General features: G+C 35.4%; 3 protein-coding genes and 2 non-coding genes across 5 annotated transcripts; 2 read left to right on the top strand and 3 right to left on the bottom strand.

Moving 5' to 3' along the window:
- Positions 1 to 3,677: 3,677 nt before the first annotated feature.
- Positions 3,678 to 3,749, top strand: Smp_tRNA_01830_Pseudo_TTG.1.1. Its single transcript has one exon. It is a non-coding gene (tRNA).
- Positions 3,750 to 5,074: 1,325 nt separating this feature from the next.
- Smp_tRNA_01347_Gln_TTG.1.1 lies at positions 5,075 to 5,141 on the bottom strand. Its single transcript has one exon. It is a non-coding gene (tRNA).
- A 23,474-nt stretch (positions 5,142 to 28,615) lies between these two features.
- Positions 28,616 to 42,883, bottom strand: Smp_045600 (hypothetical protein; the record flags this gene model as incomplete). The annotated part of the gene is made up of 6 exons (XM_018797666.1): positions 42,637 to 42,883; positions 40,815 to 41,129; positions 38,310 to 38,606; positions 32,134 to 32,307; positions 30,588 to 30,809; positions 28,616 to 28,753 (listed from the first exon to the last, which is right to left on the bottom strand). The coding sequence occupies exons 1-6, from the start codon at positions 42,859 to 42,861 to the stop codon at positions 28,616 to 28,618; spliced, it is 1,371 nt and encodes a 456-aa protein (XP_018652685.1). The 5' UTR covers positions 42,862 to 42,883.
- Positions 42,884 to 47,298: 4,415 nt separating this feature from the next.
- On the bottom strand, positions 47,299 to 62,152 carry Smp_045590 (hypothetical protein; the record flags this gene model as incomplete). The annotated part of the gene is made up of 9 exons (XM_018797665.1): positions 61,274 to 62,152; positions 61,130 to 61,234; positions 59,873 to 60,309; positions 56,292 to 56,876; positions 55,136 to 55,384; positions 54,059 to 54,433; positions 53,172 to 53,466; positions 50,263 to 50,720; positions 47,299 to 47,628 (listed from the first exon to the last, which is right to left on the bottom strand). Exons 1-9 carry the CDS (start codon positions 62,106 to 62,108, stop codon positions 47,299 to 47,301), a joined length of 3,669 nt encoding a protein of 1,222 aa, XP_018652684.1. The 5' UTR covers positions 62,109 to 62,152.
- Positions 62,153 to 63,534: 1,382 nt separating this feature from the next.
- Positions 63,535 to 64,785, top strand: Smp_190590 (hypothetical protein; the record flags this gene model as incomplete). Its single annotated transcript, XM_018797663.1, has 1 exon — positions 63,535 to 64,785. One exon carries the CDS (start codon positions 63,535 to 63,537, stop codon positions 64,783 to 64,785), a length of 1,251 nt encoding a protein of 416 aa, XP_018652683.1.
- Between the last annotated feature and the right edge of the window lie 7,304 nt (positions 64,786 to 72,089).

Raw genomic sequence — 72,089 nt, 5'->3', positions numbered from 1 at the left:
TGAAATTCAGATTTAGATGTTAAGGACATAAGGCACATGGTCTGTGTTAGTCCTTTTCTAGTAAGCTTCGGAGAGTGTCTATTCTCCTCTTGAATGAGTCAAATGAAGGGACGAATACCACTTCTTTGGGTAGCATACTCCAAAAATTGATGAATCGGTGTAAAAACCTGTATGCCACGGGTATTTTGTTCGTTTCTGGCTTTTGTACTTGTCTGTTATGCCCTTTGAGTTTTCCTCATCTGATAGGAGGAAAAAGAGACGATATATCAAGTCCAAAACTGTTTTTCAGTATTCTGTACAAAAATATCGGATCATCACCAACTGTGATAAGACAGAGTAAAGAGGTGTAGTTTCTTAAGCCTCTCTGTGTATGGATAACCCCGGAGTTCTGAAGTTGCATGGGTTATTGCTCTCTGTACTTTTACCAAAATATTTGAGTCAGTTTTTGAATAGGTTCATGCAGCCTGAACGCAGTTTTGAAGTTTGTACCCCACTAAGGTTGTGTGTACTGAAGTCAGTATATCGGTATCCAACTTGGTAGATGTCCGTCTTAAAGCCTATAGGGTTCGAAACCCATTAGCTGAGACTGGGCGTGGCCTTAAGATCATGGACCACTTGTTACCCCAAGATCATTGTGAGATCGGACTATGGGCGCTGACTTTTCGTCTATACTGTGCCTATTTGCTTATGTATCCCTAATATGCATGTAGAAACACTTAACTCAGTTGATAGACATCAGTCATTCTTTGAACCAGCTAGTCAGAACATCTAAGTCCACTTGAAGTGCACATGCATCTGGATCTCCTGATATTTCTCTCCAGATTTTTACATCATCAGCTTATAGTAACATTGGGGACCCAGAAATACTTGGAAGTTTATTTACATACAGTATAAAAAGTAAAGGATCTAGGAAAGAACCTTGTAGTACTCCACTAAGTAATGGTTTCCAGGTGGATCACTGGGAGTTTATTCTTACTTTCTGTCTGCGACTTACCAGGAAATCCTTAAACGATTTTAGAAGAGGTCCGGAAATTACCAGATTTTCCAGCTCCAAGAATAGTCTACTTTTCGGCTCCTTATCAAATACTCTGCTGAAGTTTACATAGAAAAAATCCACTGGTTTTTCATTATCTAGAGACTTTTAATTTCTCTCTTGCCTAAAGGAGATTTTTTGTACGAGATAATTCTATCCTGAAACCATTGTTCGCTGTTTAACGAGTTGTTGTTATGGGCTTCATGATTATTCTTTCCAGTATTTTACTTATGACACTTGTGATACTGACAGGTCTGTAGTTTGATGGAAGTTGTCTTGATCCCCCCTTATGAATTGAACTGACAGGCACATCTTTCTAGTCCACAGAAAATTTGAATTGGGCAATTGACATATTGAATATGGTAGTCATCGGGGCAGCAATATATTTTGCAATTCATCTCAAGATTTTAGGATGTAGTTCATCCGTTAATGTTGAGTTTTCTGTGTCTGTAGCGCAAACGATCTTCAGTACGTCATCTTTATCAAAGTTCACTGTGAGTAGCTTATTTTGTGACTTTGTATTTGGATCTAGTTCATCTATAAGAAACTCCTGAGTGAAAACTGTCCAGAAGTAATCCCCTGTGGCTTTTGCCTTGTCCTGATCATCCTCTATCATTTGAGATCCCCTCCCTTCCATAGTTAGGTTGGGAATCCAATGCTGCGTTCTTGTTCTGTAATTTACTTTAATGTTTTCTTGAGGAAGCTATACTGATAATCTTAAGAGAATTTAAAGGTGACTGTGAAATCTCTCCCAGTTATTAGCCAGTTACAATTCAGGTAATATAAATTAATAATTTATCAAAATAAATATGAAAAGGTGGGAGGTTTCTATAGTTTTATTATCATTTATAGACCTATTAAGGCCAACAGCAAATTTATCGTTATTAGAGTCAATGTAGATCTGACAAAAACCGTGCTCATATGACTCCTAACATTTCTAACTTTTAAGCACTTTATAATGGCAAAGAGAGTTTTTTAATCTTAAGTAAATTGTATTGATATTATTAATGTATAAACTAGTTATAGGATCAAAGAAACAACATGAATGAACAGCTGCTTAATGATTATAACCTCATCTCTGTAAAATCTTATAAATTCTATGATTGTCTTTATAAATGGCGGTCCTTGACTATGATCAATAGCTTGTAGTGTCGATTGATATGTTAAGCTCGTATACCTTATTCTAGCTTATGGACAAGCTAATTTACCTATCCATCTTGAGTCACGTTTTCATTTTGTTTTAATTATTCACTTATTAAACCTGACTACTTTTTATATAAGCGTATGTATGTACACTTCTTATCCTATTCATCACATGTCTGTAACTTATTCTTATCTGACTATAAATATTGATTACCGCTTGATTAAAGCGAGTTGGCTTACCCGCCATCTCCAATGTGCGTTATTTTCGTTTGCTCGCTGATATTTGATGATGTGCCTATAGCTTTCTGGCCTGAGTTATTTGACAATAAACTGTATCTGCCGCTTCTCTTTGCCTTCTGATTTTATGCACCGTCAAGATTTGCATTATAACGGTTATCAAGGTGAACGATTAACGAAGCACGGCACTACAAGACAAATAAATAACCCGTTGGTGTTTGAATTGAACGGTACTGGATTCGAGTCTCAGAGTGAACATTAATTTTGGGATGCAGTTACATACAACTGACGAGTCCTCAATTAGACTGAACAGGCATTCCGGATTCTACTGCTAGTCATATTTCCTAGTACATATCTTACTCATATATTTACACTTTTTCTGTATCCCTTAGATCATAACACAAGGAAACTTTGAGCGACCTCACAAATACCTTTGATTATCCCCTAAATAATCACATCAAATATACTTAACAAGTGATTTTTTTTTCAGGTACATTGTGAACTAGTATTTAGTGTTTCCTGAAATTTAGCTTTTAAACCATCTCATGTTCAGACTATCTTTCCATAACTGATATGTTTACTAATTTTAAGTATCTTCAGTACGAAAGACTGTCAATTTTTACTTAACTATCTGTTATCGCCTTTTATATTTCTTTCAAAAATCTAAAAGTCTCTATTTTAAATCTGACTGATTTATTAGTATAGTATAGTCTTGAAGTTTCTTGTCACTTAATTTTTAATTCCTTTAGTTGAATGGATTTCTCCATTTGCAAACAGCGAACAAACTGATATCGTAAACTGTGAGGTTCAGTTGGTATACATATAGCCGAGGTCATATCATGTTACCAAACCATTATTCATTATTCATGTAATGTCAAAACAAATATAAGTTATTTCTAGGTGAATCAATATAATTTCTAACCTTTTATAGTATAGATTTTAGTGTGATGATATAAATTCAAGATTGTATTATTGTCTACAGTGAATCAATTTGGAAAACTAATCATGTTTCATGGTCACTAGTATTTGAATATTACCTTTAGCATAGTAAACAGTAAATAGTTAACAAGTTCTCACAAGAATAAACCATTCACTTCATAATATAACAAATATAGTAGTTGTTGTTATTGTTAAGTATAATACTGAAAATATGTTATCATCATATTCAGCAACTTATTATTGCTTAAATAATGATGAGAAGATTCAAACAAACAATACCAAATGAATTTAACTTCACCTCATTATACAAGCAAATGGCTATCAGGACTCTGTAGCTGAGTGGATAACGTGTTGGCGTTTGAAGAGAAAGGTACTGAGTTCGAGTCTCAGAGTGAACATCAACTCTGAAATGCAGGAGCATCCAAGTGACGAGTCCAAAATAAGACGAAAGGGGCGTCCTGGATTCCACTGTTAGCCACTATCCATCTTTGCTTATAATGCTTGTGAATTAAGGCAATATCGAGGCAATACGCACAGTATGCACATATGCCAAATAGAGACTAATCGATACAGTCCTAAACATCGATGGGAAGATTTAAACAAACAATACTAAGTGCATTTAAATAATATTGATTGTTTTTTCACGAATTGCGTTGAACCAGTTTTCTGTTTTCGAAAGGTACATCACCTTCTTACACGTTATTTTATGTATATTTAATAAATTGATATTGATTTATACATTAGGTTGAACCGATTAAATAATCTTTCCAAGATGTATGATCAAACGTACACCAAATGAATTTGATAAATAACGTGTCAAAGTTTCAAACAATGGCTGATAGGCACGAATTTCGTTGGAAATATCAATACAATGGAAAATAGGTTCATTAAGTTGAAATATGGTGTATAGCAACATATTTTCATCTTGGTAGTAAACAATTAGCAAACAGCATTTCAAGATGTTTCATTTTCATCTTAGATTGCTATTATTCAACAACATCGTTGAATTATCCATAGAATCCTCTAGCCGACAAGGTTAGATCAAAGAATTTTAATTTTTCAAGTGAGAATGTTATCAATAAGTAACTGAGTTTGAAATGAATGGCTTTTAAGCAACTTTAGAACGGATAAATATGTTCATAGTGGCGGTAGTATGATAATCTAGACATATCTTTAAGTATATGAAAATAGAAAATCCTTAACTAATTATTCTCAATAGAAGCAGTTTAAATTTAGAGTGTTCTATACGTTACTTAGAAGTTTTATACCCATCTATGGAAATGGTTGAATAGTTCAATATTATTCAGCAATGTTATAACTTGTGGCCTTGTGTGCTCAATAAATGTATAACATTATAATACCCCCGAGTAGAGAGCAGTAAATTACCGATCGGAACAAGGACGTGTAAGCCCGTACGAGGAGTTTAGAGTACCTCTCGGTCCTGATTCCCACCTAGTCCAGCCAGTTAAGTTCAGAACACCAATAATAGCCTCTGCAATATGAATCATTTATTTCAAACATACTGGGTTTATATACCAACTAGACAGACTACATCGTACCATAGAATAGAAAATAACATTTGTACAAGATTTAGCCAAATGTGGCTGTGAATAAGGGAGATAGTAATTGATAGACTGGGGATAACTCAAAAGTAGTACAACGTACAACAATAGTCCTATTTTGGACTCGTCAGCTGGATGTACCTGCATTTCAGAGTTGATGTTCACTCTGGGACTCGAACCCAGTACCTTTCGCTTCAAACGCCAACACGTTATCCACTCAGCTACTGAGTCCTGATAGCCACATGATTTTTGTCAATCCTCAATATTTATCCAATTTTTATTTCACCGAATATTTGCATCATGTTGCTTAAGTGTTTCAAATTGGAAAACAACAAACACCTGTTCAGTATTTCCTAACTTTCTTTTACACTGGTTCTATAATCAATATCCCTTGGTGATGCAATTCCCTCTTATTAACAATAGTATTTTTTTTTACCATGAAATGTATTAACGTGTAGTTATATTTCTTTTGATAAGTTATCCTATGATATGGTGAATCTTATCAACTAACTAACCTTGAATATAATCTATGATTGTTCAGTTTATCACAATTAAAAATACATAAATTGTATAGAGATCTAATTGTTTACTGTAATCTATTTCACATACAATCATTAAAGTGATTGAAGAAATAAAATGAATAGTTCTACTGGTTGTAGTTAAGTAAAAGTATACTATACTATACTACTGCTAGCTTTTGGTGAAGCAGTCAGAATTAAACTAACACCTTATGGATATTTTGTGCAAAACTGAAAACATAGTATAAAATAACTTCTATTTTGTTATGAACTAAGTGAAATTTGTCAATGTTTGGTTCTCAAAATGTTAGAAATTGATAAAAACATATATTTTGATTGAGATGATGAATTGACCACCATTGAAAACCTGGAAGAAGTGGATGGCCGTTCCGTCCTACTATGGGACTCTTCAAGAGTGCGCATTCACTATCTCGTATCAGAGGGGCTCGAACCCAGGACCTTTGGTCTGGAGTGCGAACGCCAAACCTCTAGCCCACTAGGCAGACATTCAATGGTATTAATGTCTAACTTCAACCAATCCACGATATTATGCGACTATCTTCCATTGTTTTCGGTGGGTAACTGTCTCACACCCGACACGGATTAGCTTAACTGGTCACAGTTTCGCACTAGGTTTACGAGATTTATCTCTTAAAGTTAGTTACTAGGTATAGACATCGATTATGCAACCAAATAGTGAATATAACTTGGTGTTTATATTAAAAATACGATAGATATTTACTCCAAATGCAAATTATCTGCGAGACTACTTGATGTAACATAGTCGAGTGTTTGTGTAGTTAGGTAGTATTCTCCCACTCTAATTTCTTATTTTAAACTTCAACCCTTAAGTGATATTAGGTGATATCAGTATGTGATGTAGATTTTTACCTTAATTCAGAATACTAGCCCAACTCCTAATGCAAAAACTTGACTGTTTTTCCTTTACTATAATAACTAATCTCATATGAAAGTGTTATGTATATCGAAACTATTTATCTTGTAATTTCATTGTTTTTTTTTGACGGCAAATTGTTTTATAACTATGCACTGTTTATCGATTGACTAATTGGTCTCTCAAGGTCGACAGTTTTATATACTTTTACTGAATCGTTTTTTTAAAAAAGGAGGGTCATATTGTAAACTTTTTACTAGATACGCTAGCTGGGCGATAAAGTGTTTTGATAACTTTCGGAAAAATCATTTAGGGGTATATTATGAAATATCTAGGATTATTTAGGTAGATGAAATATTGAAGAAAATGGCTTTTTCATAGTTGAAATCATGAGCCAATTGAAGCTAGACCATCATGGTAAACCTAGAAGCACTGGACAGTCGTTTCGTCCTATTATGGGACTCTTTTTGTCAAGTGAATCAAATGTTTCAGTGTAAACCATAATAAATCCAAGAGTGATTCATTGACAAGATGAATGCTAACTTATTGTGCTAATGAATAAATTAAACGTTGGTGATATTTCGTGCTATTAAATAAATGGCTAGCCGTGTGGATGATCTGTAATGAACTTCATTCTGTGAATCGCTTGTGAACGCTGCTCAAGCAGAATATTTCTGGTTAAGGAAATTAGAAATCTCCACAAAACCCCCTCTGATTATAGTCATATGCTCACTAGTGACTGACTTCAAGATATATGTCCTGGAGTTCTAGTGAGAAGCAATGCTCAGTGGAGTTCAACAACGTTTGTTGCGAGATAACACCTCACTGAAGACAATTAGTGAACGGTTGCTCGAAATCGTGGATCAGTTGAAGTTAGACATCAACACCGTTGGATGCCGGCTCATTGGTCTAGAGGTTCACTGCTCGCGCGCGAGACTGGTAGGTCCTGAGTTTGAATCTCGCGAGGCGGGATCGTGGATGCGCACTACTGAGGAGTCCCACAGTAGGACGAAACGGCCGTCCAATGCTTCCAGGTTTTCCATGGCGGTCGAGCTTCAATTGACTCATGATTTCAACTATAAAGAAATTAGAATAGCATCAGATATAAGTAAACAATATTGTTTTCAATTAGATCATTATTAAGTTTAACTCTACTAAACATGAATATTTATGTATGTATATGGAAATATTGAACCAATCACGGAAATATTTGAGTCGATGATTAGATCGCATAACTACACATAATAGGTAAAGGGTACAAACTCATGATAAGAAGACAGGTGTCTATTGATAGTGACAACAATAATAAAAATTCTAGTCAATAGTTCAACATGGGATGTAGTTCAAACTTGGGCTTAAAAAAATAATAATCACAAAAATAGGTGATAGCTAACAGTGTAGTGCGGGACGAGCGTTTCGCCCCATCTGGGACTCGTCAACCGTATGCACCTGTATCCCAGAGTTGATACTCACCCCACGAGTTAAACTCAGTACTGTTCGTCTCATGCGCAATCTTGTAATCTACTTAGTTGCCGAGTTCAGATGGCCACCAGGTTGTGCAATGGGGTGAATTTTTAATTCATTTTTGTTTTGGTTGTTTAAATCTTCGCACTGATGTTTATGACCGCAAATGATCAGTCTCATATTGACCTATGTGCATCTGTCTCTGCTTATAATGCTTGTGACATAAGATAATATAGGATAATATAGGATATATATATAGGATGCACATATGCCAATAAGCGACTGATCACTTGCAGTCCTAAACATCAATGGGAGGACTCAACCAACAAATACAAAAATGAATGGTCACATTACGTAATAAGAAGTGTGTTAATAATTAGTTATTGAGGAATGTGAACAAAAAGAGGTGAAAAGTAACAAATAAGTACAGGATGTGAGAAGAATAAGTAAAATCGTTTACTATGTCATATACGTCCAAGGAAGGGACAAGGCTGTCACAAATTTATTTTTAACACATAAAACTAGGGTTATAATGGGTTCGGATCCTTAAAGCCTCTGGTATAAGTAGGAGACGGAACTGAACTCCATTCGTAAATGATGAAGGTATACGATAGATCACTCAAAATGATTCTGTTTTGTCTACCATATTATCACTGTCAACCAGGTGTGGAAAGAAAGACCTCCAGATAGTTTTTTATCGGGCTCATTCCAAACCTAGCTGGTATATGCTCGTTCATCTTTGGTCAAGTTACCTGGTAGTACGTCCGGTATAGCTATCTCTGATGAAGTGACTGAGTTTGTGAATGAAAATTGAGGAGATGAACTCAGGTAACTTACCCTATGTTTGGGTAGATACTTCTGGTCTACTAGAAAATAAAAGCGCAAGATTACCAGCGTAGAATGTCCTATAAGCTGCTTCTAATAATGTAGAAGATTGTTTCAAATGTTAATGATAGTGAAGGGCTAGAATTTTGAGAAAATGATGACTTTTCATGCAATTAACTTACCATGATCTTAGTAAATAATAACAATATACTGACCATTGACTGGTTTGGAGACGAATTTGCCAACCATCCAGAGGGAAACTGTAGACAGATTAAGACAGTAGTGAAAGGTCTGGATTTAATTCTTGTGTTAGTTGGTGACGATGCACTCATGAAAAATCGCAAATTAGAAGAAAACGATTATATAGTACTTCATGATGAAAATTTTCTTCAGTTGTGAATCTTACTCCAACCGGCACGATGATAACAACTAAGTAATATTTTCTTATTTTTTAAGTAATTGATTAATTTCATAAGAGGTTATAAGTAATTATCAGTATGAAGTACTAGATTAGCAGAAACCCATTGGGATTAAGTGACTTTCATGAGTTTTTAAAATGATAGGCAAATCTAGTGTTAATCATATTTAATTTTATTATGAAATTTTCAGTATAAGATAATATAGAGTTCGTTATAATATAGAAATATTACGTATAAGATATATCGTTAAATCCTTTCTGATATTCGTCAACAAATGTCCTGGTACGGCATTGTAATTATTACCATTTTTGGTAAACCATGTACAGATTTGCAACTGTACAGCTTTGAGAATAAATTCGCCAAAAACAGAACTATTCACTGAACCAATTTTTTCTTAAGTTGATAATCATTCATGTAAACTACCAAAACTTCTTAGGCTAATTTGACTTTTTGTTAAATCAAATCAGATCATTTATAAACACAACGTATTACGTAAATATAAGTTTTGACCATATGATTATAACAAATTGTAATACATAGGATACAATTAAAAATATTTCACAAAACAAGAACCCAAATACCTAAGTGAACCTTTTTTTTGTTAATATTTCATATAAATGTTCAAAGTATTACTTTGATTTACTATGTTAAGTTAGATCGTTCGAAGAAAAATGATGTCTGTAATAACAGTTATCAGCAAACACTTACATAATTCAAATTAATATAATGGTTGGATTTATGAGTTGATTAAAGCTAGACCACCATGTAAAACCTGGAAGTACTAGATGGCCGTTTCATCCTAGCACGGGACTCCATAGAAGTGTGCATCCTCGATCCCTCAGACTGGAGATTCGGACCCAGAACCTCTAGTCTCTCACGCAAACACTTAGCCCTCAGACCACTGGTTGATAGTCCGACGGTGTTAATGTCTAACTTCAATCAATCCATGATATTGCGTCACCGTTTCTGTTATCAGGCAGTTACTCACTGGAAACAATAGTGGACGATGGTGTGATATCGTGCTGATGTTAGACATTAAAACCGTCAGACGCCAGGTCAGTGATCAAGGTGTTAAACATTAACGAACGAAAGACCTGAGTTCGAGTCCCGTGTGAGGGATCATGGATGCACGCCACTGAGGTTTCCCATACTAGGACGAAACAGCCGTCTAGTGATTCTAGGTATTCCATGGTGATCTAGCTTTAATCAATTCATGAATTCAACTATTAAATTACTACAATCTCCACAAAACCTCTATTCAATTTGAATATATATATGGATAGAGTGATAGATAGATAGATTGATGAGTGGAACGATATTCTTTCTCATTGAAAACAAACTCAGGGAAATCAAGTGTTATCAATAATCCTAAACTTGTAGAGATATCAATCCACTGAAGACAATTGGTGGATGGTTGCACAAAATCGTGGATTGGTTGAAGTTAGATACTAACACCGCTGGATAGCGGCTCAGTAGTCTATCGGTTAAGTGCTCTAGCGCGAGACTGGTAGGTCATGGGTTCGAATCTTGCGGGTGCGGGATTGTGGGTGCGCACTGCTGAGGAGCTCCATAATAGGACGAAACGGCCATCCAATTCTTCCAGGTTTTCCTTAGTGATCTAGCTTCAATTGACTCATGATTTCAACTATGAAAATACCAAATTCTCAACAAAACCCTTTCTGATTTTACATAGTAGTTGAATGATAATTTGGTAAAACTCCACTTAATTTAATCAATATTCATTCTATAATGTAAATTATACTGATTACATTGGGTAATTCTGGCATCATTGCGGATTTGTTTGTCAATATTGTTGTTGTTACTACTACTACTACTACTACTATTAACACAAAGTCCATATAATTACTCTTGTTAATAATCATGTTCATGATAATGATTAGCTTTATATATTCAACCATTAGCTTAGATTATTATTATTTCCTTTTATAAATCCTATTCCCTTCTCTTATACTTTAGTACAAATAGTTACATGTTCTGTTTTTATAAGTTAGTACCATTTTTCTTTATCTTGTCCTATGTACCCAATTAAACAGTAGTTGATACTAATTACTGTTGCTAACTATTAAACAAAAAAACTTATAGGTGTGTGTGTGTGTGTACGTGTATTCATTGAACAATGAGGACATAACATAGAAAGATAACTGAATTTAATGAATTCATTTCATATTATTCACATTAAAATGTATGTCAATTCATTTTTGGCTTTTATTACTGGTAATTTTTTCTTTTTTTTCTCTTTTTTCTTTTTTTCTCTTTTCTTTTTCTCTTTTTCTTTTCCTCTTTACTTTTTCACTTTTAAAACTTTACTGATAATTAAATTCATATTTTTAATTTTTATTTTATAGAAAATAATCAATATTTTTTGTCTCTTTTAAATAAAATAAATAAAAGAAAAAGTTTTTTAGAAAATAGTTTTTTTTTAAAAAAAAAAAGAAGATTTAATGGTTCAAGGTCAACCAAAAAAGTTAAAATTTTAAAGTCATTTAAACAATAAATCTATTGAATATATAATAAAATCTATCAATTAAACTAAATTTCATAAAATTCCTTCAAATAAATTATAATAATTAGTTTATTAGTTGGCCCCTAAATGCCCTGGTACGGCCGAAGGTGGGAAGGGCCCGTCCTCTCTCTCTCTCGAAATGCTCTCACACGGCAACGAGTATACAGCCTCTGTCAGGGAAGTACTACTCACTGCCTTTTCGTGGTATTACTTATGTTTACGAAATTGATAGGACGTAAAGCGAATGTCCGGCGCTTTAACCACGTTGGTGGACACGGGACGTCCACCTAGGGAAATTGGAAAACTCTCATTCCGAACGACTGGTGCACATGGGCTCCAGTATCCTGAAGAAATAAATGGTGTATGAGTCAATTGTTGGTCACCGGCTACCATGGTACTGCATCTCTTCCTGATGCTTTACTGCCTTGTGGATCAGACCTTTAGATCAAAGGCTCCGGGTGTGGCCCCCTATAAAAACCACATGCTTCGATCTGGGCACCTGAGCAGTGTCATAGACCTCACATAATTAAAATGAAATGACCATTTTTTGTGTGGCGCATAAAAATTTGATGCCCCCTTGTATCAATATTTATGTGTTCAAATAAATAAAATAAAAAAAAAACAACTATAAGATGATCCTGAAATCTTTTTAAGAAGCTATAGTGATTGATGGAATTTAGATAATATCAAGATTGAAGCAATTTTACCTAATGACATTGTATTTTTTTCGTTTTATATTACATATTGATTGAAATTAGATATTTGTACTATTGAACGCTAACCTAATAGCTTTAATTGTTAACTATTTTATATATGATATAAAGGTATTATATTCAATCCCAAATGGGGTGAATCATGAACACATAATTTTAGAGAGTCCTAGATTAGGTCAAAAGAGTAATATAATACTTTTTCTTTTTCAATAATTGCCAATCTATGTCTGCTATCATGTAAAAATCAATTCATTCTCTATAAAATGACTTCAATTACCATATTACAATATAATAAATGTCAGAATTAATCTAATCCATTTGATAACATATCTGATTTAAAAACATAATTCAGTTTAATACGGTAATTATTGATTAATACATTTCAGGCTTGAAAACCAATTCTCTGATCAAGTTGTCATCGAAAAAAACTTGTTTGGTTCACATTATTAAACATAGTTTCATATTTATGAATTATGATGTGATTTATAAGTAGGTAAGTGAAAAAATTCAAACTAACCGGCAATTCTCAAGTGATAAGATGGTGGTTGGAGGTAGTCGACAGGAAACCCTGAGCCTAGGTTCCGTGCTACTTGGAACTTGTCAGCATAGTGTATCTGTAATCTTCAGGTAACTGATGCTCCCTGATGGATTTGATCTCCTGTCATCCAGCTTCACAGTCAGAGACGTTATCATGCAGCTTTCCGTGCTGCGAATGGCCTCCTGTAGGACTGAGATGTAGGTCGAATCCTATCGATCAAGTTCAGGGCTTCCTGTTAACTACCTCCAACCACCATCTTATCTCAATATAGTGCACGCGATTTCACGTTACCTAGACTGGTGGTCACATTGCAACTTGATCGATAGGATTCAATCTGCTCTAAGAAAGACTTGATATACATGACAGTGATCACCACCCAGTGATCAATCAATTGTAAATAGGGAAGTGGTACTTTTATAAACTTATGATGGTTTCCATATTTTAGAGAAAAGAAAATCAAATCAAAATTAAAATTTAACCATACGAATATTAGCTTAGTTTTTCGTCGTTTTTAACTGAAATTTGATGAGTATTAGTTGGCATATATACATCCCGTGCAAATGGTTTCGATGTAACCATTATGATATAAGTTCATATAAAATAGATGAAATGTGGTTAGCAGTGGAATCCAGAATTTGTGTCATAATGGCTATATCATGACAAATCTCATAGGATGCCCATATCTCAACCAAGGTTGTTCAAATTCCAACCAGAAATATCAACAACGGGATAATTTGAATAATTTTGAATTGAATCAAAACTCTCACCAACTGAACAATTGATTCGATTTCTGAATTCAATAAATCAGTGGATAACCTGATGATGCTTGAAGCAGATAGTACTGGGTTCGAATTTTAGAGAGTAAACATTAATTATGTGATTCTAGTACATCCAGCTGACGAGTCTCAAATAAAGCAGAACACGCCACCTGGATTTTACTGCCAGCCACATTTCATAATTCTATCAAAAACAAAAGCTATATGTATTTCAATTCACTTAGTATTCCTTGTTTGAATCTTCCCATTGATGTTTAGGACTGCAACTGGTCAGTCTCTTATTGGCATATGTGCATACTGTGAGTATTGCCTCGATATTGTCTTAATTCACAAGCACTGTAAGCAAAGATGGATAGTGGCTAGCAGTGGAATCCAGGACGCGCGTTTCATCCTATTTGCAGGTATATTCAGCTGACGAGTCCCAAATAAGACGAAATGCGCGTCAAACTGGATATCATTGCTAGCCACTATCCATCTTTGCTTATAATGCTTGTGAATTAAGACAATATCGAGGCAATACGCATTGGATGCATATATGCCAATAAGAGACTGACCAATTGCAGTCCTAAGCACCAATGAGAAGATTAAAACATACGATACTAAATGAATTTAAACTTCACCCCATCGCACAAGCAAGTGGTTATGAGGACTCAGTGGCCGAGTGGATAACGCGATGGCGTTTGAAGCGAACGGTACTGGGTTTGAGTCCCACAGTGAACATCAACTCTGAGATGCAGGTACATCCAGCTGACCAGTCTCGAATAAGTCGAAACGCGCGTCAAACTGGATATCATTGCTAGCTACTATCCATCTTTGCTTATGTATATTTCAGATTATCAGAAATAGGGATATAGAATTTTTTGGAAGAAAAAATTTACAAATTTGTATCAGAATGGATCAATGTTCAATTTTTTTTTTACTTTTCTATCTCCAACTGGTATAATAAAAGAATAAAATAACGAAGGATTTTTTTAATAATTAAACCGATTGCATTAACGAACATTCTTTTCTCTACTCCATATTTTACTATAAAGAAGAATAAAGATGATGAAACCAGTTTATTTTAATCAAATTGGAAAGGAAGATAAATAAAATCTGGTGTATTGATTTTTTTCCCCTTCACTGTGCTACCCAATTTTCCCTTTCGCTCTCTCTCTCTCTCACTTTATCAATTATATAAACATTCTCTTTAAATGTCAAATAGAATAAAATAGGAAAATTGGTTCACATGTAATAAACTGATAAGAAAAACAAGCTAATAAGTTTGAGGATTAAATCTATTTTAATTATTTATTAAGATCAGAAAGGGTTTTTTGTGGAGATTTTAGTAATTTTAAAGTTAAAATCATGAAGCTAGACCACCATGGAAAGCCTGGAAGCATTGGATGGCTGTTTCGTTCTATTGTGGGACTCCTCAGCAGTGTGCATCCGTCAAGTGCTTTCAGGTTTTCCACGATTGTCTAGCTTCAATTGACTCATGATTTCAACTATAAAATTACTAAAATCTCCACAAAAACCCCTTCTGATAATAATCAACATATGCTCACTAGTGATTGGCTTTAAGAGATATTTCCTGGAGTTCTAGTGAGAATCAATGACCAGCGGAGTTTAACCAGGTCTGTTGGGAGATATCAACTCACTGAAGACAATAGTGGATGGTTGCTCGATTTCGTGGATTGGTTGAAGTTAGACATTAACACCGTTGGATACCGGCTCAGTGGTTCTAGAGGTTAGGCGCTCGCGTGCGAGACTGATAGGTCCTGGGTTCGAATCTCGCGAGGTGGAATCGTGAATGCGCACTACTGAGGAGTCCCACAATGGGACGAAACGGCAGTCCAGTGCTTCCAGGTTTTCCTTGGTGGTCTAGCTTCAATTGACTCATGCTTTCAACTATGCAAATACTGAAATCTCCACAAAACCCCTTCTTACGATGATAATTATGAGTACTTACATGGTATTATGAAAAAATTAGAACATATCACCACGTTAAATACTTTAAATCTCATGTCTTGGCATATATATTCACCATAATATATCCTTAATGAAACAACAGAAAATATTAGTTATCCATGAAATGTAACATGATTCTGTTGAGACTATAGAGTAAATCTCTATTATTTCTTTACTTTTGTTTAAGTTTTAAACTATAACTAGGATTAAATTTACTTAGTATAGTTTGTTTGTATCTTCCCATTGATGTTTAGGACTACAACTGGTCAGTCTCTTATCCATCTTTGCTTATAACTAGGATTATTACTATTGTTTATTTTGTACTGATTATCTATCATATGAATGGTATTAGGTAAATCTCCCATTGTCAAATGCTTAGTTAGTTTTGTTATTTTTCTTTATTGTTCCCAGTATCGTTTTACTTAATCCTTAATATGACAGCGTTAATCCGGTCTACTTAATTTCTTATATCCAGCAAACATCAAATAAAATCGTTGTATTCTTATCATTTACATAATTGTGATGACATATATTACAATTCTTATTGTTAAATGATCAGAGGTAGTCGTGCTGGTTCGCACTCTTCAGCAAGATGTCCCTGTTATCTTGAAAGAATTAATGTTCCGTGATAGATTCAACTTAGTGTCATCCAGATTCCTAGTCTGAGATATAGCTACCGGGCTATTTGGCTTGTAACTAACCTCCTAGAGGAATCAGATACTTAAAATTTTTTGATAATTAAGAATTAACCAACTTCATGTTTGTCTAACGGTTTAAGTGCTGTGCAAATCCTGTCACTGAACTTACAATGTGATCAAGAGTCTATAAGACTTGGCATTGCTTACACTATGATGAAATGTTAGGTGGTTGGAGGGCTTATCATTTTCCTCAAGAATATAGAAACGTCTTGGTAATGAATCCCAGCTAACAAGAAACCATGGTTCAAAGTTTCCTGTCACCTACCTCAAACCACCTGTCAGTTTAACTTAGTGTATAAAGTACCAAGTCATTTAAAACTAGTGATCACGACTAAAAGAATTCCATTAGTACTTAGAGAGCAAGCTAAACATGAAAATTGTCACTAATCAGTGATAAAGCAAACCTACAACTGTTGGTGTTACGATACATAATTTCATAATTCCTCATTCGGTTCAACAATTTAATACTAACTTCACTGCCACCATATCGCTTCATTAAATTTTATTATTTTACCAAATATTCCATTAGGGAATCATAAACTTGCCGAAGTTGATAAACGTGCGTCATTCTAATCTAGAAAGATAGATGGAAGGAAATATTGAAACTCAGCTGAAGGGATTTTGTGTAGACTGGTTTAATTTGCAGGTTGTATTCATTAGAGATTGATTTTAGTTGGTATATCGTTGAAATCTAAGTAGCACTGAATTGTTGTTATATCCTGGTACGAGACTCCTAAGCAGTGGCCATCTACAACCTTAACCCGGGGATTAAGTCCAGAACATTCAGTCCTCACGGTGAACGCTTAACCATTAGGAGCTCTGAGTCAGCGTCCACGCGATGGTACGATTCCAACTTCATTGAATTTGTTTTGTAGCCCTACGATCATGTAACGCCACTGAGGATGACTATTTAACTTCCAATATGTTAAAACCACACCAATCATGAATTCTCACTAGAACATAAAATGAATCTGTTCACTTATTTTGAAAGTAGCTTGTCTGTTAGTATTCAATCAGAAACCACAATTGTCAAAGAGTAAATGAGAGCTTTCACTGAACAACTTTACAGGTAATTTATTTTATACATCAACACACACATGTGAATAGTTATCAACAAATTGTTGTTTTTCGAACAAGAAGAGATCGATGATCCATAGATAGTCTACTTTTGAATGATAAAAAGAAGTTTTCTTTTTATCTCCCTAAAATGTATTTCATAAATATCACAGTTTTGTCTTGTTTTTATTTACACATTTTATGAAAATGTTTTTTTCTTAACGGTTCGAAATCATTTCTTGAATCCACAATCATAACAAACTCAAATAGAATGGAACGATCATCTTGGATTCCACTGTTAGCCACCTTCTGAGGGATTTTTGGTCTGACGGATCTAGACAGACTGCTGTTCACACGACATATTATCGTGAATTATTGCTCCATGTTGGCTGTATAGTCCACTTTTACTAAATGAGCTAAAATCAACCTATTAACAGGTTTAACCATATTTGCGCTTAACCACACTGAGAGGTGCTCACAAGGCCGTATATACAATTTCCTAGAACAACTCCTAATATAATTTGCCGTCCAGTGCTTCCAGGTTTTCGATGGTGGTCTAGCTTCAATTGACTCATGATTTCAACAGTGAAAATACTAAATTCTCCACAAAACCCCCTCTGATCCATTACATTTTCATCGAAAATACTTAATCGTAATTAAGTCTATTACAAATTGTCTAACAAACTCTTGTTCTATTGGAAATCTAACACACACAAACATTACTTTAAAGATATTATCCCCTAACTGTTTGAAATAGATGTGCGGGATAGCATGACTAGGGCGATATAACTAACAATTTATTACCACTATTCAAAGAAATACCGTATTTGTCAAAAGTAGACTTTTTATTAGATGTTTAGAAAATTACTTTTTTGATTGATCGTAGGATGAAGAGACGGAGGGTAAATCGGACATATTTCACACCGTTAAAAATGTTATTCCCCCCTTTGAAAGTTTACCTTTACTAATATACACCTTTTTGATGGTAATACTTATTAATGGAAGCTCTTTTTCATTCAGTATCTTGATAGTCACTTTTTTGTTCTCTCCTTTATTAATGTAAATCCCTTCAACACACACAGTTTATGTACACTGAGAGTGATTATTCGTTTAGTTTAGTTTATAGCTAACTTCCTTAGTATTCATCAAGCTTCAATTGTTTCTTTTTAGTTTATACTGCTTCAATACCCATTTCATGAATTTCTTTAAGTTAATTAGTACATACGATAAAGGTTTAAATACAATGCTTCACATGGGTGTTATCAAACAAATATATATCTGCCTCTTTGAATTGATTCTACTCTCTTTGAAGTTTATAATTACCTTAAGGATCTTTCATGATAGTGTTATGGAATAATGAAATCCTATATTATCTGTTTATTAGTCATCGTTAATCTGAATTGGTTCAATGAAGCAATTAAAGAGAGATTCAAACTTTTTTGTATATTATTAGAATGAGAAATTTGTGGACTTGAGAAGACAATTATACGTTTAGCTGAATTGTTGGTTGAAGTACTGTGTTTTCCAGATTGGCTAGGATACAGTCGACTAAGAGGGGGTACAATAGTGAACACAATGCAACTCCATCAGTTTGTCTATAGAAATTATTATTAAATTTGAATTATAAATTGAAAGTACATAGCAGAAATAACTCTTTTAAATAATATTTCTGGACTCAAATATTGAAGTTATTATTAATTTAATATAGGTGCATAAAAATAGTTAGTTTCCATGAGTGAAATATCCGTAAAGAGTAAATGAACATCCAATGAGATCATTTTCTTGCCACTTACATTGACATTCATAATTGAATAGATAAAATCAAATAAATCAAGAGTGTGTGCATATGTTGATATGATTTCTAACCATTTGTAAAAGTTCAGTTAATTTTTTAACAATCAAATGATACGGAGAGTAAAAGACATAGAGGAATACGTTTTCTATGAACTTTTGGGTGTTCATATAGTCTTGGTATAACGGAACCTGATAGTTCAATATGTTCATAGAGGTTATGGTTGACAATAGACTTATCTTTCATCTTCTTTAAGATTTTAAATAATATATGTCACGTTTTTTTTTCAGTTCCATCCTTTAGGATGGTCTCTTTAGAGGATTTCTCTACATCCGATTACATAGTTATAACGATTCAAAAAGACAATAATAACACTCTTACTTAGATAACGGAATACTGTATTCTGATTTCACAAAAGATCAAACAATTAAGATTTATATTCTAATGTGAGTAATCGTCTATTTGTAAGTATTGTGTTCACATATTGATTATAAAAGTCTATAATTTAAGATAAACTACATTGAAGTATTGATTTTTTTTTGTGTATTTTAAAGATGGATACATTAGTGCATTGGAAAGATTCTTGTTACTACAAGATGATATTGATTTTATATTGCTCTATTGCCAGCTGTTATTATCGATTGTTTTTATTATTAAATAGAGAAGCACCGTTACTTTCTGAGATCATTCTATTTAAATGTAGACATATAGGCTAGGCCACTCAGCCGTGTGATTGAGAAAAGTGAGAATGATTAAGTTGCTTTAACTGGCAACTGAATGAAAGTGTACGCAACTAGGTGTTATATATATGTAGGAAATGTAAAGCACAACTATGAGCCTAAATTTCTATATGGGAGACCTGTAGTGGTTATTGAATTTTGTATTGTACAACATAGGATGACTTTACTTAGATAACTTTCGAAAACCAGGAGGTATCGAACAACCGTTTCATCCAAGTGTGGAAATCCTCACTAATGTACATTCACAACTGCACCGTAGATCAGACCCAAAATGTTTAGGTCTCTAAGTAAACGTCTAACCTTTGGATCACTCAGCCGCCATCTAATAGTTCATATATTTAATGTCAGTCACTTTGCAATATTGTGGAACCATCTGTTAATTTTATTCGTGTGTAACTGACTGATACTCAGTGTGGTTGACCTGCACTGATCACTGGCTGTGACTAGAACTCTAGGAGTCATCTCCCAAAATTATTCACCAGTAAACAAATAATTATGATTACTACACAAGAGATTGGTTGAATTTAAACACGTTAGCGTCCAGAGGTCTAGAGATTAAGCACTCACTTAGAGACCTAAAGGTCTTGGTTTCCAACCCTCAGGTGGGTTGTGAAACACGAAGTCTAATATTTCGAAAAACTAGCTATCCAACTTTTCTTGATTTTTAATGGTTATCTAACCTACTTACTTACGTCTGTTACCCCTCGTGGAGGAGAATAGGCCACTCGCTAGCACCCTCCATCAAACTCTGTCTTGGCAATCCTTATCACTTCTTTCCAGTTGCTATTCATTCTTTTCATTTCTACTTCCGATTCTCGGAGCAGTGTAATATTTGGCCTTTTTTCTGTTTCCCTTCAGTATTCCAAGTTAGCACTTGTCTCATAATGCAGTTTTGTGATTTTCATAATGTATGTCCTACCCACTTTCAACGTATTTCCATAATTTCCTCCTCATCTGGAATTTGGTTCGTTCTCTACCGCAGTAGGTTGTCGCTAATAGTATCCGACCAACGGACATCGAGTATCTTGAGTGAACAGTTATTTGTAAATACTTGTATCTTTTTGATGATGGTTGTAGTAGTCTTTCAAGTTTCACCTCCATGCAGTAGAAGTGTATTGACGTTCGTATTGAAGATTCTGACTTCGATATTGGTTGACAGTTGTTTCGAATTCCATGTGTTCTTCAACTGTATGAATTCTACCTTTGCCTTGCCAGTCCTTGCTTTTACGTCTGCATGAGATCCTCCACGTTCATCGATGATGCTTCTCAGGTACGTGGAGATTTCCATCTCTTCCAGAGTTTGTCCATCATGTGTGATTGGGTTTGTGTTCTCTGTGCAGTATCTGAGGATCTGGATTTTTACCCTTATGTATGTTGAGGCTTACTGAATCAGAGACTGCTACTACACTATCTGTCTTCATTTGCATTTGTTAGTGTGTATGGAATCGGAGAACTAGGTCATCTGCGAAGTCTGGATCATCTAGCTACATCCAACTTGTCCATGATATTCCGTGCTTCCTGATAGATATGGAGATCATCATAATCCAGTCAATAACGACAAGAAATAGGAGGAAGGATAGTAATCAGTCATGTCCAACACCGGTCTTCACTTGGAATGCATGTGTCAGCTATCCTTCATGCACCACTCTGCAGTGTAGTCCGTTGTCAGAATTCTGTATGATGTTGACCATCTTCTCAGGTTCACCATAGTGTTGAAGAAGTCTCCATAAATTCTTTTTGTCCACACTGTCGAATGCTATCCCATATTCAGTGAAGTTGATGTATGGTGACGAGTTCCATTCAATTGGTTTTTGAACGATGATCCGTAGTGTCCTGATTTGGTATGTGCACGACCGATTCTTATGGAATCAGGTCTGCTGATCTCGAGGTCGATCATCTACTGGATCTTTCATCCGGTTCATCAACACTCTGTTGGAAAAGTTTCCTCGTACTGACAGTAGTGTGATGCCTCTGTAGTCCTCACATTTGCTCAGATCTCCTTTCTTTGGTATCTTGATGAGGTATCCTTCCTTCCAGTCTATCAGTGGCACCGGTTCTTCCTTCCAAATCTTCCTGAAGAGAATGTGAAGCATGATTGCAGTTATTTCTATGCCTGACTTCGCAGCTCCACCTGGTTATATTGTCAGGCCCTGCTGCTTTCCCATACTTGATGGCCATCCTGATTTATTCGATCTTTGGTGTAGTGACATCTATAGGAAGGTCTGTGTGTGCTGCTTCAATGTCCGGTAGATTCAATGGGACTAGTCTATTCAACAGTTTCTCGAAGTATTCTACCCATCTGTTCCTTTATCCTTGAACCTTAGTGATTGTCCTTCCTTCTTTATCCTTGACTGGTCTCTATGGTTTACTGTATTTCCCTGATGGCTTCTTCGTTGTATCATATAAATGTCTCATATTTCCGCTGTCGTTACTAGATCTTCCACATATTACTGCTTGTCATCTCTAATACTCCTCTTCATTTACTAATCAATTCATCATGTATACTATAAACCGTTACAATTTCATCTATGAACAGATATTAGCATACAATGATTGTGTATATAAATAGAATCAAAACTCTTAACTTCTGGTTTGACCAGAACTATGTTATGTAATTAGTATGAATATGGTTGTTTATACATTTGTTTAGCATATCATAAGCATATTGTTTCTTATTTATATTTCATATGGTCATGATTAAATCTGTTTTATTTCACTGAATTCATTAAAATGATACAGATGGTTCAGCATTCATTTCTATAACAGAGAATCGTTTTTTTATGACTGTTATGTGAATTTCAAGTTAATACAATGTAAATAGATAAATGAATGAATTAGATAAAATTTTGTTGATTTAGATATTATGTATACGTATGTGCATACTGCTGAGGAGTCCTATACGAGGATGAAACGGCCATCCAGTGCTTGCAGGTTTTCCATGGTGGTCTAGTTTAGACCGACTCCTGAATTCAACTGTTGATATATACATATTTGTTTTCCGTTATGCTTTTTGTAACGTAGTAGTGTGAAAGTCACATGCATTCAACTTATATATACTGAGTATTAAAATAATATATATAATAGAGTAAGACAATACTGGTCACCAAGTATTTGCTAACAAAATTACCTAAAACCAACCAAAGAAAGGTGAACCTAGTCGAGAAGAAGAATGTATTTGATTTTATGACAAAGTAGAGTAATGTTTGAAGTTCAAACTGATAATCTAGACCAGGAGAAATATTTCACATCAAATCATGACGTGCTTCTATAATGATGCTTAATTCAGTGCCTTTAAGTGGTTGTTTTCCATTAATACTAACAAAGTCAGCAGCAATGTCAAAAGACTATTGATTTTATGGAATCATTTATTACTACTATAGTGAGGGCAACCAAATACATTTGAGTACGTTACAGAATGCCTTGGTTAAGTCTGAGAACCATACAGTAATACTTCGTTTGCAAAATATCCATCACTTATCTCAGACTTTGTTGTTCCTTCGTTTCCACACTAAACACTCTCTGTCCTCGTTCTCTTCTCTTCGATTTTCTCAACCTTCTGCCACGAAGCATTCCACTTCCGATTAGTGATACATACTACATATAACTGTTGACATCAGTAGCACACATAGCACACTACTACTACTATTACTAATACAGTTCATTCCGTCCTAACCATGTCTTGACAACCTTTATACTTTACCAGCCAATAGTTGAAACTTGATGAGCATGCGATTGATAAGGGGTTTTTGGAAAACTTGTTGTGTTTAACAGCATATAGTTGACCTGTGTTATGCATAGGAAATATATTAATGAATGAGTAATTTATCGAGTCTCTTTTTTATTCTCTTTACATTCTCCAGTCGTTCTAGAAAATATGTTTGTTAGAAAAGTCACAATCATGTAAACATGTGCGGGATATGCAACTGGCTATTGAAAATTGAAATTAAATACACCACTTCTTACGCGACTTAGTGAAGACTATCTCTTCTTTTATATTATGATAATAAAAATGTTTTGAGTGGCGAGAAAAAGTGAGATTTATCAACCGCCTAATCGTATACTACTTACCACTGAGTTCAGTGACCTGAATTTTTCTTAAATAACCATTTGTTTCTCGGTTTCCCTAATAATCTGGATAGTTGTATCATATTTTGGTGCAATGCATCTGGACTTTAGATACTGTTCACTAGAAGTATCAGTATCAATGTACAGTATTGGTGATTACCTGGAAATATTCTGTACTATTATCGAAACTCAAGTTATGGTTTTACACTAGATACATAGTTTACTCACCCTCGAAATGCATGTACAGATATAACGTAGTGAAATATTTTAACCAATTCTTATCCATGACGGTAAATGATACGTCAGGCTAAATTAAATTCAAGATCTTATTTCCAGTTTAATAACCTAAGTAGATAGATGATAAGATAGAATGAGAAGAGGAAGTTAAGCTATTGTGAAATCTGATCAGATGGGCGACCTATGCTCCTCCACGAGGGGTAACAGGCTTAAATAAATCATCTAAAAAGTAATATATCCAGATATTAGCATGATTTATTTTGAGGGTCAAAAAAATCTATATCAACTGTCTTTATTTTTTTTTACTGTATGTTGTCGGATTTGAGGTTTTCAGTACCAAGTCACTTAAACAACTCCACAGATATAACAGTAGGTGTTAGTTCAAACGCCTTAAGTAAAAAGAGGAGATCTAAAAATACTCTACAGAAAAGTTGTAAATTGGTTTGAGCTATCAGTAGAGAAGGCTTTTTCTGAATTTTTACCAACTAGAGTATGTGATTGACTGATTTTAGCTAGATAATCATTAAAAACTTAAAAATATTGGGGAGCTATTCTGCTCTAATTTTGAACTCCACAGTGGAATTTATATATGGCTCCTTTAAACATAAAACTCAGGGGTTGAATTGCTTCATGAGGGTTGTTGTGGGTACACACTGATAAGCAGTGTGAGCTGATATCACAGATAATCTCATAGATTGTGAAAATGGACATTTCTCTCAGGGGACATCAGTTCCCCCAAAATTCTAGATTCCACTTGCTGATGATTCTAAACTAACACTAAACCAAGGTTCAGAATCGTTATTATTATACTTATAGTTACCTAACATGAATTTTATTTTCTAAAACTGTACATGCTTACTCCTATACAACTCAAAACTACAACATAGTGTTCATCAGGTTACATAAATAACATAACTAAATTAAAAAAGTATAACACCAGTCTCGCACGCAAACACCTAACCTCTAGCCCATTTGGCCGACATTCAACGGTGTTAATATCTAACTTCAACTAATCCACAATATAACGCAATCGTCCTCCATTGTCTTCAGTCAATAAACTACCTCACACAAGATACAGTTGAACTTCACTGGTCATAACTTTCCACTAGGACTCCAACAAATCCATCTTCACAACCCTATACTGATAATTATTATATGCTCACTAGTGACTTGCTTGAAAATGTGTTAATTAATGTAAATAAAAAAGAAAGAAAGACAATATCTATGCAACTTCATTATCACATATAAATTATAAATTATTTAGCACATATATGTAACATAACAGATTTATTTACACTGTTGAATTCCATTAACAAAAAAGAAAACAACTGAGTAGTATGTATTCGAATGAATAAGAATTCTGTTTTTAAATGTCATGCTCAACTCATAGTTCCCATGTGTTAATTGGTAAATTAGAAAGATTGTAAAGTAGGGTTCGATCGAATGTTAACACCATTTTAAGAGTGAAAAAAACTTCGGAAGGGGTTTTGTGGATATTTCAGTATTTTTATAATTGAAATCATGAGTCAATTAAAGCTAGACCACCAAGGAAAACCTGGAAGCACTGGACGGCTGTTCCATCCTATTGTGGGACTCCTCAGTAGTGCGCATTCACGATCCCGCCCCGTGAGATTCGAACCCAGGGCCTATCAGTCTCGCACCTTCAGACCACTGAGACGGTATCCAACGGTGTTCATGTCTAACTTCAACCAATCCACGAAATCGAGCAACCATCCACTATTGTCTTCAGTGAGTTGTTATCTCCCAACAGACCTGGTTGAACTCCACTGGTCACTACTTCTAACTAGAACTCCAGGAAATATCCCTTGATGTCAATCACTAGTGAGCATATGAATCTCGTGAGCGCGGGATCGTGGATGCGCACTGCTGAGGAGTCCCATAATAAGACGAAACGGCCGCCTAGTGTTTCCAGGTTTTCCATGGTGATCTAGCTTTAATTGACTCATGATTTCAACTGTGAAAAAACCTGTTCCTTTTTTTGGTGTTCAGTGTTTTATTTTTCACAACTCAAGACTTTCTTAACTCTCCATTGTCTTTTTTTTATTTATATTACACCATACTACTTGATAATGATTCCAACAAAGTTTACTGTTGATAAGGTTTGTAAAATATGATATCCATTTATTGCCCTATTTGTTTCTCCTTCTTATTTAACAGCTTTAAATAGTTTTCCTTTTTGCACTTCTTTCTGTTTTAAATATTATTTTTGTCCCGTTTATTTATGTGACTATATTGTGTGTATTACTGATGTCAATAAATATAAGTAGTATGTATCATCAGTCGAAGGTGAAATGCCTGGAGGCAGAAGGTTAAGAAGATCAAAGAAGGAGAGGACGAGAACAAAGAATGATTAGTACGGTCCTCAGATTTCATTGAGATGTTCTGTAATTTTGTGTTCAAACACATGCGATTGTCCCCACTTGTGTTCTCATTTACTACATTTGGTGTGGCTGCAAACCAGGGTGGGGGTAAGGGTGCTGTTCTGCGGACGCCAATGCGGGCCTGGAACTAAGGTGCTAGTTGGTATGATGTGTGCGACTTATATCGACATAAGTAGTATATAACGCTAGTCAGGAATAGAATGTCTGGCAGCAGGTCAGGAAAATCTAGGGGGAAAGAATGAGAACAGGAACCAATTAGTATGGGAATGTAGGAACAATGAAGTTTGACATTGTTATCTTCGTGTTGCTTTCTTTAATGAGTCACTCTATATTTATCTTGGATTGTTGGTTCTTTTAGAATGCATTGCAAGATGTATTGTATCATAAGCGTGGTAAATGGTTCCTTTTGTTGTTTTGATACAATGATAAGTCATACTATATAGATGTTTCTGGATAAAGTTTAATTAAGTAATCAACTTATTTATACTAAACTAAATGAAGAGTGTATATTTGTGTCTTACTTAATGTAAAGTGTGATAACATTTGATCAATAAGCGTTAATAAAGTGTAGTGAAAGCGTTTTTTATTTTAAGTAAATCTGGGTCATTGAGCTCGATTATATTTCTCTAATAATTTATACTGTTGCATTAAGTATGGATTTCATAGTTGTTATTGACTCTGGTTACTGCTTAATTATTCGTCATTGAATTAGATTATGATGATATAGTTAGTTATATTACGGATAAGCAATGTCTGCCTCACTACTACATTCTGTCATTATGTTATTTGACTTCCAAAAGTATGTTATTTTATGTAAAATTTATTATCGATCTTTGCTAGTGTCTTTTATCAGTTTTTCTAAGTTTTGTACAGTGAAAACAAGGTTAAGTAGTCAAAGTTAATCAATAGAAAGATCTGGACCTATAACCTTTATTTAGCTGTCACTAAGATATATTTACTGTGTTTAAGGAGGTTAATACTACCTATAGAATTCGGATTCATTCTGTTCAATGTTAGAGTTATAATTGAGTTATTTTGAAAGTGAATAACTATTTATAGGATTAAGATATTCACACTAATCTTTTCACATTAATTGGTATCATATTTTGTTACAATCCAAAAAAGTTCAATACGCTTAATCAACAAGATATGCGAATAAAGAGATTGAAAAATGAATAGGGAGTTGTTATTGATATACTGAATTCATCGGTATATATACATTTATCATTGTGATTCAGAATCTAGACATGAAGGCTGAAACCTTGACTTTATTCACTGTTTCAAAGCCCTCAGTAGAGTTAATAATGTGACACTTTATAAGCTTCCCTACTTCGTTATGGACAGTAAATTATCAAAACTGGAGACATTGTCTTTAGATGATCATGTTAATATAGAATGAAAACAGTACAAGCCTTCCCAATTTCTAAACATATTCCGTAACTAATTAAGCCATGTATATGTAAAAAATCTCGGTAAATCGACAAATAGTGTTGAGACTTTCAAAATAAACTGAAATCTACGTTTATCATATTCTAGGGGGCTACAATAAAATATACAAACCATAGAATTATAAAAAAAGACAAATAAGTTGAATCTAGATCAGATAAACTTAATCATACAAACAATACTTCAAATTATTGATTAATTGAAATGATTTGGCATTTTACACAGAAAGCATTATCATTTAAAGTGGAAATACTGTAGTGAAAAGGAACACGAGTGGGGACAATCGAAAGTATTTAAGCACAATATCTCATTTGAATATGAGAACCATATAGTGAACAGTTAATTTGTAAAATAACAATCAATTGTCTCAGTTTGACTGTTTCTTCTGCAAATATCCATCCATAGTCTCCGATTATAAGTGTGTATGCATTTGCGTACCAATTGCGTGTTGTTCCCGTTCTCTCTTTATCGATCTTCTACTGAAATACATTCAATGCCCGACCATCACCATATACTACTTATGTAGATATCAGTAACTCACACCACAATACAATCGTCACTCAAAATCAGCAAATAAAGTTATACTACTCTAATATAATATATAAGTAGAATAACAATTTATATGAATAAATACATAAGTGAACTAATTAGTGCGTACAAACGAAGATAGTGTTGATCTTAATGAATTTCCTAATTCCATTGTATTTTGATGAGAAATTTTATTCGATATTGGTAATGTTATTGGTGGTAGGGGGAACAGATTGGCCTCTTTACATTTTGTCTTAAATGAAAGAAAAATGGAAACAAATCAAATGTAATATAAATTTAGATGTAAAAAAGTTTCCATTTATATAAATAATGGATACGTGATAAGTTTAGCTACACTTTAAAAAGTCATTTATCACAATTGAGCTGAGATTTAGACAAGGAAGAAATCCAGCAACATTTTCAAGCTTACTTACATAATATTTTATTATTAGGGCGTTTAGAAAATGAAAGTGAGAAGCAGTGACTAGTGGAGTTCGAACCACTTCTGTTATGAGATAACTCACTGAAGACAATTGGTGAACGGTTGCTCAAACTTCGTGGATTGGCTAAAGTTAGACATAAACACCGTTGGATGCCGGCCCAGTGTGGTTTATCGGTTAAGTGCTCTGGCGCGAGACTGGTACTTCCTGGGTTCGAATTTCATGAGGCGAGATTGTGGATACGCACTGCTGATGAGTCCCACAATAGGACGGAACGGCCGTCTAGTGGTTCCAGATTTTCCTTGGCGGTCTAGCTTCAATTGACTCACGCTTGCAACTATGAAAATTCTAAATCTCCACAAAACCCCTTCTGATAAAAATAGAAATGAGTAAGTTATATTTCTGCGACGATATACTATAATTATGTTTGTTTTAATTCATTTGGTTAATCACTTGAAGAATTCGAACAAAGCGAAATTGACAGAATTCATTGGATGAAACGAACTCATTCCACCTAATGACTTGTTATTAAGTTACATGTTAATAGCATGAATAAAAATGCGAGTTTCGTATACTGAATTTAGATAAACTCTGATTTATGTTTAAAACTGAAAAGGAGGTTGTCAAGGCTTGTAAGTTTAGGCTACTACTGACCTATGAGAAGTCTTGAAGTATTATGATGAATGTATGGTATCATGGAAAACTTAATGTTTTTCCCAATGGTTCTACTATTTCTGTAATGAACGAAGCATAACGAGTCCCTTTGTTCTAATTGTTAGAGTAACAAATATAAGGATCTACAAGGTTGATCATTTTTAAACGATGCAAGAAGATGTACACGGCTCTAAAGACAACAGTAAATACAAATTCTAAAAAAATAATTATACACTGATTAAACAAGTTGATAGTGATTTGGAGAGCCAATCAGAAGTAACAAAAAGTCAATTGATTGCGATCAGAAGTGACCCTAAGGTCAAGTGCATTTGATTGGGATCAATTTCCCAAAGACAGTGTGGGATATATAGGGATGAGTGTTTGTGCATTTCATATGGTAGTTCAATACACTTCCTCGCTCACTTTTTCGTTTTCGCTCAAGTATTCAGTTGGGGGGTTAGCGCATAGTATACCGTGTATCAGTATCGGATTTCGGACACCACACGTCACAATAGATGGCTATCTGAATCAGTATCTCAATATATATTATATTGCCGCCGAAAAAGATAACTGTGCTGGGTTTTATTCTCAGTACGAACACGAACACTGAAATGGAGTTATATTCTACATAGAATAGATCCGAGATTTCACTGCCAGTGATAATCAATATTATAAAAGTGATAACAAATATTCGAAAGCGGGTTAAAACTATTCAGCTTTCTTGATACAAAACAATCAAGGTGTTTATCAGCCAAAAAATTTGAAGTAAACGATGGTGTTGAACAGAAAACTCGACTCTCACACTCATTCTTACTCGTAAATAGGGCAGTTGTGACGTGATAGCTAGTCAGTTGACATGTACTCCGAGATAATTGGTAATGACCAAAACTTTACAGTAAATGAGACGAGATTCTACCATCTAACTTATCCTAATAATATGTCAAAGATGTCGAAAATGATTTGATAGATAGGGAGTAAACCAGTATTTCTTACTTTGTCTTCTCCAATATGATTATATGGTTTATTTGAAGATGTAAGTTGGCCAAATTCATTTGCATACTTTAATGCAGCAGTATGCAATTGTGATACTTTCATTTCTAATGTATGTCGTTTAAATGTTTCCTCACTAATTGCTTGTACTCTGTTTCTCAAACATCGAATTCTTGATTCTGAAGCTTCTTGTAAACGATTTAAATCTCGACGTAAACGAATAATCTAGAAAAAAAGATGATAGAAAGTTAAGATTTTAGTAGATATTCAATAAAAGTAAGCTTTGGATCATATTGGTCTATTTCCTTTTAATAAAAATGTGTGCTTATTTTATACTGTTTTTTCCTCAATATGATTGATTGATTGGTTAGCTAAATAAGCTAATTAGCAAGTTGACGTAGTAGCCGATGGGGAATGAGAAAGAAATTTTGTAAAAACTTCCTGTACTTTTAAAACATTTTAGCTCATAGGTATGTACGTTGGTTAAGAGGTTTCGTTAAGAGTATTTTAGTTTTTATATAGTTTTTATCGTGATTTGGAATCAGTTAAGGAGTCACTAAAAGCCATGAAGTTCTAGAAAACTGTTGTGTCCTAATATGAGTTTCCTCAGTAGTGTGTAGTACTCATGATTCCAACAGGTATTTACAATGGGGCCAAAGATCCTAACTTAGTTAAATAAACGTTAGGTGCTTGCAGTGATATTTAAAGGTTTTATGTTCCATTTCTACTGGTAAAGTAGTTGAGCACTGCTGAACGATAGGTACTAGGGTGCTGCATACTACCCGTAAGATTGTTTATAAATAGTATGTAGTGAAACGTTGCGTGGAAGTCTCTATTGTCAACAGCTGAAGAGAAGAATTCTAGGAGGTCATATAGCACAGCGTATGAAAAATATTTTAGAGATCAGAAGAGAAGTGAGAGAGGACAGTCCAGAACTAACTTGGATCAAAGAACACAACAGAATGGGAATGGACGACTGAAGACTAGGCGTAAATATTGCATAAATATCCTGTAATTTCACTAAGCGCACTTTCCTTCTGCTTAGTACCCACAGTAAGAAAACGGTCTCCATGTATTTCTAGTTTTCAAATTTATACCAGGTTATGTCATTTCATGGTGAAAGTACCTACAGAATATTATTCTGAAAGTCTCTCACTTAAAAACACAAAAAGTAATCCCGGGTTTCTGTTAGTTGATTGTTGACAAATACCAATTAATATTTGACAATAATCAGTGAGGGGTTGTGGAGACTGTTGAATTTCATTGTAATCCTGAACCAATCTAAGTTAGACCACCATTAAAAATCTGAAAGGAGTGGACACCGTTGGATATTGACTGAGTAGTCTATAAGTTAAGAATTTGGGTGCGAGACAGAAAGACCTGGGTCCTATTCTCGTGAGCAAGGTCGTGGATGTGCACTGTTGACGATTCCAAAACTAGGACAAGACAGCCGTCCAGTGCATCCAGGTTTTCAGTAGTGGTACAACTTAGATTGGTTCATAATTTCACTGATAAATGACAAATTATATATATATATGGTTTAACTTACTTCAGCTATAAGAGCTTGTTCACGGAGAGCAGAAGCACTTGAGCTTTCAGTAATTGGCTCTAGAACTTTTGGTTTTTGATTTGAACGCGCTAATTCATTACGAAGTGAATCACATTCACGTTCTAATATTTCTTTATTTTTTAATAAATCATCTAATTGTTGTTTTAATTGTAACTGTAAAACGGAGAAAAAGAACTTAGAGTGTTCAATTTATCACCTTTATTTTGTCAAAAACATTGAATATTGATGAAGTAGTTTCATGCTATAGTAGATTTAAGCTAATTATTAATAACAACTACTACTTGAATAGTGATACGGATTTGTCGGTCGCTCCTATTTATTTATTTAAGCACATAAACATTGGTACAAGGAAGCACCAAATAGATATGCGTCACACAAATCACTAGATTTTGTAAGTGATGGGATACTGTTCGGATGCCCAAACTGAAGCAAATGGTTTTCTTGGGAAGCCACTCCTAGAGCCTTTGACCCAGAGGTCTAATCCACAAGGTAGTAGAACAACGTTTGGAGATGAAGTCCCATGGTAGCCGGTGACTAACAATAGGTTCATATGCCATTTGTTCCCTCAAGATCCTGAAGCCTACGTGCACCATTGGTTTGGAATCATGGTTCCTCAACTACCCTAGGTGTATGCCCCGTGTCCATCAACCCGGTTAAGGCACCAAATATTCGCTTTTCGTCCTCTCAGTTTCGTAAACAACCCCTCCACTGCGAGAAGGCAGTGAGTAGGGCTGCTGTGGTAGTGTCTGTATACGCGTGGTCATGTGAGAGTATTTCGTGAGGGAGAGCTGACTCTCCCCACTCTCTGTAGTACCGGGGTATTCGGGGGGCAAGGTTGCTACTAGATAACCAAGATTGCTTTTACACTTAAATCCGAAATTGGAGAAAATCTGCTCAACAAAAATATGAACTTTACTTTAAAGTTGACTAATTTGCAGAAAATAATTATTAATAGATTCATTAGTATCCTTACACCATTGGAATCTCCTACAATAGTGCTAAAATTCGTAATAGAATAAATAATCACCTAATCAGAGTATGATAATATAATTCATCTATTTTCTAGAAGACTTTGTGATGTATGCTGATTAGATCAATTGTTCTTTACATTGACCTATTATCTCAGCACTTTATCAAAGAGTTTTTGGAAGATCTCTACATCTAAAAAGTAATTTGAGATAAAATTGACTGACGTTTTTACGTAGATAAATCCTTAAAAACACGAAAAAGTGTAAAAACTGGCCTTTTTATTGATATGAAGGAAAAATACCCATAAGATCATCCGTGCTGTTGAAGAAACACAGTAAACATTAGAAATGTTGTATAGATAACGGGAATGTTTACAGATTGAAACAACCACATGTTCACTGGCAATATGGGACCAGCGAAAAAACGACTGGACGGAGCAGTTTATACTATGACTTACAAAGGTAGAGAGTGATGCAAAAGCAGTTATTAGCGCACAACCACATGATCGCTCAATGACTTATCGTAAGTCGGATGTAAGTGATGGTCACGTATACTAAGTGAATTGTTTACTTGACTAAGGTGGGTACCCAAAATCTCAGTTAGTCTGATAGCTTTTAGATTTGCAAACTGGTTGAAGATAGAAGTTTACACCATTGGTTGGCGATTCAGTGGTCAAGAGGTTAAGTGTTCACGTGCGGGACTGAAGGACCTGGGTTGCGAAGTCGAGGATATAAACATCTGAGGAGTCACATACCAGTACAAAAATCTGTCCAGTGCTCCTAGGTTTTCAGTGATTGTCTAACTTAGGTCGGTTTGTGGACTCAAGATACGTATGACTTTGAATAACTTCATCCACACTTTGAGAGTATGGCCAAGTACAATACAGAGTTTTCCTCTTATTCCCAATCGGTTGGTAAAACTTGATGAGTGTATAGTAATCAAACCATAAACCATAACATTATGCCATAGGCATACTATTTCGGTTCAGTTTTCAAAGGGTCCTCTGTTACCAAATTTATTGTTACTGTTAAACGTATCAATTAGAAATCAACTCATCGAATATCATAGCCCTTCTGATATAACACCAGTCTCAGAAATCAAGACAATGAGACAAGTATCTGATATGGAGAAAAATGACTTAACCGACTGGAGTTCAAACGACGTATGAAAATGTTTTTTTTCTCTCATCATCTATGACATTTAATCACATAATTACATAATTTGGTCATTTAGTTATTTCTGTTGGTTACAGACACTTAATAGTATGATATTGTAAATATATGTTCACACAGTGATTGATTAATTGATAATAAATACTATTCAGTTCGATTTATATAAATCATATAAAAAGTAGGGTGTTGGTAGACCATTTTGATATATTTTGGAAGTCAAATAAATCCTTTTCACCAGTTAAGCATATGCGTAAACATAACAGTTTTATTTTAACTTATGAGCATGTCTGTTAACTACATTAACTGTATTTAAAGTTGAACGATGAAGTTAATGGACAGTAAGCATCTCATGTTGTCTCTATTCTCACTTATATCAATTTGCGAGAACTATTTGAAATCATGAATTTACATACTTTCAGGAAGTATAATGACAATTCCATCCATAAAAGCTTAAATTAGATTTACCAAGATTCAGTTAAATTTAAACTGCAAACATCCAGTCTTTTTGGTCATGAGAGGAATTTCGTATTTACATTGCATTCTTAATGTTTTATACAAATGATTGTTTTGATGAAGATCGATTTTACAGCGTTCATGCTTCTCATGTATGATGTGTCTTGTTGAGTGAGTTGAGACGAATAGTTAATAATTTCAGCATAACATAGATCTATATGGGATTTCTTTTTCTGTGCTTCATTTGGTTCCATATTTTATGAATGTTGTGTGAGGGAGAAAAAAAAGTGATTGCTTATTTTCCTAGACAGATAGGCATTTGATGTATGATATGGTAAGCCAATCAGAAGTAGCCCAATGAGAAGATCAGTCGACCGCAATCAGAAGTGACCTAAAGGACAAGGACATTTCATTGACTAAGAAACAGATTGAATTCTTAAGGATAGGGTGCCATATATATGAATGTGTATTTTTGTATTTCATTTGGTAGTCCGATACACTTTCTCGTTCAAGTAGTCAATCGGGGGGTTAACGCGTAGCATATCGCGTATCAGTGCGTTATTCGGACACCGCCCATTACAATAATGTATCATGTAGATCTTTCCTTACCCTTTGTACTTACTTAAATATCAGTTGTTGATTGCTTTCTGATAGATATACTAGTCAGATGAATCACTTGTTCTCGATTTGAGCTGTGTTGAAGCCTTGTAGGACAGTAGTGACTGGATATCTAGTATAGGGTGAGTGGATCATGCACTCAGATAGGTCGTTCATTATTTGTCATAAGCAATTTAGTGTCCCATTGGTGTAAAAGAGAATCATAAGCATTATTTCAAGGAAATAATGTTTCTAATAGTTAATCATTCATAATCCTTCTGAGAATCTATTAAACGTTATCCTACCAATAAATGCCTTGATGGTGAATGTCGTTAATCAAGACAGCCATTTGATTTTTCAATATAAACTGTCGTACACTTTATTGTCAAATCATTTAGTTTAATGGGTACAATCCAAACACAGTTATTGGGAAGTGTATTGTATTATTAGAAAAGACGTAATTGGAAGATACTTATGAAGGAATACTGAAATTCACAATCTATATGAAGATTAACAGTGAATGAATCTACACAATTGTGATCGACTATGAGCTGATTTTATGAGCAGAGGTTATCAATCTCTCAATGAAGACTATAAATCCTTAATTAGTTACTATAGTTTACACTAACCTAAATTTGACTAGAACTTACATATTCATCATTTGTAGATCATTGATATGTGATAGTGAAAGTGAATATGATTGGTCAACGAGCGTGGACAAAAAACGCTCTCAACTTACTGACTATCAAATATGTGAAGTACTTCCCTTTTTATTCCTTTCCACTGAGAACTTATTACAAGTAACTGTTTGTAATTGTTTACAATTTTGTCTTGTATTATTCCAGTTCTCTGTTCTTGATCTTTTATTAATATATTTTATATAACATGAATCTAGTATAGCGAATCTTCTGAGTATTCAATCTATCTATATTATAAACTCAGTCACCTAGATCAGTTTTAGTACTGTATTATAATAGTAGTATACCATAGAGAGGAAACGCAAAATACTCAACATTCACTGGCCGAATACTATCAGCAACAGCGTTTTATGGGAAAGGACAAACCAGCTTCCAGCTGAAAAGGGAATTAGGAAAAGACGTTGGAAGTGGATAGGACATACATTACGGAAATCACTAATGTGCATCACGAGGCAATCCCTAACTTGGAATCAGGAAGGGAAGCAGAAAAGAGGAAGGTCAAAGAACACATTACGCCAGGAAATAGAAGCAGATATGAAAAGGATGAATAACAACTGGGAAGAACTGGAAAGGATTGCCCAGGACAGAGTTGGATGGAGAATGCTGGTGGGCGGCCTATTCTCCTCCACGAGGGGTAACAGGCGAAAGTAAGTAAGTAAGTAGTAGAAAGGAAAAAAGGAATATTTCAATTCATTCATTAAATCAATCTCACCATTTCACTATCATGTTTATTTCTATAATCATGTTCTAATTGACTTTTCTCTATTCTTAAATTATTCATTGATGTTATTATTTCATTAAATCGTGATTCACTTGATATAACTTTTTGTTTAAATGTTGTTAATTCATTATTTTTATCAATTAATTGTTTTTCTAATTTCATATAATTTGTTTTAAATCCATTCAATTGATTATTTAATTCATTAATTCTTCGTTCTGATTGGTCATGTTGTTCAGTTAATGACCTTGCTTGTGATTGGACAGCACTTAAAGCAGATTTAAGAACCTGAAAAAATTGAAAAGTATTCAAATAAATATTCATAGTCAATTAGTATTATTATTAATATGTATTGTTGGATAATTTATACAGATATATTACAAGAAAATATGACTAATTCAAATGTGAATATCTAGGATCTAAATGTTTTACCCGAAGTTTGTGCTGATGATGTCGTTCAGAAGGACGATGAAAGCTCTACGACCAAACCATCCAGCTCAGAGAACAAAACTCTATCATAAACATGAGTATTAGAAAAACTATTTGTAGCATAAGGTTCAATGTTATCATTATACTTGATTTTTGAGCATTATTATTGCTTTACATAGATGAAATCATGAATTGAAGGTAGCTAAACCACCAATAAAAACTATGCAGCTCTAGATAGTTATCTTCGAAAAATTTCTTGTGTATTTTGAGACCACCGAGTAAGTAATGACTAAGTAAAGGATGGGGTGCTAGGCAATGATGGTACATCGATTGATAAGGCAATGAATCTTAATCAACTGAGGTTAGGACATGTGATAAGTATGCCCAACTCCCGCCTACTTAGATGGGCTATGTTGTCTGGTGTAGAAGTAAGGTGGAAGAAAGCTAGGGGTAGCCAAACCAAAACATTCCATCAGTCCTTGACGTTATCAACTACGGGATCGAGCTATGTTAGTAGATGTAGACCATCTGGCTGGGGTTTGCATGATTATCGTAACCGGTGGTTAGAGACTTTGAATGACATGGTTCAGCATCGTTTACAATGGCATAGGTGCATCCAATCTTTGTCTTTCCTCTAATTTTAAGTTTCTGAACTCCTCATAATTTTTCCGTTTTTATTTCACTAATTTATATTTTCTTGAAACGTATATTGGACTGGAACTTGAATCATGCAATTAGAGGTAATACGACTGAGATATTTGTCAGGTAACATACCGCTTGATCTCAAGTGTGATCTGATGATGAATAATAATTTGCAAAGAGATTGTGCTAAATCTACTGAGTTTAGAGTTATGTTCATCAGTAACAACATCTGAACATTTATTTCATAATATATTGTCTAATTTAGTGCCATGACATTTAATACAGTATATTACCGTTATGTTCCATGGAAAATGACAGTTAGGCTGCATACTTTATTAGACGAGTTTCAGTACTGAAATTATGTGAAGTATGTACATATGAATTTTTCTGATGAAACCAATCTGACCATAAGGAATTAAGACACCTGAATTGTTACTGGTCAAAGCTAATAATTTATCTGTTAAGAACAAAACTGACCTCAATCTGCTCTAATAAACCATTTCTTTCTTTTTCCAGTGACTCCTTCTTTCTATCAAAAGAATCGACTTGTACGGATTTGTCTTCATGAACCAGTACAACAGCAATAGGTGGAATGGCTCGTGTTGGCAATAATTCCATTGAGGAACTCCTTGAAATAACAATATTTGGCATTTCAAGATTTAATGAGTCGTATTTGTCTTCTAGTTCTTTGAATTTTTCTTGTAGACATTTCATATCTAGTTCATTTTGTTGTAAGACAGTTTCTAATTCCACAATTCGATCACGAAGTGAATTCTAGAAAAAATGTTCATTACTAACCGAACCATTGGAAAAACTATTCAACAGTTTAGTTTCATAATTCTCGTAGTTAACGTCATAAATTATTCCTAGATAGATAATTACTGAAAATCATGGGACACTAGGCATCTGTTTAACTTTAGTACAGGACCATCAGCAGTGGGAATCCACGACTAGATCGAGGACTGAATAGGGAACATAGAGACACGTGTTGAGTGCTTTCAGATCATAAAGTATGAGAAGTTAGAAGCTGCATTCATCAAAACTGAACAATATTTTAGTAAGAAATACACGTATTATGTGAATAGAACTTACACGGTTAATACTTCGTATCGCTGAAGTGAGTGGTATACAAATAAAACGACAAAATAATTTAGTTCTTCCCATAAATTTCTAAACTAAGGTTATGAAAACGTCATTTCCCAAAGCATGAATTAGAATAATCCCATTCTTCCTCAAAATACTCCCTAATTTTAGTCTTATCGTCATTCTAGCTCTATTCCCACAATTCGAAAAATTCCTAGAATTTCTCATAAATATGAACTTTCTGTTATCTTGCTGTTTCGTGTATTATAAACAGTTTTCTCAACCATTAAGATATACGCTAGAATTTTGTGCACAGAAAACATTAAGAAATCCAGTATGTGAGTGATGAAACGTATAATGATTCAGTAGCCCGAAAACATAAGAGATGTAATACATAGTGTTTTCATCAACAAAATTAGTTGAGAATCATCTTGACTTTGCATCATCCTTGGAGTCTTCACTATCCTCACCAAAACACTTGATCTAATATCAAAGAGATGTTTCTTTTAGTGCTTTGTATTCATCAACGGTTATCAATTTCTCTTAAATATCTTGATAGTTTTTCCAGGTTTCATTAAAACTTTAATTCTGAGTTTTTGTATATTTATTCAAGAGTTCCTCTTGTCTATAACTCCGATGAGTATAAAAGAAATGAAAATTAAAGGCTCCGATTTTGATCCATGAAGGGTTCATGAATAGACAGGAGAGTCCACTGCTAGGACAAAGTAGCTATATAATGCTTTCTAGTTTTTCATGGTAGTTTAACTAGGATTCAATCTGTAATAAGCTTCAACGATCACAACAAACTCCGTTTACGAATTTCTCGTATACACTGATCTACAACATAGCTGTCAATTATTTAATAAGTCGTTATTGAATGTAATATTTTCTTTTCTTTTCTTGTTACAAGGATTACTTGTTTCATTCTGTTCGACATACCAAAAGTATATAAGATCACATCAACTACTGTATAATGATAAGAATTAAACAAATATTACATAACATGATGTTAGAAACCTTGTAATTAAATACGGAGGCCCACAAATTACTAATTTACTGTTAGTCACCATTCTTTTATTACTGTTTCTTTTCAATATCTGCTACCGATAGGATAAAAACTATCTGAGGTAATTGAAAAAAAACAACCAATTAATCGAAGAGTATTTATCATCGTAGATTGATCATATCAACCGATGAATCACTTATTATCAACGTATACAATTTAAAATATCTCTGCAATCAGGTGTTTTGTGAATATTTTAGTAATTTTATTGTTAAATTCATGAGTCAATTGAAGCTACACCACAATGGAAAACATGGAAGCACTGGACGGCTGTTTCGTCCTATTGTAGTGCGATGCGCATTCACGATCCCGCTTCACGAGATTCGAAAACACGATCTATCAGTCTCACGGATGCGAACTGCTGAGGAGTCCCACAATAGGAAGAAACAGCCATCCAGCGTACCCAGGTTTTCCGTTGTGGTCCAGCTCCAATTGACTCATGGATTCAACTACTCTGCAATCCTCATAAATGGTTCTACAGCATGAGAAATTCATGATTTTCAAGTTTCCTTGAAACTATTATACATTCATTATAAACAAAGATATATAATGGCTAGCAGTGGAATCCAGGACGCACTCTTCGTCCTATTCGAGATGCATGTACATTCAGCTGACGAGTCCCAAATAGGACGAAACACGCGTCCTGGATTCCATTGTTAGTCACTATCCATCTTTGCTCATAATGCTTGTGAATTAGGGCAATACGCACAATATGAACATATACCAATAAGAGACTGATCAATTACAGTCCTAAACATCAATAGGAAGATTCAAACAAACAATACCAAGTGAGTATTATACATTCATTAAGTAAATTAGCAAATTAAATAACTAACTTCAATTGCTGTTCTATCATATCGTTTAGCAGTATTCATTAATCCATTTAAAATAGCAATTGTGTTAGCTAATTGTGTTCGACATGTACCACGTATTTGTTCAATAGATTTATTATATGATCTAGATAAATTATATAAACGTGATTGTATCATTTTATAAATATTTAAACTAATCTCATCAATGATTAATTTCATTTGATAATTTGATCCATTTTTTATTTGATTTATTTGCTTTGGGTACTCATTAATTATAAGTAGTATATTGTTTAATTTATGTTTTAATTCATTTAAATCAAGTATTTCAGTAGTTTCTGTCTATAATTATAAAAGAGAAAAGAAAATTAGAACAATAGAATTGTGAATATTAACTATAATATAAATAGGTAATATGTAGAAAGAAATTGTTCGTTGGGTAACCATCGTAAACAAGGAAGTACAAGACGGAAGTTATGTCCTAGTATCGGACCTTAGGGTTTCATATTAACCGTTTAACTTTTAACCTACTGAGACCGTTTTCATGTCTAATGTTATGTCTTGAAGATCCACTGATCAATATCACATGCCTAGTCATCAATCAGAACCCTAATTCTAATGGGATCTGATAGTTACTGTATGGCTTCATGTCTCTGATTCGGTCATGTACACATAGAGCATCATACAATTGGGATAACAAGAAAGGATTCTCACTTATAAGTTAAACCAATCTCTATTACAAAGAGAAAATCGAATGATACAGACAGCGATTCCAAAATGTAAAGAACATTTAGAAACGGAAGTAATCTATGAATTTCATGGTTTTATTTCAGGAATTTTGTCAACTGAAGAACCATTCAAAACAAGAATGCCATTGAAAAGATATTACTAACTCCACAATGATGCTCACCAATGACTGCGAAAGGCACCAGACAAGACTTTTAGTAATATTTAAATTACATGAATTCAACGATTGTGAAAAATACATAATCATTAAAGTTCTAACGAAGCAGATATTGAGAAAGTTGTAATTTTTGGAACTATTCTACAGATTATCATAGTAAATATTTTTATTGTACAATTATCAAATGACTGCATAATTACACTTCTATGCTACATAAATCGTAAGTTTTAGTTGGATTCATCAACCGTAGCTAAACGCTTTGATATTCCTAAACTCTTATTAATAAACTACTCGTCCTTTGTTCCATTCTCCTCTATCACTTAAGGCTTAAAAGTGTGTAAAATATAATTTCTTATTTAGCGTTTACTATGATCTGTTAACTCATGCTTGAGTACTTGAGTTGTAATGAAATGCGGCATCGTAGACAAGATATGTATTTGCTAACTTCGATCTCTGATTGGACACTGCGTTAGGAAAAGCGTTTGGACCATTATGTGTTAAGGTCTCTGATGTTGTTTATTGGTCACTGTGTCGCTAGTATGGTAGGTTATTGTGCCTACAAGCAAAACAGAGCAGGTTAACCAATAAACGGCCGCAACAATAATCACGTGCCTTTATTATAAGTAACTCTATCACACAAGTACAAAACAAGAGAAGAAATTCATTTTCTTGAAAATTACACTAAACTGCTTTTATCAGAAAGGGAGTTTTGTGGAGATCGGATTCATGAGTTCGTTAAAGCTAGATCCCGAGAGCAGGATCGTGGATGCGTACTACTGAGGAGTCCCATACCTGGACGAAACGACTTTTCAGTGCTTCTACATTTTCCGTAGTGATCTAGCTTTAATCGACTCATGAATTCAATTATTAAAATATTTTTGTTTACTTTTAATTTCACAAAACCATTAATGTAAACGACATTCACTAAGAGCAATCTAATTTTACCTGTGAATAATCATCCACACAAAGTTTCATACCATTGTAATATTTACTGATTGTCAAATTATATAATTCATTTGGAATAAAATTCGGTTCATTTGGTATAGGTAATTCGGGAGGTTTCGGTAAAATGTCAGCTAACATATGATAATCAATGCATAATGGATCTTGATTTTTATTGGCTAATAGTGATTGTTTTAACGTATGTGGTATATTGTTAGTAGGAGCCATATTAGTTTTGTTTTCATGCCTTTGTACATAGATTAAAAGAATCGTAAAGTGAAAATTTGGGTATAGATAAATTTGTTCAACTGTAAAATATAGCCAATATAAAATAAATTCTTGTAACAAAAACATAAAAATGGTAAATTTTTTTGAAATCAGTCTTTAACTTCACCTTAGTAGTGGATATCAAGTCCAGAATCACATCACTGTCTATTCAAAACCGTCTAAACAAAGAAATCACATGCGATTGGGCATTAAATTGCTTCAGTTCAGTAAACAACAATCGGAAATAACTTATATTCGTTGACAAGTGACACATTAGGAATAATCATCACAACTCACAGACCTTGTAGATAATACAATTTGAAGTTTGAAATGATGTAAATCCGTTGTAGGCCTCACCAAGAGCTTAGAAATGCATCACGCCTGTTGTTAAGAAATTAACTATTCAATCAAGTAACAGAGGGTTAGTCAAGGTCAAGAAGTAACCAATAATCTATCACTTCTGTGTATCATATCAGAAATAAATGTTGATGTGTTTTCTCAAAACAGAAATGGTAAACAAAAATTCTACAGTAATGACTCCAGAATCAATCCGTAATTTTCAATATTGTAATCCAATTATCAACAGTTAAAATGAGAATTATGGTAGACTGCAAAACAAGCATCAATAGTTGGATGTATTTACTCGAAATATACCATTGCTCACAATTCGAATATAGAGGAATTCGTGTCATTTTTATCATTATTTAATCTATAATTTAAAATCTGCATCGGCTCGCATCTTGAATTGGTACAATGCCAAGTTTGGACTTGATAGTTTCAAATACATTCAGAATTGGATAGAAAGTTAGTAATAAATATATTTTTCGTTATATCCCTATAAGCAGAAAATTGTATATCTGACGTTTCGCGACTTAAAGTAAGCCACTTTTTCATAGTAAATAAATAACCGAGATAAATTAACACAAGTTTAAATAATACTCTTTGAACTTGTGGCTTACACCAAGTTACGAACTGCCAGAAATATATTTTTTCTATTCATTGGGATATAACAAAAAATATATTTATTATGATATTGTGAATGTTTATGGGTCTGGGATCTGACTCTATATAATCAAATGATATTGGTGTTAATGAAATATACATCCTATTGACTTCATATATATTCTGTAGACGTATCTTGTTAATCGCAACTTAGATATGAGAAGACGAATATACAAGTATTTGAGGAACATATATTTCAGACATTTGATAATGTTGACGAACGATAAGAGGTGAGATGAAGTGCATGTGAACTGAAGTGGAAGAAATAGTTAACTTTTTATGAAGAAGAAACAAGTACGTATACAGACACATAAGCACTAGCATACGCAATTGTATAAATCACTAACCAAGGTTACATGTGAGTAATTGGTATGGTCAAACATATAGATGATAGGACAAGTAGGAAGATTAGAATAGTTTATCTGCCCAAAGGTTAAAACAAATCACGTGGGCATGTGAGGAAATTTTGTGGTAAAAGATTTTTTTCTCACCAACGAATTTACTTTAAATGCAAATCCCCATCTAAACTGTATCCAATCATCAGTGAAAATTATGTGAAAGCCTGTCATGGTGTCTAAGGGTATCACACTGGTAGTTTCATACATTTTTAGCTAAATAACTTACTTTATTGCACAGCTTCCTACTGGAGAACCTATACTGAAGCTGATTAGGCTTTATTACTTGACAAGTGGCAACAATTACTCATTCTACAAACGTCTAGATGCTTATTTTAATAAGATGACATAATATTTTCCGTTATTTTGTAATGTCCTGGATGGTTACCTAGTAAAATGCATAAATATGATTTGGTTTATCGATCACTAGTCAACTCGAATACATTGAGTTTCTAAAAATTCTCTGATAATTTCTCACTACTTCCAAGCTAACATCTTCCATGCTATTGGTTTTTATCTATATGAACAACTCACTGAGTCAACAAACGTGTTTTATGACGGAAGATGAAATCGAAAAGTTCTTGACTAAAATTTAACACCATTCAAGATATTATAAAACAATAGTTATTTTGAGTAGTAGTCAAATAATAAAATACAGGATGTAACTCCAGTCTTATTGATGACTCATTAGTCATATGTGGTTGCATCCGTGTTATTCCTATTCTGAATGAGACTAAAACCCAAAACCTGTAGCTATCAACAACAGCGTTTATCTTCAAGCTGATGGGTAATTAACTTGTTCGGCAATTATGATACTTATTATTAATTATAAATTACACGTTGACTACAAAGAAACGCAAAGAATGTTGAAGCATCAGTTGAAAGAAACTCAAAACTCAACAGAAGCTAATCAACATAATACTCGATATGAGTACAATAGTATTGGATTTCTTATAAAAAAAAGTGTATACATATTGAACGGTACTTGTTGTGAATATATGACTAAGTACTAAAACATGTGACTTTGAATCACACGATCCGTGGTTCTGATTGGACTTCAGGAGACAGGTTGTATCATCACTCCATGAATACACCACAGAAACTACGACTAACTAAAAATGTTGCTCGATCGATGGGGTTATGCATAGTGATTTTTTACGCATATAGGAGTACGACGGCCGCTCATTGGGTGACGGATGTGTATCCACTCAACTCACTTCAGTTTAATTAATATGATTAGACCTTAAACAAAAGAAGTAATTCAGCCTCAAGCAGTGAAAAAGTGACAAATGCAAATCTATTAACATCGCAACACCAAATCATAGCGAATTAAAATTAACGAAGTGACTTGAGAAAAATCAAAATAATTGTAGTGTCAATTACTGTGAAAAAAAACCAAACAAAGAATACGATTCGAAAATAAAATGTGAAATCTAATGAGTGAAATAGTATTGAAGTGTTAAATTTGGAAAGGTAACTTTGATAATGTCATCAACGTTTAATCACGTCAGTCTGCACCAACTAACAGCCAAAAACTTCATGAACTGATATCGTGTTGGTTTCGTTGCACTTGATCTTTATACTATCTACCCCTTGTGCTTGACTGAATTGTGTGAGGGCATGGCTTGCCATGTACTCCGAAGTTTATAACCTATGAATTAACTTAAGTATTTGGATAATAATACAATACAGGTTACTTTAACCGAAGAAGATGTGGCATGGTTCAAACCCAAGACTTAGTGGCGGAAAGTCTAACATCCTAGCCATTAGCAATACTTTAAAGACATTTGAACGCCGAATATGGTGCAGAGTTGAATGAGCAAACCAGCATTTGGTCGCCCGGTTACAACATTCTACATAATTCACAATAAACTTCATCACTAGAATACAAGCTAAAAGTCGGATGAAAATTTAAAAACAGCTTTTAAATACCAATAACCCTACTGCATTATCGGTAAATGTATGCTTCAGTGACAACCGTGAGAGATTTCAAGACTGACCTAAGGCATAACCAATCGAAATACAGCTTTTATCAAAAAGCTCTATATCGAGAAAAACATGATCCAGAGTTTAAAGATGATTAATGAACTTATTGCGCGGTGATTATCTGTATATTTGGCTATAAATCCTGATATCCTTAACGCCTTAAAATCCTAATACGCCTAATTCTAATAACTCAATTCTAACGCCTACCTTCTAAACTTAATAATTCGTTAAACAAAAAAATCCATCATTTAATCCATCAAAAATCCGAAATCTAATCAAAAACATGATATCTAACAATAAGCTAATCATACTGGCGTTTTCAATTTACATTTACTATTTAAAATCAATTTCTCGTTTATTTCGGTGGCTCGTCGGAAACTGTCAGTACAGTATACCTTGACCCGATTACTTTAGTAAACGTAAAAAAAATTACGTGACACCAGGAAGCACCCATTAAAGATAAACAAACAAACAAAAATGCACATATACACAAATGTTTGAGTGTATGTGTGTGTTTGTCAGTTAGCACAAAAACTACAATTCATGTATATATGATTTTAAAGTGAAAAAAAAAACTGATCACCTAATAATCCACAAAAATAAATCTACCTCATTAATTTTTGTAAGAACAAAAAACGGAACACCGAAAAAAAAAGGAACGATATTTTCAACGGTACTTTCTTTTATTCACTTGTAATTTCACATAAATAAATATTAAAAAAAATATATGTGACCTATCGTTATCCGTTATAGATTGTGCATTGAAATGTTGTAATACAAAGACTAACCAAATAAAAACAAAAGTTAATTAGAAAAAGATTTGCCAACAATAGTATATATATATATATATATATATATATATATACATATATATATATATATATAACTTAATTAGATATGTGGGAGCATAGATTATCCAAAGATGTAGGCCATTATCGCTTCAAAATTTCAATCCTTTAATTACTTGTTCCTCATTTCCTTCGGCCACTTTATCGATAATATTATTTTATGAGTGTTATTGAGAATGTGAATGACAAAATTCTAATAGTTTATCACATAATTGAGATGAACGATGACATAATTTAGCTTTGTTTAAAACTTTAATCACCAAATCTGAAGCGAATTGATTGATTCTTAAGAGGACACGTGATACACTGGCACGTATTCTTGAATTAGGATCATCTAAATGAATAATGAGATTATTTAAGAAATCTTCTATAACAGCAGTATAAACTGGATTTAATTGCTGAGATGTTTTAATGGTTGTTGTTGTTGATGATGATGTTAACATTGGAATAAGTAGACGAATCCATGCATTGATTGTTTCACAGATAAGTAATCGTATCTAGTTATAAATCCGGAAAGAAAGAAAAAAAAGACGGAACAAACTATACGTTAGTACTGCTTGATACTTGTGATATTTATTGCTTTCATGCCAGATAATGTTTGTGTGTTAAATTGTACTACTTATTAAAATTCAGTAATTAATTTCAAACTCGATCAAGTTTACGACATGATGCGCAACATATTTCGGTTGCCGTGCGTTATCATTAAGGAGTGTTTCCACGTATCTGTAACATTCTTTTTATTTATTATAGAAAAGTGATCATTTCTCAATATGTAATACATTCCCTGAATATGTTTTAGGGTGTAACAGCTTGGAAGTTTTGTGTTTTCAGTGACAGTTGCGATTATTGACATCTATTGTAAATTTAGACACAGCTGATATATGAATCATGATATATTTGTAATTAATCTTTATACCCCTATTCCAGGAAGACTCATCCTTTCGGTTACATACATTGCAGCGTACAAAATCTACAGACATGTCAAGAACTAAAGTTTGTAAATATTTTACATCTATTTTGAAATGATATTACTGATTTACAGATTTGAATTTCGGAATTTCGCGCATAATTCAGTCAGTTCGTTGAACTCTCCAACATATTTAACATTAAATCAAATTTCGAGTGGATAAATCAGACTATTTTAAAACAACTTTCTAAAATACCTAAGATCAGATATCCGTACGAGTGAAAAAGCAATTCTTTATTAATTAAAGTGCTTATCAGACAATAAGTTCAAGATTCGAATACCACACTACCAAATTTCAATTTTAAAACGTAGGTAGTAACAATAGCTCTCACATTTAGAGAGTGGCTTGAAACGAAGTACATGAAGTTGTAGCTAGTAAATAGGTATAACCATTCAGCATAGTTATAATTACTCTAGCGTGACGGATCCGTTACATTACACGAACGAGTCAATGTATTGGGTCAAAGAGTGAGCTGTGATACTAGTCAATCACGGACATAACGAAATCGATCCGACTCCCCACAAGTTGAAATCATAACATAAGCCATGATGATAGTGCAAAACTAAACGTAAGAAATATAGTTCACAGAGAACGAATGAATTTGATGACATGACACTAGGATCAAGGAATAAATATTTTCAGTGATGGTCTAGTATTGATCGATTCATGATTTCAATCAAAAACTTAATAATATCTACAACCCCATACTGATATATATATATATATATATATATATATATATATATAATTGCTGTTGACAGCAACAAGGTATAACTACATAAATATCTATGAAATTGTGTTGCGAGGTGTCCGATTTCAATGTTGAAAAACAAGTTTTTCATTCGCGAGCTCAAGTAGCTACTTTGGTCAAAAGAATGAGAGTGATAGAGGAGAGCTTAGAATAGATGATGTGAACGTATTCAGTTGCTTAAGCAGACTTCAAACCCAAGATACAAGGAGAAAATTTATCCAAGAAATAACAGAAATAATTTTTCATCATTAATTTGACAGTAACACTCCTTAAACCAAAAACTAAACTATAACATTCAGCTCGCTAGTGACTTACCTCAAGATGCTAATGAAGTTCTAGTGAGAATTCGTGACAAATGGAGTTCAGAAAAGGTAACTATGGTAGTGTGTGATCGTTGAGCTAAATCGCAAGCTGGCTAAATTTGAAATTGCGTCACTGGATTTTATAATCCACGAGATCTAAAGGTCATGTTTCGACCCCAAGTTTGACATTGCGTGTGCACTACTGAAGAGTCCCATACTAAGATGAAACAGCAGTTCAGTGCTCCATAGATTTTAGTCATACCCCGAATGAGACTAGTCCATGATGAATAGAATTCCGAGTACTGTATACATAAGATTAAGTCGAGGAGCGCTGATTAGTGCATTATACAACTGGTTAGCGCCTACAGATGGACTTAAGTTATCGAATTTCTATGTTTATCCCATAGGAACTCATATAAATATTTTACCACAGTATCTTTTGCCGCTCGGGTTTCAGCACATATATTTTTATAGTTGAAATCGTGAGTCAATTGAAGCTAGACCACCATGGAAAACCCGGAAGCACTGGACGGCCGTTTTGTCCCATTGTGGGACTCCTCAGCAGTGCACACCCACAATCCCGCCTCGCGAGTTTCGAACCCAGTACCTATCAGTCTCGCACGCGAGCGCCTAACCTCTAGAACCACTGAGCCGGCATTCAACGGTGTTAATGTCTAACTTCAACCAATCCATGAAATTGAGCAACCGTCCACCATTGTCTTCAGTGAGTTGATATCTCACAACATATATTTTTGTTTCCTTTCTATTCTTATTCTAAATTGGGACCAACACAGTAAAATATTGTGTCCACAAGTTACTAAACGGTAGAATTATAGTAAAGATTGATTTATAATATAAATACACTAATGGAATTGTAAAAGCAGAATATGAAAATGGTATTAGCAATAAGTAGAACAAAGTTGAAATGAACCATTTACGTAACCGTATGACCAATTATTTTTCTTCTTTTAGTATATGGAACTATTCATCTGATTAAATTGATATTTAACTATGAAGTAAATCTTATTATTGTCAATACACTAATTATTAATAATTAATAATAATAATAATAACAATCAAAGAGGTCAGTAACAGTGAAGTAGAACTTACCTGATCTTTCGAATCATTTAGACGCTTAATAAAATTACCATAGAAACGATAGACTTGATCACCAAATGAATTGGCCAGTGGACAATAAGGCAATAATACATTATATTCTTTGGTCGATTCATGATTACTTTTAATAGTACTGCTAGCAGTATTAGTAATAGTAGTAAGCGGTTGAATCCATGTAGGTGAATTGAGAAAATCTATCACTCGATTACCTTCATAATGATTTTGATTACTGTCAGATAACTCCATCGGTGATGAAGATGTCAGTGATATTGGTGGTGAAGGTATAAGAAGACCATTAAAGAATACTGTCAAACAAAGACAAGCTAAACGTCTAGTCCCTTCCAAATCATCATCTAATAATGAACCTAAACGTGCCAACATCAAAGATAACAAGGAGCCAGATAAACTTGGTAGATTACTATATTTTGGAAAGGATTGTATCCCATTGTTAGCTGTAAATAATTAAATAAATAGAATCGTGAGAAAGAATACGTGAAGTGATTACAACCCATGAATTAAAGAAAAATTACACCACGGGTTGACAATATCGGTTGAGGGAACTGAATATTATCACACACAAAATCGAACACCTAATTTACAGGTAGAGTAGCGAGCACGACATCTTCATACAAGTTGGAAGTAAAGATCTAAGCAAGTAACACAGATCAATCAGTCAAAGAGGTTATAAAGTTGTATCTGTCGAAGAAGGTAGATTTTTGAAAGGTGTTTATGAAGGCCACTGCCTATCTCAAGGTGCCATGTCGGTAATAGCAGGGCTACATTGGGAGAATTTAATCACTATTGTGAGCAACCCTAACTGAAATCGATGATATGTGATATTATCTATTGAACTGGTACCTCACATTTATTTATTTAAACACATAAACATTGGTACAAGGGGGCACCAAATACACATGCGCCACACAAATCAAATGATTTATGTGAGGGCTAGGATACTGACCGGGCTCCAAAAAAACCGAAAGTGGTTTTCTTAGGGGGCCACACCTGGAGTCTTTCACCTAAAGGTTTAATCTACAAGGCAGTGGAGCAACTTTAGGAGATGCAGTCCCATGGTAGCCGTTGACCAACAATTGGTTCATACGCCATTTTTCCCTCAGGATCCTGGGGCCCATACGCATCATTAGTTTGGAATCAGGGTTTCCCAACTTCCCTAGGTGGATTCTCTGTATCAACCAACCTGGTTAAAGCGCCGGACATTCGCTTTCGGTCCCCTCTGTTTCGTAAAAAACACCCCCCCCGCGAAAAGACAATTAAGTAAACAGGTTTGATGTACAAATCGTCTCATTCTATTCTTTGAAAATATTTGTATGCTATATTATTTATACGGTCATTAGAAACATTCAGCCGTCACGTCTAGTAATAAAATATTAAACACTGATTTTAGAAAAAAAGTCAATTTTCACCATAGTATACAGTTCCTATGTAAATGTCTTAAGGATTTTCATCCCTTTTCAATTCACAAATGAAACATCCACTACTAAACATGCATCATTCAATCATTTACGGCTATCAAACATGATCTAGAAAAGTAGAAAACATCTGTAAGCTACGAGTAATTTGATAATCAGTATTTTTAAATCAATAGACCGTGTATGTTGAGAACGTCGAGTGACCAAAGCTTAAGTCAGACTCAGAGTACTAAACAAAGATGGTAAATAGGTTGATAAGAATGAATACTTGTCTCATACTAAGATGAATCAGCTGTCCAGTGTTTCTTGGTTTTCAATGGTAAAGTAAAATCTGACACATATGTGCACTGGTCCAAGTTGTTGCACTACACAGCTAGATAAAATTATCGGGACAAATTGTAAAGTGTTGGGGATGGTAACAAGATCAGTAGTAGCAGGAAAGATTACGCATAGGAAGTAGCAAATAAAAGTGCAGATTTCGGGGCTCAGATTCTAAAGGAAGATGAATGATGAATGCATCTAGGGACGGTTTTCAGATATGTCACTCAAAGTCTTTAACCATTGGTTACGATAATTACGTGGAACCTAACCATATATAGTATAATTGTTAAGTGACTAAACTGTGTATATTCATATTCCTCTTATCATAAGCTTTATTTTGACCTATAGACTATTACTATACGATTGACCGTTCTTAAGTTATGCCCAGTCTATTAATTACAGTCTTCCACACTCACAGCCATTTTTGGCTAGATCATGTATAGATGTTTTCTATTTTATAGTGTGATGTGGTCTGTTTGGTTTGTATATAAACCCAGTATATTTGAAATACATGATTCATATCGCAGGGGCTGAGATTGGTATTCTAGACTCAACAGGTAGGGCTAGGCAGGAAGAAGGACCGATAAGGACTCCAGACTGCTCGTACGGGTTTGTGAGTCATTAGTTCGGTCGATGTCACTGTCCTCTCATTGGCATTATCATTACGTTATATATTGATAGGGCACAAGGCTACAACTTATAACAGTTAGTCTCCACCTACTTATATAGCTCAATCGAATTGTCAGTTACTTCATGGAGTTGTGTCGTCTTGGTTTTCGTCCCTATAGCTTTCTTCCAGTCTACTCCTACACCAAACAACACCGCCCGTTGAGGCAGGCGGCAGTTGGGTATAAGTTGACGTAGTTTCACTACCTTACCAACGGATTTGCATTCTGTACCTAGTACCTTATACCTAAACTCAGCACTGCCCACTCAGTGGTCTCAAAACACACAAGCAATGCTTCGAAGATACCTATCAGTGAATACTAGTAACCTACAAATATCCTCTATTGGTAATGGGCATGGTTCATACCCACGAAGCAGAATGGAGAGAACTGCGGCGCAGTAAACTCATCCTTTGGTTGATGGACTGGAAAATTAAACAAATTCCATGTACCTATTATGTTAATGTACAAAGGATAATTAACTTACCATTATTATTATCACAAACTTCCTCTTTATTTGTTAACTCTTGCATAATCTCATGCATAGACTCAATGTTATTAGTTAAAAGCCAATTATCTATGTTGATTTCACTGTTAGTTCGTAAATTTAAAACAATTTCAGATAAATGATGCATTGATACAGCACTAGCTAATAATGCAAAATAACTTGTAATAGCTGCTTTTCGCATGGCTTCTGATGTACGACCAGCTCTCCATACACATACAGGTAAAATTAATTTAGGAAAACAATAATTCAAATATTTTGGAGATGATAATACTTTCTGAAAAATTAAAATTCAAAAATAATAAAAAGGTTCAGAATTGATTCAAGTGTCAGATATGTGACAATGTCATTTAAAAGAATAAACTGGAAAACAATACAGCTCAATCCGAAAAAATTAACCACTCAAATTATCAACAAATTTACATAGGTACATACATGATGTAATAATGTTTGGCTATGATTGGCAGCACTCTAGTTTTAAGAGTCAGTAATTAAACCCGGTCACCTGAAACAAAGTAGTTGGTGAGGGGTTCAAATTTGCGAACCAGTGGTCATGACACATTAAACAGTGAGTCACCATCCCACAAGATTGTTAAATAAAACGTATGCAACAATTACATCAATCTTTAAATAACTACTACCATGTAAGGAAATCTAATATTGAATAATTAAAAATTCAAATGATGTTATTCACTGATCAGATAGTCAACGGATATGAAGGGTTTATAACTCCCAGCATTTATTATTCAGAGCTGTAAATCGTCAGTCTCTATTGGCATAAATTCATCTTGAGATGGACTTCCTCGATGTCAATCAGTATTTACGATAAACAATGCATAATAATAATAATAACAATCATGTGAACTTACTCTAATCTGACTATTATCTGTCAGTTTTGTAAGCAACATTAAACCACGTAGACGAAGCTCAGCCTCACTAGCTAATGTTAGTGGATCTGTACCGCCTGGTGATTTATCAAACTGACTATTATTATTACTACCATTGTCGACACCACCGCCACAGCCACCGGGTGTACAATTTAATCGACAACCACGTTCTAAAAGATCCAGCACAGCTCTTAAACATTCTTTTTTAGTTTGACTATTATTATCATGATCATTAAATGTGAATAATAATGCCGGTCCAGTAGCTATTTGTAAACAACGTGAAAGTATCGCTAATCCGATTGAACGTGGATTCCATGAAATAGATTTTTCCAAATCTTCATTTAATCTATAAATTAACTAATTCAGTAACAAGAGGAAAAAAACAAAGAATTAGACAAATTATGTAACTGAAAATGAAAGTGTGAATTCAACAAGGGACTGGTGATATTTACATTACGTAATCGGATTATGTTACTTATAAGTAACCATTATTTTATTGCATATATTTTCCTACAACACATTCATTTACCAGATAAAAATTAGAGTGTTTCGGTTTTGGTCATATTCCTAATAAAAGAGCTAGTAATACTATGCAGTTGCACAAATCCATGTATTTGGAGTAGGATTCGGAGCTCTGAGTTAGTGAACCGAATTCTCACACAATTGGTGAGCCATCGCTTCATATATATATATATATATATATATATATATATATATATATAGAACTTTTTGAAATTTATGGTCATCTCTTTCGATATATACTCCATACTTGGCCAGGGTTTATCAACAATCTTCAGGAGCATATATGTATAAACGATATTACAAATTTAAATAAAGCCAGAAAAAATATTGATGCAGAATAATATGAATTCATTATATTTCGTGGTTTCTCATCAGCTGCTTACAACCAAATATTAGAATTTTAGCATTCGGGTAATAAATAGTGTGGAGCAATTAACATAAGTGAATGTAAAGGATTGGAATGACAAAAAGCTATCAATGATAACTATATATATATAAATCGATCAAGTTTTAATGACACGCAAAAAACAAACTAACCTTAGGCATACAGTTGAAAAATAGTTGATCCATATCACTAGCTGGTACTGAATTTACTTCAAAGTCCTTCTCCTTGGAGAGACGATATTGTCTGGATAAATTTATACAGTCTCGATGACAGACTGCTAACCTTTGCATGAGTTTATCACATGAACTAAGAACTGTACGACCGAAATCTGATGAGACCACGTCGTTTTCTGGCCAAGTTGCACCCGTTCCGAGAAGTATTTCAAACAAACATGAACGGATCTAAAGTTAAAGTGGGAAAGACTCTTAGGATAATACATTTGGGGCAACATGTAACAGAAACGACAGACACTGAACGAAGACGTTTCCTTTGGACGACTAGACACAAATTAAGTTTTTATCAATGCGTATGAAACTGTCGATTATCCAGTGTTTGAAGGGATTCAGCTCTTAACTAACAAGGTCACAGTTTGGAACTCCATTCAACTTTATTCCGTTCCCACAACTGGACAGTGGTATTATTAACCGTTAACACGAAGACGGTGGTTTAGAGTGACGTGTCTGTGTACGTTGGTATCTACTGTATAACAGCTTTTCCCATTTGCAATTTCAAATAATATAATCTGAATTCAAAACAGGCTGACAGATTTCTACCTACTATAACAACGATGATCGAACACAGAGCCACTGGACATCCTGGGACAAGTTTTACGAGCATACAGCAGAACTGCCCTTACTAACGAATTGTAAACACAGTCTTTAAAAGTCAGACGAACAGCACTACGGCATCAAAGATAACTCGGATTGGCATAAGTTGCTCTTTATGCTACTAGTTGGAGAAATATGCAGTTACTTGGTATATGTAATAAATGGCTCAATCAATCAACTTGAGAAGGTAACGTAAGCAACGTAGTTTAACAGTTTCGTAAAGACACACGTGCCTGGTTGTTAACTGTATCTCTTTTATAGCGGTCGGTAGTACTGTTCGATTGTTCAGATTAATATGTGATCGGATTGGGGTTTGGTGGAACTGGCATAACATATAGTTTGCCGAGATCCACATACGAGTGATACTTTAAAGGCTCTATATTTGGAAAAAAAAATTGCCAGGACATAACCGTTTCGCAAACATTTATATAATGTACAACTTCATGCATAATGTAGTGAAAAATGTTATCTACTTACTTACCTGGTCATCTTGAATTATTAATTTTGCTGCATTATAGGTAGCTTGGATAATATTTTTATGACTATCATCATTTAACTGTAAGGTTTCCAAAGTATCCACTTGTTGTTCTGGTTCTTGTTTTAATAAAACAATCGCCTCTTCAAGATGTTTAATACACACTTGAACACATTCTAATAGACCTGCCTTAGCATTAATTGATATGACAGAGATTAATTCATTTTGACTAAGATAAGCGATAATCTTATGTAATGTACTATAATTGATTGGTGTATAGGTCTCCTTGACGTGACCACTTTTCATTTGACAATCATTATTTTCATCAATTTTATCATCATGAATACTATGATTATTATCAGAAGTATTAGCAGTACTGGTAGTATTAGTGAAAGTATCAGTCGCATTAGTAGAAAACCTATTCAATGATGAGTCACGCTTTGACCCTTTCATTTCGTCGGTTATTATTAATTGGTTTAATGGACTACCATGAAATAAACCAGATAAAAGGAGTAAATGGCCAGCTAATGATGATGGTGCAGCAGATTCTGTACAACGATCAAGACATGGTTCCAGTAAATGCCACCAAAACTATGCAAGAAACAAAAAGATAAGTAGACAATTGTGAAAAATAGGATATGTATAACTGAATAACCGTTGGTTCTTAAGTTACTTTGGTTATATACAAACATAAATCGAAGATGGTAATGCATTAGTAACCGACTTTTTCTAAAGTCAATAAATAAAAGACTGCGAATCATAAACGGTGTCAAAATCCAAGTGGCGTTGAGAATTATTGCTGGTTAAAAGGGTGGTCACCCTCTGTAAGACCTGAAGGCCTTGGACTCAATCCCCGATCAGGTTATGGATACGCACTGCTGAGGAGTATCATACTAGAATGAAACAGATGTCTATCCTTCTTTAATATAATGTTTAAATAAAGTCGCTTTATGATTTAAACTACAAAGCATCAATTGTTTGAACTTATTCGTTTTTCTGAAGGAAAAAGCATTGGAGTTTACACCATGATTCATGCAAATCAAGTGCTAAATTTCAGGAGCCAAAAGGAATACCTACAGAGTTTATTGACTCGAATGGCGAGTGGAAGAAGTATTGTACCACTAACAGGGAATCCAGTCTCAGAAACCCAGCAAGTTTACAATAACTACGGTACTTGATGTGATTAAACTATATTGGTAGTACAATACCCCTCCCCACTTCCCTTTAAGACAGAACGAATTGCTTAAGGATTCCTTTCAGATGTGAATTTTATCAATATACTTTTGGTATATTTGATAAATGTTCAACAAGCTCTCCTCCTAAAGTCTCAACTATCCATTAAAATGTAACTAGACATGTCCGAAAAATTGTTATATCGCTCCACCATGAGCTTCGTAAAAGTATTCCATACCTATAAGAGAGGTACGAAACAAAAAATTACCTCACTTTTGAGTAACATGAACTCATGATTAGTTCTTAACACAGTCCTTCTAGTGACTTTTTGATTATCTGTCAATTCTTCCCCCAAACATTCTGTAGTCACCATGTATTCGTTATAGTATCTGTCGTTAGTCTCTTGTTTGTGAGTTCTTTTGTTGTTGGATTCATTGCATCAGCTTGTCTTTTGGCGAAGCTAAATAGTTGGTTGGTTTTCCCTATCCCTTTTGTCTTTCTTATTTCTTTTAGATTCCAGTCACTGACTTCTCTATGACTGGTAAGATTGATTTTTCCTTGACTCTCTTTTAACACCAATCTATTCCTCCCATACACCATGATATTTCAATCCATTTTTCAAAATTACGTGCCTTTTTCTCTAAGTATCTTTACCCGTGTTCATCATTTTGGGCTTATACCAATTCTGATATCTAGAAATGTATGTTAATAGCCAAATACATTATCGTCGAATTGTCTGTAATTATCATTTAGCGAAACCGAAGTCAGTTGTATCGTGCGTATAACTAAGTAGTCATACTATCGGAGTGCTGAGCATAGTCCTGCTTGGTTGACTAATAGAAAAACTGGAACGACGAGCTCATTCCCGAAACATTAGATCAACACACCAAGACAAATTTAGCTTCCATGGTTATCTAAAAAATTTTGTCGAACCTGCTTTATGCTTCTATAATCCGCCTTTTGAACACATTGGAAGCCATACGAATATATATCCATATATTTACATTTTGTATGAAGAAAAGTTTGTATATTCTCTTCATTTAACTTTGCTTACGTTTCGGGAAATATTCGTAATTATAACTAACGAAAACATTTTTATTTTAGGACACGAAATTTGGTGCGAAAATATTCATTGATTTATTACTTTGTAATATGTATAAATGGTTTATGAGTGGGTTTGAGTGACATGTTTATTATTAGTTGCCATTGTTGTGTGGAGTATACATTGATAGAATAGTAGTCTCATTTCTTATGTAAACTTACTAACAAGAAAAAACTTCTGGCTAATGCTCAAGTTCAATGAAATCCTTTTAGTTTACTAACATAATAAATGAGAATGTATAGGCATGCATCTAATCCAATACTTATTTTTGATTTAAAAGCGCTCTCGCAATACATTTAGAATAAATTTCGATGGGTAAATGAGATTTCTTTCATAAAACTTAGTTATCTGGAAGCAGTAAATTGGTCATCAATTTTTTGAAAAAAAGGTTACATGGACTTTAATTTTCTTAGTAATTCATGCTATTCAAGCAAATCACACATCAGTATATACTTCAGTTTCAATTCCACGTTTAGCTTAAGTTTTTTCCTCTATTTGTTTGAATAATCCGCTAATTTACCTAGAATTATACAGGTAGTGAAAGGAATCGATAAATAGCATTGGGATTTGCAAATATTAGACCTAATTTTTAAAAGGTATAAATAAACAAACTTGCGTAAATTTAATCAAGATATCTGAGTTAGTCATTAAAAACAGCAGATAGAAGACAGAACTAATTCCCTATTTACTGAAACACCATTTTCTCTTGTTAATATACTAACGAATAAAAGCTACTATTTAAACATCATACATAACGGTCTGACAGGTTTCCAAGTTATTTAGAAGGATTTAGACGATGGAATAGCTGTGACTTTGTCGGGACTAAGGTTATAATGGTACAATTGAAAAAGCTCGGCTTTGGTGAGCTAACTTATGACTATTTTTATTCAAAGGGTAAATAGCACTTTAGAATGGTCTTTCCCAGTAATCATCCAATGAGAAACAATAGCGATTTTCCTAACAAGTGCCACTTTAATGTGTCAAATAAAGTGGATAGTAGTATGGAGATCAGCCCTTCTCCCAACGATTAACTCGTGGACTCTACTAATTAGATTAGAATCAGGTAAACATTAGACATATTTGAATGTTATAACTTTTAGAAATCAGTTCGATTAAAAAACTAAGTCAATGAACTTTATTTCAATTTAGTAGAATACCAGACCGGTGTTCAAAAAAGAAAAGTGACATATGGTGATTGGTCTTCGAGGTCTCTGAACTGTTCTACTAAAAAAATTACCTTGTACTCCTGAAACATCCTTCCAAAATAAGTGTTTAACGGGTAATTTAAGTACTAAAAATATTAAAAACTCACCTTAGTGGAGATCATGCAACCCAAAACTTGAGCAGCAATAAATAATTGATTAATAACTTTTATTGCCTCGTTGACTTCAGATAAACTAAACACCTGAGATGTGGCATGTGTAACGACTAAACTAATTATATCTACTTTGTCAGTAGTAGTTATACTTGACGAATAAGATGTTTCCTTCCGAAATGAAACCACAGGCATCATATTTATTAAAGACATATTTCCAATGGGTGATATTCGACTAAGTGCATCAGCTAGACCATTTGCAATACCAGTTAAAAGATGCTGAGTATGTTGAGTAGCAGATTCTTCAAGATGTAATATTAATATTGGTATTAAACTGGCTGCTTTTAAACGTGTTGCTTCTTGCCAGTCTGAGAGATCTTTACATAAACCTGGAAATAGTTTGGATGCCGATCTGTAAACGAGCTCTCGACAACCTGTAAAAAAGCATACTCTTTCAGTATACATTTATTGTAGTATATCATTACGGAAATAAGGTAACTTGACTCAAAGTGTGAAAGAAAAAGCTACACAAGGTGTACTATTGGTGTTGTTGATATCTTCGATAAAATGACCGTTAAAGATAGGAAATGGTCAACTATGAGTTAATGGAGAGTGATTCCCTAGTATAAATTTGATGGCTTCCGGGACATTTCAATACTCACATGACAATCAGTATTTTCAAGTGAAGGGTTGTGAAATACACTACTGGCCTGAATAGATAAGCCTTACATTATATGACGTCGACCCTTGGTTTGAATGGGTAACCCTTGTGTCAACTAACTACCTAATTAGTTTAATAAGAAAAGCAAATTCTGCCTTTTTTCATGTCCACAAGTTTTGGCTCGGTGTTTTTCTTTAGAAGATGATCATGGAACAGTGAGAAAACGCCCGCCTCAGCGGCAACATGAATAATATGATGTGGGTTTAGTCATATGTAATATGGAATTTACTGTATTCGATTTAGTATTAAGGTTGTCAATGAAGGAACAAACTTGGTAGGAAGCTCCCAGCTTTCCTGAAACAAGGACATAGACTTATGAAGAAGTCTACTTTGATATCGGAAAGAATGGGTCGCATCGTTAATTTTAGTTCAGCAGCTCGGATTCATATTAAGTACAAAATTAAGTCGTTTCTTTTTAACAGATAACATCATGAATCTTAACTTAATATGATAACAGCAAACTAATAGTGCAGTTCAAGCTTTGACTTAATCAAGCACTCTTGTGGGGGATACTAATTACTTGGAAAACTTACCCAGTATTGGTCGTTTGCACCCACATGGATAGTGAAATGGAGGACCGTGGTCGAAATCCAGTTTATCTTTCAGCTGCTCTTCGTTCTCTTTCTCAAATTTTAGTCCTGAAAGCTTACAAAGTTTAATCAATCTTCCTAACTTACCTATATGATGCCATAATTTTGTAGCAACCATACGAATTTCATCTGATTCGTCAATGAAACCGGAAAGAAGCAGAGGCAATAACTTTGTTTGATATGAATACCGATCAGGTAAATCCAACAACCAAGAGCCCACCAGTTCAATAACAGCTCGTCTAACTGCTGATGATGAATCAAAAAGCCTTTGAGTTAGTGGCGCGATAACATTTTCAACAAGCTTTCCCTGGCTGTGCAGCAAAACCTTTTCAAGAGCGACCACAATTTCTAATCTGACTTTAGAATGTTGATGTGTAAGATTTGACAACATGGGCAACAAAATAGACTCCGAAATTTGATAAAATCGATGGCATTTTCTTTCTGATAAAACGACTGCTATTCTACAAGACAATTTTTTAACTTCATGATATGGATCGACAAGTGTCTTTTGAATTACTGAAATATAATCATCGAGAAACGGAGATATCTCATCAGTCCTATTCACCAAAATATATAAGAGATTAAGTGTGGAGTAGCGAATTTCTTCGGAATGTTCTATTATTTCCTTCTGTCCTAAACGCATAACCAGTACAGGCACTAATAATGGAAGCACAGGTGTCACGTCATTAGTTACATCTATGAAGAGCTTTAAAACTTTCACTGCAAGTTCGCGATTGACCTCAACAGGATCATTTAGAGTCTTTGCCAGGTTTTCTGCTACTGTACTAAAAATAGTACTTTCTTTATCGCTGTTAGTACTTAAGTAGTCTTCCACAGACTTCAGAGCTTTTTTTCGAACAAACCTGTCTTCATCTGTTAACAGTGTAATATATCGAGCAATATTACACAGATTATCACCCATATTCTGATGATTGATTTGTTGCACTTAGTAGCAACCGTACAAACAAAACCTCAAACCTGCCACCCTACATATGACATTCAATATCTCGAGTTCATTGATCCATCAAAATCTCACATTATCATAATACAATGAAGTTGGGTACTTTTCTTATTACCTGGCGCAGAATGTTTATTTAGGATTTTAAGCCAACTAGGATATATCAGGTTAAAAGTTTAAAATTTCGACTTGAGAATCTCAACTTCACTTTGGTAAGGACAAGAGGCTTGGTGATCTGTGCTGATCCTGGCAACGGTGGCCAAATTTCTTCTGAAAGCATCTACAGATGGAGCTTTATTCACGTGTTGGAGTAATGAATTCCATTCGTTGGTGATCCGTTGGAAAAGTCGATAGCAAGCTGACAAGTAATTTCTTCTGGTCTTGTGAACCTTTTTCATATTGTCCCTATGAATGCTCTGTTTCGAAAGACAAGAAAAGTTAAAGCATATCAGATGCAAACTTATCACCAAGGTAATTTAAAAACTGTGGTCGAGTCACTTCGGATAGTAACATATGAAAATGGAAACAGTTTAGTTTAGCCATATGAGAGTTGTAGCGGGCACATAAATCTTTCAAAAATCGATAGCTTTGTGAGTGGTTGACATTGGATGCTGACCAGATTAGTTTTAATGGACTTAACTAGTCTAAAGCGCTCGGCCATGCATCCGCGCCAGATCATGGTTCGCAACGGCGCCCTCAACGTCTCCTGTGATCACTAGCCAGATTAGATTAGTCACTCCTCGATGTACTGATAATCCATCAAGTATATATTCCAACCTCCTCGCTTCTGACTTTTGATTTCACCGAGTGGGCGCGATTCGATTGTAGGTGTAACTGGCAAAGTGTTGTCGAACTACGATACATGTCACATCTTCATTGTTAAGCCCGACGTGATCTGGTACACCAACATATAAACTGTGAGTCTGTTTCTTTTTGGAATTTCATAAACCATTGCTTTATTTTAACTTTTATATATTGTGATATTTTTTGCGAGTTTTCGGATATATTTTACTTTTTTCTTCGTTCATTCTCATACTTGGTTTTTCATCATGACGGAACAGACACCCAAAGTACTTAACCTAAAGGCTATGCTCCCACCTTCGTTTCAACTAATGCCTTTCTGACCAGATAATATCGAAGCCTGGTTCTGCTACACCGAGGCCGATTTCCATGACCAGGGAGTGACTGATTCACGCGCACAAAAGCACTACCGCGCGAGTCCAACAGGTACGTAACACCTAGTATATTTACTCGTGATGTTACGGAACTTTACGAAATTCTAAAACGGTCCATTCTGAAACGTGGAGATCTAACCGATCGACAAAGATTGGTTCAACTCCTTAATAGTATCGACCTACAACATGGTTCTGCGACAGACATGTTGCAAGAGATGCAAGCAGTACTCGTCTCGTTTCAAAACAACGCCGTAGACGAGCTGGCTGCATCTTCCGGCCGCATCCTCGCAATCAATAAGGCCTCAAATGCCGTGGCATTTTCAGTCAAAGGAAAACCTCAAGAGAAACAGAATGACATTTCAGATCTTTGTCACAAACTGGCACGTTTCCCTCGGTTTCGCAATGACCCTAAACGGTCGCAAACCTCACGAAGAAGCATTCCACGCAGACGATCTGTCTCCAGACACCGAGAGACGGGTAACCCCGACTGGTGCTGGTATCATAACCAGCATGGAAAATCTTCCAAAAATTGCAAAAAACCCGACAATTACCCGAACCCAAAATCGACCGACACAAAAAAACAATTCGGGAAACTTCCCAGCCGACACACGTTAACGGAGACCGTAGCCAGCGAACATAACCGTCTGTTATACGTCACAGATGTGATCATCGATACTGGAGCAAAAGTTAGCTTCCTTCCTGCTAATTCTAACGACAGGTTTCACGGATCTGTTTTAAACTTACAGGCGGCAAACGGAAAACCGATCGCCACATATGGGAAAAAGTACGTTTGCCCTAACGTGGGTTTACGCAAAGCCATTCACTGGATTTTCATGGTTCAGAAGTTTCTGCCAACCATTGGTATAGATCTGCTACACACCAATACGCGCAATCAGAGGCTAGTAGAAGGAAACGCTAAATTATCTGTTTCCGTAACTTCTTTTTCCGAATGCAAATTATTCCCAATCACAATTAGGCACACAACAGACCCATTCTGTCATCCATTACTCGATAGGTACTCTGGGATATATCAACCGCAACCGACATTGCCGTGTGTAACCAGCAATGTTACACAGCACATCACGACCACAGGACCATCTGTGTTCTCGAAAGCACGTCGACTGGCTTCCGAAAAGCTGAGGTTGGCTAAGAACGAATTTGACCACATGATAGAGTTAGGAATCATTCGACTTTCAAACAGCCCATGGGCATCTCCTTTGCGCATAGTCCCCAAAAAGGACAGCATCGATTGGCGTCTAACTGGTGACTACCGGCGTTTGAATGAGAGAACCATTCCTGATCGTTGCCTGCTGCCTCATATTCACGGTTTGACAGCCACCTTGAAAGCCATAACTGTCTTTTCGAAAATCGACTTGGTTAAAGCTTATAACGAAATCCCTATGGCTACTGACGATATTCCAAAAACCGCTACCATCACTCCCTTCAGACTCTACGAATTTTTATGAATGCCTTTCGGCCTGAGAAATGCCGCTCAAACCTTCCAAAGGTTCATAGATGACGTTTTCCGAGGTCTCAACTTCGTACATGATGACTGATTGGTAGCATGCTCGGACAGATAATCCCATCTCTAGCATCTGGACATTGTGTTCGAACGACTTCAAAGGCATGGCATTACGGTAAACATTCAGAAATGCCAAAACTGAACCAACTCCTTAGACTTTCTAGGACACACTATTAATGTTCAAAGCATCCGACCTCATAGAAGCAAAGTGGTGGCCATTCTGGATTACCCAGAACCGACAACCACCAAGCCATTACGCATATAACGGCCTTGTAAGTTTCTATAGACGGTTCGTACCCAAATGCGCGTCTCTTATGAAACCGCTCACAGGCCTACTTCATGGAAATGCAAAATCTATTAATCTGGCCGACACCTCGCAAAATGCATTCTCCACAGTTAGGGAACTTATCTCAAAGGCAACCATGCTTGCACACCAGGACACTAAGCACCCATCGGTATCGCAGTAGATTCAACCGACTCAGCAATCGGGGGAGTCTTATAACAATGGGTTGACCACTCCTAGCAAGATTTGGCGTTCTTCTCGAAACAGTTACTAGACACTGAATCGAGTTACAGGACTTTCGGTAAAGAACTGCTAACTATATATTGTGCTGTACGGCATTTCAAGCACTCTATCGAAGGCCGAGAATTGACCCTTTTTACCGATAATAAACTTCTTACTTTCCCTTTTAGCTCATCTACAGACAAGTACTCACCTCGTAAGTCTCGACAACTCGACTACATTTCACAGTTTACTTCAGATATACAACACATTTCTGGAGCAAAGAATGTACTCGCAAACATCTTGTCTCATATTAGTTCCTCGAACAGTTTCCAAGGAATCGACTTTCTTAAACCCGCCCAACTTCAGAAGAAGACATTGATCTTCGGCACGAGTTGTCCTCGACAACTCTAAAACTGCGTACTAAACAGATGGGAACAGGTAAGGAGGCCTTACTATGTAATACATCTACAGGTAGGGATCATCCAATCGTACCGAAACAATATCGACGCAACGTCTTCAATACGTTGCACAATCTTTCTTATCCAGGCGTTCGTGCATCCATCAAGCTTATAGCAAAACGGTTTTACTGGCCTGGAATGGATAAAGACGTGAGCGAGTGGGCACGCTCCTGTGTAAGCTGCCAGAAATCTAAGGTGATTAGGCACAAAAATGTCCCTTAGGCCGGTTCAAAATTTTCGTTTCCAAAATGATCATCCGGATTTGATAGAACCCTTACCAGATTCAAATGGACACTCTTATCTTCTAACCTGCGTAGACCGTTTCACTTGATGGCCAGAAGCAGTACCTATTAAAGACATTACCGCTGAAACAGTGGCTCGCGCCTTCGTTGAACGATGGGTAGGAAATTTCGGCTGTCCTTCAACCACCACCACAGACCGCGGACTCCTGTTCGAATCTGGACTTTTCCGTTGTCTGACCTCACTATTAAGAATTACTCGCTTCCGAACGACCGCCCACCACCCACAAGCAAACGGGTTGGTAGGACGCTTTCACTGACAACTAAAAGCTTCACTATCAGCTACAAACGTTCCACAGTGGACAGACGCTCTTCCACTCGTCTTACTATGTATCCGCAATGCAATGAAAGCTAACATTGCATACACTGCAGCTCAACTACTTTATGAAACGACGCTTCGACTTCCAGGAGAATTCGTGGATTCCTCGTCTCCTTCAGTGAACGTGGATCTTAACTCCTACACGAGCAGGCTTACAAACGCAATGTGTTCAGTTAAACCTGCTTCCACTCGACCGCAATCAACTGATGTTTTGGTTCAACCTGACTTACGACATAGTACATACGTCTTTGTGAGTCAAGACTCACATCGATGATCCTTCGAATCAGCATACGACGGACTCTTAAAAGTTCTTCAGAGTGAATCTAAGTACTATATGGTAGACAACGACGGTACTAACGATAGCACCAGTATTGATCAAATGGAAGCAGAGTATTTGGGAGGAAATCCTATCCACGTCGATTTTCCCTCTGTACAATCGAACGACACGGCTCCTTCACTTGCAATACCTCATCTGACAGCCAACACGCATGTTGATATTTCGATAGTCTCTGAAAATAAACCTAGAACAACGCGTTCTGAAAGAAGACTGAGATTTCCAGAACACGTAAACGACTATTGCACATAAGACACCAGTTCATTTTTTGCTTTATCTCGATTGTTCTTTGTACTATATATTATTATTGTTTTGCTAATAAACGACGCAGCTACTCCTATTGCATACTATTGCGTCCAATTATGAGTTTTTGCCCGTTCCAACTATTGAAGTACTGGCCGTCGATATTCGCAAATCACGAATCCAAGTAGGCAAGAGAACCAAAACTCCAAATTAGATACCAAGTTTATTCGCAATTCACAAATAATCGACCAAAGTCGTTCTAACGACAATAATTATAACAATTACAAAACAAACCTTCAATTTTGTAGGTTCCCGGAGCAACAACTCCCAAATACCAAACCAATGACAAAAGAAACCAAAATGTTCGAAAAGAATGATATAAACAAACAAGTCCAAAGGTTAAGTAAAACAAACACATCCAAAAACACAGTAAAATTGATGTACAGTAAAAAGGTTTTAATCAGCCAAATGTCTTCAGTTCTCCCGTAACACTTACTATTGTCATACAATGACACTCGACGAGACTTCAAAAATCAGAACACGTTGAACAGGAAGAAATTGTATTCGAAATAACAAGGGTAGATAAACAGCAATCATTGGTTAGAAAAACGTTCATATATTTACAGTATATGCATAAGAAGCTTCTAGATGCTTCTCCAATAATCTGCCAGATTGACTGGTTTAGAATTAGACAATCAGCGTGCGCTGTCACGATCATGCACATAACGTGCCTTAATCCGGTTTATTTCCCGCTAACATATAAAATAAAAAATTTTAATATGCTTATTCTTATATATTTATTCCAAAAATTTGAATTCTTTTTTAAAAAAACGAAAAAGGTCTTTTAAAAATCGCTTCTACGCTGTCGCACCTGTATTAGTTTATTTACATTTCTTTCGCCCACTTTGTTTCTTTACGGGCGGACGAGTGTATTTTGACATGCATTTACTTATTCTACTTTTCTTTTACAGGATGGCTGGAAAAGACGATAAAAGGAACGATGAAGTCTACAAGGAACCGAATTTTTGATTGTACCTTGTTTCCTTATTACTATGTTGTACTTCATTGTCCATTATTGTAAGGAAAGACGACCAGACGCTGCTAAACATAGCAAGCTAACAGAAGAGTGTTTACCAACGACAAACTCGTTGGGTTTAAACTTCTGGCTGGCCAAGTCGTATGGCCATTACTGCATCACTAAGGAGAGAATGATCTGTAGCGGTAAATTAATCTCCAAAATCGATAGCTTTGTGAGTGGTTGACATTGGATGCTGACCAGATTAGTTTTAATGGACTTAACTAGCTAAAAGCGCTCGGCCATGCATCCGCGCCAGATCATGGTTTGCAACGGCGCCCTCAACGTCTCCTGTGATCACTAGCCAGATTAGATTAGTCACTCCTCGATGTACTGATAATCCATCAAGTATATATTCCAACCTCCTCGCTTCTGACTTTTGATTTCACCGAGTGGGCGCGATTCGATTGTAGGTGTAACTGGCAAAGTGTTGTCGAACTACGATACATGTCACATCTTCATTGTTAAGCCCGACGTGATCTGGTACACCAACATATAAACTGTGAGTCTGTTTCTTTTTGGAATTTCATAAACCATTGCTTTATTTTAACTTTTATATATTGTGATATTTTTTGCGAGTTTTCGGATATATTTTACTTTTTTCTTCGTTCATTCTCATACTTGGTTTTTCATCATGACGGAACAGACACCCAAAGTACTTAACCTAAAGGCTATGCTCCCACCTTCGTTTCAACTAATGCCTTTCTGACCAGATAATATCGAAGCCTGGTTCTGCTACACCGAGGCCGATTTCCATGACCAGGGAGTGACTGATTCACGCGCACAAAAGCACTACCGCGCGAGTCCAACAGGTACGTAACACCTAGTATATTTACTCGTGATGTTACGGAACTTTACGAAATTCTAAAACGGTCCATTCTGAAACGTGGAGATCTAACCGATCGACAAAGATTGGTTCAACTCCTTAATAGTATCGACCTACAACATGGTTCTGCGACAGACATGTTGCAAGAGATGCAAGCAGTACTCGTCTCGTTTCAAAACAACGCCGCAGACGAGCTGGCTGCATCTTCCGGCCGCATCCTCGCAATCAATAAGGCCTCAAATGCCGTGGCATTTTCAGTCAAAGGAAAACCTCAAGAGAAACAGAATGACATTTCAGATCTTTGTCACAAACTGGCACGTTTCCCTCGGTTTCGCAATGACCCTAAACGGTCGCAAACCTCACGAAGAAGCATTCCACGTAGACGATCTGTCTCCAGACACCGAGAGACGGGTAACCCCGACTGGTGCTGGTATCATAACCAGCATGGAAAATCTTCCAAAAATTGCAAAAAACCCGACAATTACCCGAACCCAAAATCGACCGACACAAAAAAACAATTCGGGAAACTTCCCAGCCGACACACGTTAACGGAGACCGTAGCCAGCGAACATAACCGTCTGTTATACGTCACAGATGTGATCATCGATACTGGAGCAAAAGTTAGCTTCCTTCCTGCTAATTCTAACGACAGGTTTCACGGATCTGTTTTAAACTTACAGGCGGCAAACGGAAAACCGATCGCCACATATGGGAAAAAGTACGTTTGCCCTAACGTGGGTTTACGCAAAGCCATTCACTGGATTTTCATGGTTCAGAAGTTTCTGCCAACCATTGGTATAGATCTGCTACACACCAATACGCGCAATCAGAGGCTAGTAGAAGGAAACGCTAAATTATCTGTTTCCGTAACTTCTTTTTCCGAATGCAAATTATTCCCAATCACAATTAGGCACACAACAGACCCATTCTGTCATCCATTACTCGATAGGTACTCTGGGATATATCAACCGCAACCGACATTGCCGTGTGTAACCAGCAATGTTACACAGCACATCACGACCACAGGACCATCTGTGTTCTCGAAAGCACGTCGACTGGCTTCCGAAAAGCTGAGGTTGGCTAAGAACGAATTTGACCACATGATAGAGTTAGGAATCATTCGACTTTCAAACAGCCCATGGGCATCTCCTTTGCGCATAGTCCCCAAAAAGGACAGCATCGATTGGCGTCTAACTGGTGACTACCGGCGTTTGAATGAGAGAACCATTCCTGATCGTTGCCTGTTGCCTCATATTCACGGTTTGACAGCCACCTTGAAAGCCATAACTGTCTTTTCGAAAATCGACTTGGTTAAAGCTTATAACGAAATCCCTATGGCTACTGACGATATTCCAAAAACCGCTACCATCACTCCCTTCAGACTCTACGAATTTTTATGAATGCCTTTCGGCCTGAGAAATGCCGCTCAAACCTTCCAAAGGTTCATAGATGACGTTTTCCGAGGTCTCAACTTCGTACATGATGACTGATTGGTAGCATGCTCGGACAGATAATCCCATCTCTAGCATCTGGACATTGTGTTCGAACGACTTCAAAGGCAGGCATTACGGTAAACATTCAGAAATGCCAAAACTGAACCAACTCCTTAGACTTTCTAGGACACACTATTAATGTTCAAAGCATCCGACCTCATAGAAGCAAAGTGGTGGCCATTCTGGATTACCCAGAACCGACAACCACCAAGCCATTACGCATATAACGGCCTTGTAAGTTTCTATAGACGGTTCGTACCCAAATGCGCGTCTCTTATGAAACCGCTCACAGGCCTACTTCATGGAAATGCAAAATCTATTAATCTGGCCGACACCTCGCAAAATGCATTCTCCACAGTTAGGGAACTTATCTCAAAGGCAACCATGCTTGCACACCAGGACACTAAGCACCCATCGGTATCGCAGTAGATTCAACCGACTCAGCAATCGGGGGAGTCTTATAACAATGGGTTGACCACTCCTAGCAAGATTTGGCGTTCTTCTCGAAACAGTTACTAGACACTGAATCGAGTTACAGGACTTTCAGTAAAGAACTGCTAACTATATATTGTGCTGTACGGCATTTCAAGCACTCTATCGAAGGCCGAGAATTGACCCTTTTTACCGATAATAAACTTCTTACTTTCCCTTTTAGCTCATCTACAGACAAGTACTCACCTCGTAAGTCTCGACAACTCGACTACATTTCACAGTTTACTTCAGATATACAACACATTTCTGGAGCAAAGAATGTACTCGCAAACATCTTGTCTCATATTAGTTCCTCGAACAGTTTCCAAGGAATCGACTTTCTTAAACCCGCCCAACTTCAGAAGAAGACATTGATCTTCGGCACGAGTTGTCCTCGACAACTCTAAAACTGCGTACTAAACAGATGGGAACAGGTAAGGAGGCCTTACTATGTAATACATCTACAGGTAGGGATCATCCAATCGTACCGAAACAATATCGACGCAACGTCTTCAATACGTTGCACAATCTTTCTTATCCAGGTGTTCGTGCATCCATCAAGCTTATAGCAAAACGGTTTTACTGGCCTGGAATGGATAAAGACGTGAGCGAGTGGGCACGCTCCTGTGTAAGCTGCCAGAAATCTAAGGTGATTAGGCACAAAAATGTCCCTTAGGCCGGTTCAAAATTTTCGTTTCCAAAATGATCATCCGGATTTGATAGAACCCTTACCAGATTCAAATGGACACTCTTATCTTCTAACCTGCGTAGACCGTTTCACTTGATGGCCAGAAGCAGTACCTATTAAAGACATTACCGCTGAAACAGTGGCTCGCGCCTTCGTTGAACGATGGGTAGGAAATTTCGGCTGTCCTTCAACCACCACCACAGACCGCGGACTCCTGTTCGAATCTGGACTTTTCCGTTGTCTGACCTCACTATTAAGAATTACTCGCTTCCGAACGACCGCCCACCACCCACAAGCAAACGGGTTGGTAGGACGCTTTCACTGACAACTAAAAGCTTCACTATCAGCTACAAACGTTCCACAGTGGACAGACGCTCTTCCACTCGTCTTACTATGTATCCGCAATGCAATGAAAGCTAACATTGCATACACTGCAGCTCAACTACTTTATGAAACGACGCTTCGACTTCCAGGAGAATTCGTGGATTCCTCGTCTCCTTCAGTGAACGTGGATCTTAACTCCTACACGAGCAGGCT

This window comes from Schistosoma mansoni, chromosome 5 (assembly GCF_000237925.1).
Source record: "Schistosoma mansoni strain Puerto Rico chromosome 5, complete genome".
NCBI lineage: Eukaryota > Metazoa > Platyhelminthes > Trematoda > Strigeidida > Schistosomatidae > Schistosoma > Schistosoma mansoni.
The sequence above is the reverse complement of the archived record's forward strand: the minus strand, read 5'-3'. Positions and strand labels throughout refer to the sequence as shown.